At 46.3% G+C, this 72,089-nt stretch overlaps 2 protein-coding genes across 2 annotated transcripts; both read right to left on the bottom strand.

Annotated features, from left to right (window-relative positions):
• Positions 1-7,113: 7,113 nt before the first annotated feature.
• On the bottom strand, positions 7,114-48,688 carry LOC142004496 (cytosolic phospholipase A2 gamma-like). Its single transcript, XM_074982140.1, is given in 17 exon segments — positions 7,114-7,973; positions 12,529-12,697; positions 16,900-17,054; positions 18,659-18,751; positions 22,420-22,545; positions 22,915-23,034; positions 24,471-24,524; positions 24,942-25,061; positions 33,043-33,096; positions 33,557-33,573; positions 33,575-33,695; positions 34,429-34,573; positions 36,458-36,656; positions 37,272-37,414; positions 41,010-41,115; positions 42,473-42,504; positions 48,620-48,688. Coding segments are annotated over 17 exon segments (1,890 nt in total). The 3' UTR covers positions 7,114-7,806.
• An 18,316-nt stretch (positions 48,689-67,004) lies between these two features.
• LOC142004747 (olfactory receptor 5J3-like) lies at positions 67,005-67,955 on the bottom strand. Its single transcript, XM_074982423.1, has one exon. The coding sequence runs from the start codon at positions 67,953-67,955 to the stop codon at positions 67,005-67,007; it is 951 nt and encodes a 316-aa protein (XP_074838524.1).
• Between the last annotated feature and the right edge of the window lie 4,134 nt (positions 67,956-72,089).

Consider the following 72,089-nt stretch of genomic DNA (forward strand, 5'->3'; position numbering starts at 1 on the left):
ACACCTCCCACCCAGGAGCTAAGGCTGAGGATGCAGAAGTCAGCTCCCCTACCTAGAGACACCAGGAACTGCAGCATGGACCCACCCAAGGAGATACCAAACAGCACAGCCCTGACTCCCACGGACCAGCTCCCCCTTCACTGCAGCGGCTGCCCCAGTCAGCCCCCTGAGACCTCCCTGCCTAAGGGCCCAAAGCCCCTGCTCTGTCACTCCCTCCACACACACACACTGATCACTCTGCTTGTGCCCTGCCCTCACTCTGCTCCCCTCCAGCCCTGGCCTGAGACCTGCCGACAACAAAACTCCTGCTGTGGCATCCCCACTCCCACCCCCAACCATGACCCCATTCACATACACACTGACCCCTGGGGCAACCTCTCAAGCAAAACAGAATGAGGAGCGGGGAGAATCTGGATGGCTCACTCTCAGGCGTTAATTACTGCAAACGACTTCTCCTGCTGAAAAAAAACCCCACAATGTTAAAGGGTTAAAAACTGAGACACCACCCCCCAGTATGAAGAGGAAACCAAAGTAAATTGAATGCAGCTCCAGATGGAGCTTTTGGGCTTCTGACATTATTACATTTTCAGGGCATTTTGTTTTTCTTCAGGAGATGACGATCAAAGCCTGTTCACGTGGGTTAACATCCACATTTGCTTAAGAACCACCCCAAGCACCTATGGAGGTATTGTGGGCATTGTTAGTATAACATTCTTATCACTGTCCTGGCAGAGGTATGCCATGTTGTTTGGGTCCTTTGACTCTTTTTGGGGGGCTTAGGGGCTGCAGAAGTCAGGACAAGGTCATGGGGAGTTCAGGGCAGACGGAGTCGGGTAGGGCTCAAGGCAGGGAGCTGGGGATGTGAGGGTGTAGGAGTGTGGGTTTGGGGTAGGAGGGGCGTGAGGAAGTGGATTGGTGTGAGGGGGCTGGAGTGAGGGCTTGGGGGCAGGGGGGACACAGATCAGGCTGGACACACGGGCTGTGGGCGGACAGCTCATCTGCTGCCCAGGCTGTGCCTGCTCTCGGCAGAACTGGAAGAGTCATTCACTGGGGGAAGTTGCAGAGCCCCAGTCACTACAGCGGCCATCTTATAGTGTCACCATTAGTCACAAGGGGAAAGGGCTCGGCCACTCTCCTCCCTGATTCCTGCTGCTGAAAACCTCCTGTGCGTCACCTGCAGCCCCTGGCCAGGTGCAGTGGGCATGTGAGGGGAGACTACGTCCCAGGTGGGCCCGTGTCAGAGGGGAGCTGAGGGAAAGGAGGGTGGTGCTCACCTTGCAATGGTGGCTGGGTCGTTCAGCACCTAAGGTCACTAGAGAGAAAGGTGAGGTTCCACCCCAGTGGTCGGGAGGTAGGTTCCCGCTAACGTTCTCCACCCACTTGTGGAACATCTTTTTAACGTTCACCAAGGCAGGCGGGAATGCACCTCACCCATAGGAACTCAAACCCTAGCTGTGGGCACTCTGCCAATGAACTGGGCGGCCCTGGAATGTCTCCCAAGCGGCTGCACAAGCACCCAGCTCACAGGGAACACGGGTCAGGACAGGGAAGCGTTCCCCAAGACATGGGCAGGCGCTAGCTGGAAATTCAGCTTGTTCTTGACGCCATTGATCCCCCCAGTTCCTCTGAGACTCTGACAGGTCCTTGCAGGAGGAGGGCATCACAGCCGCAGGAAGGCGACAGCTCCACACCAGCAATTCCTTTGCCAGCAGCCTGAGGCATTGCAGGGGCTGTGCCCCCTTTGCAAGCCTGGGATGGAGGTGTAGGACCCCATCCAGCACAAGGAGGGGGTAGATAGCAGTCCTGGGCCACTGGGATCCTGGCCCGCTGGCACAGCAGAACCAGCTCCTGCTGGAGCAGAAGTTGAGGAGAATCTTTGGAACCAGCCAGCCCTGCCCCGTTATCCTGGTCAGGCCTGGAGGGCAGAGAAAAAGTGAGAGCCAGGCTCAGACCAAGACGGGCTGATGCAGGCATGAGCTGGCTGCCCTCCCACCTGAGGGAAGGAAGGGTCAAAGCAGATGGCAAAGGAGTCCCAAGAGCAATGGCCTCAGTGGAACCCATCTTCGAGAGAGGCACAGAGATCTTGTGGGGGTTCTGAGCCCCTAAAGTTACAGCTGCTGCACTAGAGGGGCCTGAGATGTCCCACGTGATGTTCCAGCACGGGGCGGGTGGGGACAGCAAAAGGGACCATGACTGGGTAAGATCGCCCCGTGCTGACAACAGAACAAAGTGGGGTGTGAGGGGGCAGGTGTTAGGGGATGCCGGGGTGCATATGTCTTTGTGATGCCCCACCCTCCACCCACAGGGGCAGCTCCCATTGGCTGGTAAAGGCAGGGGCTGAACCTCTCCCAAGACACATGGTAACGAGGAGCATCTACCCCATGGGATTTCCTCTTCTGCTCCCTCCCCCAGTGGCTGTGCAGCACAGCCAATGCACCATATGCTGCAATGCTCCAAGTGTTTTTTAAATACATTAGAAGCAGGAAGCCCGCTAAAAAAGCAGTGGGGCCTTTGGACGATAAAGATATGAAAGGAGCGATCAAGGAAGAAAGTGGCATTGCGGAGCGATTAAATGATTTCTTTGCTTCAGTCTTCATGGCTGAGGATGTTGCAGAGGTTCCTAAATCTGAGCCAGCCTTTTTAGGTGACAAATTTGAGGAACTCTCTCAGATTGAAGTGACATTAGAGGAGGTTTTGGAGTTAATTGATAAGCTGAATAGTAACAAGTCTCCAGGACCAGACGGTATTCACCCAAGGGTTCTGAAAGAACTCAAATGTGAAATTGCGGAGTTAACAACAGTGGTTTGTAACCTATCCTTTAAATCCGCTTCGGTACCCAATGACTGGAAGACGGCCAATATAACGCCAATATTTAAAAAAGGCTCTAGAGGAGACCCTGGCAATTATAGACCGATAAGTTTAACATCAGCACCAGGCAAATTAGTAGAAACACTAGTAAAGAATAAAATTGCAAGGCACGTAGAAGAGCACGAATTGTTGGGCAAAAGTCAGCATGGTTTCTGCAGAGGGAAGTCGTGTCTAACTAATCTATTAGAATTCTTTGAAGGGGTTAATAAACATGCGGACAAGGGGCACCCAGTGGACATAATATACCTAGATTTCCAGAAAGCCTGTGACATGGTCCCACAACAAAGGCTTTTATGTAAATTAGGCGGTCATGGGATAGGAGGAAAGATCCTTTCATGGATCGGGAATTGGTTAAAAGACAGAAAACAAAGGGTTGGAATAAATGGTAAATTTTCACAATGGAGGAGGTAACTAGTGGTGTTCCCCAGGGGTCAGTCCTGGGACCGATCCTGTTCAACTTATTCATCAATGATCTAGAAAATGAGGTAAGCAGTGAGGTGGCAAAGTTTGCAGATGACACCAAGTTATTCAGGACAGTCAAAACCAAAACAGATTGTGAAGAACTACAAAAATATCTCAGCAAAATGAGTGATTGGGCAGCAAAATGGCAAATGAAATTTAATGTGGGTAAGTGTAAGGTAATGCATGTTGGAAAAAATAACCCAAATTACATGTACTATATGATGTGGTCAAAATTAGCTACGACAGATCAGGAAAGGGATCTTGGAGTTATAGTGGATAGTTCTCTGAAGACATCCACGCAGTGTGCAGCGGCAGTTAGTAAAGCAAATAGGATGTTAGGAATTATTAAAAAAGGGATCGATAATAAGACAAAAGATATCATACTTCCCCTATATACAACTATGGTACGCCCACATCTTGAGTACTGCGTGCAGATGTGGTCTCCTCACCTCAAAAAAGATATATTGGCATTAGAAAAGGTTCAGAAAAGGGCGACTAAGATGATTAGGGGCTTGGAACGGGTCCCATATGGGGAGAGGCTAGAGAGACTGGGACTTTTCAGTTTGGGAAAGAGGCGATTGAGGGGCGATATGATAGAGGTATATAAAATCATGAATGGTGTGGAGAAAGTGAATATAGAAAAATGATTTACCTTTTCCCATAATACAAGAACTAGGGGACACCAAATGAAATTGATGGGTAGTAGGTTCAAAACTAATAAAAGGAAATTTTTCTTCACACAGCGCACAGTCAACCTGTGGAACTCCTTGCCGGAGGAGGCTGTGAAGGCCAGGACTCTATTAGGGTTTAAAAAAGAGCTTGATACATTTTTGCAGGTTAGGTCCATAAATGGCTATTAGCCAGGGATAAAGTATGGTGCCCTAGCCTTCAGAACAAGGGCAGGAGATGGATGGCAGGAGATAAATCACTTGATCATTGTCTTCTGTTCTCCTTCTCTGGGGCACCTGGCATTGGCCACCGTCGGCAGATGGGATGCTGGGCTGGATGGACCTTTGGTCTGACCCAGTATGGCCATTCTTATGTTCTTATGTTCTTAAGTGGGAGGGGGAGAAGGGGGTATCTAGGGAGGGATAATCAAGAAGCCAGGATCAGGGGAGTCTCAGGGGGCAGGGAATGGGGCGGTTGATGAGTGGGTGGGGTTCAGCGTGTGGTCTGGTTTGGGGAGCCAAGGTGTTGGAGAGGAACATAAAAACATAAGAATGGCATCTCTGCCATCGGACACCACTGAGAACAGTTTCTCACCCTCCTTTTTAGAGCTCCCCTTCAGGAAGTTGACGGCTGCTATTAAATCACCCCTCAGTCTTCTCTTCTGCAAACTAAACAAGCCCAAAACAGACAAACAAGCCTCTGACAAGCAGAAGCTGGAGACAACATTTCTACCCAGCCTGGCTAATAGCCATGGATGGACCTAACCTCCACGAATTGATCTAGCTCTTCTTTGAACCCTGTTAAAGTCCTAATCTTCTCTCCCTCCTCTGGTCAAGAATTCCACAAGTTATCTGCGCACTGTGTAAAGAAAAACTTCCTTTGGTCAGTGTTATACCACCCACCCATTACTTTTCTTTGGTGACCACTAGTTTTTTTGTTATGGGAACAAGCAAGTAACTGTTCCTTATTCACTGTCTCCATGGATGCTCCCATGGAAGTGGGGGACCAGTTGTGAGTAATCAGTGAGTGGTGCACAGGGGGGTTGGATGGCAGGCTGGGGTCCCAGGGGCAGTCAGGAATTTGATAAGGGTGCCAAGGGAAGGACAGTGGATGGGGAGCAGAGGGGGTGGATGGGTGGGAATCCCAAGGGTGGTGGTCGGATGGTAGGGAACAGACAGAGGCTGGATAAAAGGTGTGGTTCTGGGATGTGGTCAGGGGATGGGGAGACATGGGGTGCATAGAAGACCCCCAATCCCTCAGGGCCCCCACCTTCTATTCATCCCCCTCTGTTCCCCACGCTTTGAGTGACCCCTCCCCCGGACTCCCAGCCCATTCTCCACCCCCTGCATGCTCTCCCTTTCCCCTCTCCCAGGGCTCCCACAATCCCTTACCCTCCAGCACCCTGTATGGATCTCTGGGGAGGGTGGTTTGGGGACTGTGCTTCCCAGGCCCTGGGGGGACTCTGAATGCAAGGAAGGGGGGGCCAGAAGACCAGGGACTAACTGCCCTAGTGCTAGGTGCCAGACCTGCTGGCCATGATGCTTCCTCTTGGACTGGGCAGGGTCTAGCAGGCAGCCTGTGGCACCCCTAAAGTGGCCATTCAATGGCCTGGCTAGCAGAGCTGGCTGGGATCTCCAGGATTCCTTTTGAGCCAGGGAGGCCTACGGCCTTGGCCAAAGAGTTTACAGCACCCAAGGTGGGATGCCTGGCCAGTGGGAGGGACCCAAGGCTAGACACTAATAGCAGGGCCAAGCACGGGGCCCTAAGTGCCTGGAGCCCAAAGCAACCACCTTGCTTGCCTCGCCCTAAGGCCAAGCCTCCAGGCCTGTCGACGTGGGAGATTAGAGGGACAAAGCGACAAACAAGGAAATTTCTCAGAGGTCCTGGCAATTTGAAAGGGCCTTGGGGACCCCGGCTCCTTCTGTGGTCGCTTTACACGTTCTGGGCATCTAGACTCATTTTCTAAGCTCCATGCAGCGTCACCAGGCCTCAGAACCAGCCCGGGGCACAGCAAAAGACTCTTTCAAGCAAGGCAGGCAGCGGTGGCCCTTCCCCAGAAGGTGGGCTGGGGAAGGGAGGGTGCACACAGTGCGGGTGCCCTGGGACTCCTCTGAGCAGGTGGAAGACCAGGCTGGGCGGGCTTTGGGAAACAGAGGGAATTGTGGGCCCAACCAAAAGAGCTGGCCGGGCCCTGGTTCCCAGAATTGCTGTTGGTGGACAGATTGGCGGCTCCATCAGGCTGCCTCCTTGTTGGGGAACTGTGGGGGCACCACATTTAACAGTGAAATTTGGTGTGGGCACCATGGGCCAGTACAGCTGCTCAATGCTACCACCTTAAAAATTGAGGAAAACCTCAGAATTTTCCCCTGGACCTTTTAATAGAGTTCTTCTTCTTGTTCAAGATGAAATATAAGGAGGAAATGGAAAATTGAATTAATTTAACCAGAACAGTCTTCTTCAACACCATTCATGGACAGTGGTAAGATCATGACTGGTTAAAAAGAGGAATAGATATGAGCAATCAATGAACTAAAATCAGTGTGTCAGAAACTAGGCCTCGTTAGTAGATAAAGAGGTGAGACGTATCATTAGGGGAGAGAGGGATTGGAGCATGGGTGTGGGGAAAGACCTGAGACAGGAAGAAAAAGTTAAGAGCAAAACTCAGTCCTTGTGAAAGTAAATGCTTGTTTGTAAGTTCAGCGTCCTCTACATGAACTTGGCACTGGTAATTCTGTCATTGCTAAATCATGTAACGTGAGAGCACATTCCAGCAGGCTGGGAGGAGAACACCCCACCAAGTACACAATGACTTAATTGGACAGTTCTGGCATAGCTGAAATTTCTCTGCCAAACGAACGAAAGCCTCACGCTGCGTCCAAATACATAAAATTTGAAAGATGTGCTTTTCTTCGATTTAACGGCACAGATTTAAAACAACTGCAGGTTTGCTTTGCAGGTTGTGTCAGTTGCCCTGTGCTGCATGTTGTATGTGTCACATGACTATTCTTTTTGGGTGGGGGGGTGGGGTTTCCAACAAAAGACAGTTGCACACTTCCTTTTTAATAGAAGTTGTATTTTAGTATGATATTCAATACATTCAGTATATTTCATTTTTCATTTTTCATTTCTCATCACCTTCATACCAATTAATTGTTTTGCAAACCTCACAAAGGATAGATAGATAGATAGATCGATAGATAGATATGGTGTATGGGGATAGATAGATAGATAAGGTGTACAGGGATAGATAGACAGGAAGATAGATAGCCTCACTAAATAACGTACTTTCAAGCAAAAAAATCTCTTCTGTTAATCACATTTTTAATTCACCAGGAGAAATGGAAGGATAAACCTCAACAGCAATGTCAAGGTAATATGAGCAAAAATGTCAATTTCATATGTGGGTTTTACTAATTTCTTTGCCATTTTATTCAATACTGTAATATTGCTATGGGTAGGAGGATAGCACAGGAAAAATGTTAACATATAATGATGCTAGTAGATGCCTAAATCACCTGGGAGATTTTTATATCCCGGTTCGACAAAGCCCTGGCTGGGATGATTTAGTTGGGGTTGGTCGTGCTTGAACCACAGGGCTGGACTCAATGACCTCCTGAGGTCCCATCCAGCCCTAGGATTCTATGATTCTATAGGGGCAAATGGCAGCCAAATCCCTTTATGAATCTTACACAGGGAAAATAACTCTTCCCTGCTGAACTTCAGTTCTAACTGGTCACAGTGTGCAGACTTGTGTGTGAATCAGAAACAGGCATAGATGGTTCTGTCCTTCTTCACAGAAACATGGTTTTAAACTTTCCTGGTGGAGTGGGACACGATTCTGTTGATCTCGTCCAAAATCGCACACTTGTTCCTGGATACGTTCTGTTTCGCCGCTCGAAGCAGCTCCTTAATATCTTCCAATCCGTAGTGCACATTGGAAGTGGCAAACTTCTTTCTGAACTTCTCTATTTCACCTGGGAACAAAAGTGATGGGTAAGTGCCAGAAGAGACGGAAATGGGAGCATTGAGTTTTCACTTTTACTGCTCCCAGAAGCATAGACCCAGGAACCTAAACAGGCAGGGGCAAACATGGCCAACCCCTGACAGGTTCACAGGATCATAGGAAGGTTGGGCTGAAAGAGAGCTGGACCAAATGACCTCAGACCAACCCAGACAGGTGAATGTCCAACCTGTTCCTGAATCTCCTGGTGGGGATTCCCCTACAGATTCCAGAGTGTCACTCCCTGAGAAAGCTTTTCTGGCTGGAGAACTAGCAAAGTTATGATAGATAATAAAGGTGAACGGATGCAGACTGGCCTAAGCAGAGAGCACATCACAGATTTTCTGGCCGGGGTAAACAAACTCAAATCAGCTGGGCCGATGCTGTTCGCCTAATGGTGCAAACGGATTGAATGAGGAAATCTGGGCCTCGCTGGCAGGAATATTTACAAACTCCTGGATTAGTGGGGAGGTGCTGGAGATGAGGGGAAGGGCTCGTTGTTAGCAAGAGGGGACAGGAGGAGCCAGGGAATGGGAGAAGCTACTAGAACAACATTTAAAGCAGTACATTTGCATTTCACTGGGGGTTTTCCAAAGGAGGCTGTATCACCATCTCTCTGGGGTGGGTTAGACACAACAAATGCCGCATCTTGGCAGAAGTGCTATTTCGAGGCCTTCTTGCCACAAGAAGCCCAACTCGCCTGCCCATTATTTTGGAAAAATATTTTGAAATAGCTGCACATTTCAAAGGCTACGTCTACACGTGCCTCAAACTTCGAAATGGCCACGCAAATGGACATTTCGAAGTTTACTAATGAAGTGCTGAAATGCATATTCAGCGCTTCATTAGCATGCGGGCTGCCGCGACGCTTCGAAATTGATGAAACTGGGAATAAGGGGACTTCGAAGTAGGTGGCGTCCTTTGGAAAAGGAGCCACGTCTGGACGCGCCGCGCGGCGGCAAGGCGCGTCAATTTTGAAGCTCCGCGGCAGCCCGCATGCTAATGAAGTGCTGAATATGCATTTCAGCGCTTCATTAGTAAACTTCGAAATGGCCATTTGCGTGGCCATTTCGAAGTTTGGGGCACGTGTAGACACGGCCAAAGACAGCAGGAGGAGAGAGTAGATGACCTTTGAGGTCCCTTCTAACTTTATGGTTCTGTGATTCAGGTGGTGACCCTAAACCCCCCTTCCTGCAGATTAAGTCCATTATTTCTGGTCCTATCTTCAGTAGACATGGAGAGCCACTGATCCCATCCCCTATGTAACAGCCCTTAGCATCTCTGAAGGCTGGTCTCGGGTTCCCCCTTCAGATGGACTCTGAGTCTGACAATGTTTCATTTTCTTTTCCTAAGAGCTTCAGCCTGCAACAAAGGATGAGTTCAGGCTTACGGATCAGAGGGGTAGCCGTGTTAGTCTGTATCTGCAAGAACAAACATGAAATCTTGTGGCACCTCATAGACCAACAGATCTTTTGGAGCATAAGCTTTTGTGGGCAAAGACCCACTGCGTCAGATGCATGAGTATTGCAGCTGTAAGTTAGATTTCAGAAAGGAATTTTCCAGTTATTAGGTTCAGAGAGAAATCTGAAAGCATGAAAAGGATGCCCTTTAAAGACTCAGAAATCCATACAGTAAGGCCTCAAGTTATGCAGGTGTTCCAGCAAGCCTGTTGTGTTGTGTTCCAGCAGCCCTGGCATAACTCGAATTTTCGCACAAGTTGAGGGGAGATGAGAACCAGGCTGCCACCTGCTTCCCATTTCCCTTCGTCTTGCAGGAGCCAGGAAAATGATCAGCCCGCCAGGTATTGAACTAGAAAATGTTGAGGAGTTCACATATCTGGGGAGCAACATAACATATGATCTAGACAGTAAGAAGAAAATAGTGACTAGAATAGCGAAAGCAAGAGCGAGTTTGAAGGCGATGGATAAGATCTGGAAAAGCAGAGCAATTAGCTTAAGAATGAAGCTGGGTGTCTTGATAACGTGTGTATTCAGCAGCATGTTGTATGGATGTGAGACGTGGGTGAGAATGAAAGATTCAAAAAGAAGAATATTGGCGTTCAAAAGGAGTTGTTATAGAAAGATTCTGAGAATAGGGTGGATGCAGAAGGTCACCAATGAGGAATTACATAGAAAGGTGCAGCTGAAAGAGAACCTGCTGCAGAAGGTTATAAAACAGAAGCTACAACTATTTGGGAATATTTGCAGAATGAACGATGAATGAAAATCAAGACCCTGGTACTCAGCCTAATGGCCGGTTTGAATAGGAGAGGCAGACCCCACTGAGAATGGGTACAGGGTAGAGTAGATTGGTGCGGAGCTAGTCTACAGAAACTAAGCCACTCCACACTGGACAGGGAAAGATGGAAGAAAATAGTGAGGGAGGCATCAGACACCAACGGGTGCTGAGCCCCTGGTTATTGATGATGATGATGGTGATGATGAGGGGTTGGAGAACCAGGGAAAGATCCCTGGGAGTTGCTCAGCAGAGGAATAGAGCAGCTGGGAGAGATGAGAGGCCACAACTGAGGAGGGTGGAAATTAGTCTGAGTTCTTCCTTTAGACTTGGGGATTTGTTCCGAGATTCAGGGGGTGAGCCCAGGCTGAACCTGGAGAAGCCTGGAGGGAGAAGGCCTGTAGAAGGAAGAGATCTCATGGATTGGTCATAGGGCCCTTGGGCTGAAAAACAGTGAAGTGGAAGGGCCAATTTATCAGCAGGATTGTCAGAACGGTTGGCTATTATGCAAACGTCCAGAGTTAAATCAGACTGGATTTAACACGATGCAAGCGATAGAAATCCATCTGCACCACCCCAAACAAAAGCTACTTCTTATTTCATATATATATATATATATATATATTTTATTGCGGGGCTCCTTGCCCCTTCCTCAGAAACGTGCTGTCGCTGACTGGCAGAGTGAAGGCAGAGAACTAGATGGACCCTTCTCCAGCAGATGGGACCAGTTTTGCTGTGCTCCCCTCCTCGTTTGCATGATGGCGAATCACAACCACCTCCAATTCCAAACAGAGAACTCCGATTTGAACTCGTGGGGCTCGATTCCCAGGGCAACAGAAGTGCTGGGACCCTGAGAAGCCTGGTATGAGTTTTGGACCCCTGGACACCTCCTAGGATTCAAAAGGCTCAATTGGGCACCCAGGCTTCCTGTGCAGTGAATGAAGCAATGCAGGTCAAAGAATCATAGACTTCTAGGGCTGGAAGGGACCTCGGGAGGTCATCTAGTCCAGAGCAGAGCAGTCTCCATCAGGGCAGGACCAACCCCAACTAAATTATCCCAGCCAGGACCTTGTCAGGCCAAGACATATAAACCACTAGGGATGGAGATTCCACCACCTCTCTCGGTAACACATTCCACTGTTTCACCACCCTCCTGGGGAAATAGTTTTTCCTAATATCCAACCTACACCTCTCCCTCTTCAGCTTCAGACCATTGCTCCTTGTTCTGCCGTCCATCACCAGTGAGAACAGCCTCTCTCCATCCTCTTAAGAGCCCCCCTTCAGGAAGTTGAAGGCTGCTATCAGATCACCTCTCAATCTTCTCTTCTGCAAACTAAATAGCCCTAATCCCTTGGCCTCTCCTCACAGGTCATGTGCTCCAGGCCCTTCATCATTTTGGTTGCCCTCCCTTTGACCATCTCCAGTGCATCCCCATCCTTTCTCTACTGGGGGCCTAGAACTAGACGCAATACTCCATATATGGCCTCCTCAATACCAAATTGACATGAACTTGGAATGGGATCCAGAGAGGCCAGCACACTAGGCCGAGAGCTGTCTCGGCTAGCCCAGTGGACATGGCCTGGAGAGGTTGTAGGCTAAGCACCCAGGTCCAGATTGGTGGGAAGCACTGCTCTGCTTGGGGTTCTGTCTGGGTGGGTTCATAGGTGTAACAATAGACAAGTTCCACCCTGGTGGTTGCAGCACTAACACAGTCTGTGGAAGCCCAAATTACTGCTCCCTGCCCCCAGTGACTCTCCAATTACTCATGCAATGTGGGACAAACAGCGAGTCCAACCTTAGAACACCCCATTGCCCCATGGCTGGGGACCTCATTAGAGACATGGTACATTCCTTCTCCCATTCAGGCAGAAGGAGTCTTGCCCCCCACTTCACACAGGAGTGCTGTAACCTCTGGGCTGAAAGCTATGACAGAGGGCCTCCATCCCTGTGTGCGGGGCCTGATCCTCCAGGCTGCCCCTCAGCACATCCGCTGTGGTCACGTGAGGCAGAGGAAGGCTCTCTTCCCCTCATTCATGCAATTGGAAGCCTGCAATGGGTCACCAGGGTGCATGGCCAGAGGCTGAAACACAGGCTGTGGTTGAACTTTGCTGCAAAAGCTTAGGTGACGAGAGAGGTCAAATGTTTACAGAGTCTGTTGGCTGCTGAGTAGGGACTTTCTGTTTCCTGGAGAGGTCTGGCCCTCACATTTCGGTGGTTAAACCAGCAACAAGGCACCCAAGTCCTTTTGTGAAGCTAGTCCCTGGAGTTAGCAGAGGGGTGTGCGATTCATTTACCTGGACAGTTGTTCTTGTTGAAGAGCGGGAAATGCATGACCATGGGACCGTCCCCTTCTCCGAAGATGTAGCAGTCAGAGGGGTTATCTTTCTCCTTAATAACTTCTTGATCTATCATGGGGAATGGAATCTGGTGTTTCTTGCAATACGTATCAGTTCGACTGATGGTCTGGGGAGGAGGGAAAAGTCAATTTAAATCAAATAAAGAATCACCGTTTCCATTAAATGTGATACCACTACTATGGCCAAAACAGGGAGTGAAAAATATCCACCACCGAAGGTACACAAGTGTTCTAAGGATCCTCTCAGGAAATGACTAACAGAGAGTTTCCGCTGTAAGCCAGGCACGACCCAGTTCTGTATTTGTCTTCCCAGAACCCTTGTATGGCAATGCATATATTGGACCTACAGATTTCAAATCCTCCAAAGGATTGTGGGTGCCCAGTTCCCATCAACATTTATTCCTCCCGTGGCTTTGAGAACTTTTGCCCAAGGAAATAAGTAGAAATTTGTCACAGATGAGGTCACATCTGGAGTATTGCATCCAGTTCTTAGCTCCGCCAGTACAGAAAGGATGTGGACGCATTGGAGAGGGGCCAGCGGAGGGCAATGTGAATGATTAGGGGGCTGGAGCACATGACCTACAAAGATAAGGTGAGGGATTTGGGGTTTGCAGAAGAGAAGACTAAGGGGGGATTTGATAGCAGACTTCAACTTCATGAAGCGGGGCTGTGAAGGAAATGGAGAGAGGCTGTTCTCAGTGGTGACAGATGGTAGGACAAGGAGCCATGGTTTCAAGCTACAGTGTTAGAGGTGTATTAGGAAATTAGGATATTAGGAAAAACTGTTTCCCCAGAAGGGTGATGAAGCACTGTAATGTATTACCTAGCTGGGAGGTGGAATTTGCATCTCTAGATGTTTTTAAGTCCCAGCTTGACAAAGGGCTGGCTGGGATGATTTAGTTGGGTTTGGTTCTGCTTTGGGCAGGGGGCTGGACTCAATGAACTGCTGAGGTCTCTTCCAGCCCCAGGATTGTACGATTCTATGAAATGGAAACCCAGACTTTCAGCTCCAAAAGCACAAGCTTATTTTGTTTTGCTTTGTTTTCTTTTTTTACAAATTCCCCTATAGGGCAAGTCATGTAAGATGTAAACAAATAGCAGGGTTTTATAGCAGCTGCCCCAACCAGAGGGAGATGTTATCATCTACAGAACACTTCCTAGATGTGAACCTGAGGTTAGTGACTTTAGGGAGTTCTATCTGTCTTCTTGGAACTCAGTTAACATTTCTGCTTGCTCTGTCTCCTGTTTGTCTCTCACGCTGTGTCTACACTTGCATTCCTCTTTTAAAAGAGACATGCACATGAGGGAAATAAAAAAGCTCATGAGGTGCCTTTATGGGAAGAAGGGCTCTTTTGGAGATGGGACTTACTTTTGAAAGAGCTGCATCTACACTGCTTTACTTCTTTTGAAAGAAGCTCTTTCGAAATGAAGGATATGCAAATAACATCCAATATATGGAAATCTGCAGCTCATTTACATTTTTATTTCCCTCATTTGCACGCCTCATTCAAAAGAGCAATGTAAGTGTAGACACAACCTCTAAGTGTTACTAGAAAACAAAAAAAGTCAAACCCAATGACTATTATTTAGGACATGCGATGGGACTATGATTCACAGAGATGCATCTGTGGAGTAAACAGTTGTCATTTTTATGCAGAGAAAAAATACACTTAAAGGAAAGATCGGAAAAGTTCCTGACAACACCATCCTTGCCACTATGGATGTTGAGGCTCTGCACACTAATATTCCACATGAAGGTGGATTACAAGCAATCAGGAATACCATCCCTGATGTCACCACAGCCAATCAGGTGTCTGACCTCTGTAACTTTGTTCTCACCCACAATTATTTCTGATCTGGGGATAATTTATCCCTCCAGATTAGTGGAACTGCTATGGGCACCCACATGACCCCACAATATGCTACTATATTTATGGCTGACCTGGAACAATGATTCCTCAGCTCTTGTCCCCTGTTACCCCTCCTCTACTTACAATACATCAATGACATCTTTATGATTTGGACCTATAGTGTAGAAACTCTTGAAGAGTTCCACAGAGACTTTAACAATCTACACCCCACCATCAACTTATGCCTCAACTACTCCACAAGAAATATACATTTTCTGGACACTACAGTACAAATCAAGGATAGCCTGATCGGTACCACACTCTATTGGAAACCCACTGATCACTATACTTACCTATATGCTTCCAGCTTCCATCCTGCACACATCACTAGATCCATTGTTTACAGTCAAGCCCTTAGGTACAATCACATTTGCTCTGATCCTACTGACAGAGACCGAAACCTACAAGATCTTTACCAAATATTCATAAACGTGAATTGCCCACCAGGAGAAGTAAAAAAACAAATCGACAGGGCCAGACGCGTACCCAGAGACCAGCTACTCCAAGATCGGCCCAAAAAAGCCAAGAACAGAACACCACTGGTCATCACCTACAGCCCCCAACTCAGACCACTGCAACGCATTATTAAAGACTACAACCTATCCTTAATCAGGCTGCCACACTCCAGAAGGCCCTGGGTGACAGGCCTGTTCTCTCCTACAGACACCTCCCAACCTTAAGAGGATTCTCACCAACAACCACAGTCTGTACCACAGGAACACCAGTCCTGGGACTTTTCCTCTCAACAAAGCCCGCTGCCAGCTTTGTCCACATATCTTCTCTGAAAATACCATCACTGGACCTAACCAGGTTACTCACAGAATCACAGGCACGTTCTCATGTTCCTCAACCAACATCATATATGCCATCATGTGCCAACAATGCCCAGATGCTTTGTATATTGGACAGACTTCAAACTTCCTTAGACAAAGAGTTAATGGGAACAAAACAGACATAAAAACACTCTTGATTCACAAACCATTCAGTCAGCAGTTTAATGGAAAGTAACAGAGAGATAGCCGTGCTAGTCTATATAATATCAAAACAAAAAAGCAGTCCAGTAGCACTTTAAAGACTAACAAAATAATTTATCAGGTGATGAGCTTTCGTGGGACAGACCCACTTCTTCAGACCTTTGTTTTTGTTATTTTGTAATTATCTTGTTATTTTTATTTTTATTTTATTTTATGTTAATTATTTTGTAAATAATTTTGTTATTATTTTGTAATTATTTGGTTAGTCTTTAAAGTGCTGCTAGACTGATTTTTTGTTTTAACACTCTAATGGCGTGGGCCATTCTGTTAATGACCTGAAAGTTTGCATCTTACTGAAGAGGAATTTCACAAGTCTGGAAAGAGAGGCTGCCGAACTCTCTTCTATATTCAAATTTGACACATTAACATGTGGTTTGAACTGGGATGGGAATGTTCTAGGTAATTATAGGGGCTCTTATGCATACTTGGCTTTATCGACTTCTTGACACACCACCTCCCCCCTGACCCTTCTGCCCCTCTACTCTCTGATTTGCTCTCCCTGATAATATTTTTCTGATTTGTCAACCACAATTACTATTTTTGGTTCTCTGTGCTTTATATATTGAGTCTGTTCTGGTCTGGGTATGATCTGAAGAAGGGGGTCTGTCCCACAAAAGCTCATCACCTAATAAATTACATTTTTAGTCTTTAAAGTGCTCCTGGACTGCTTTATGGCTTTGAAGGAATTTCTTCCTCTTCCATGATATTTAAAGGAAAAGGCTATGTTTACACAGCAGAGCTGTTCCAAAATAAGATAGTTTGAAATGGTGAATATCAAACAACTGTGTCCTGACATAACAGGCATTTGAACTAGCACCCAGCTATTCTGAAATAAAATTTCAGGGTCCATAGCGCTATTTTGTAATCGTGTCTTTGCAGCCTATTCTCGTGTATTCTGAAATAGCGCTGTTCCCTCTCTTAATCATGCCTATTGTGAAATCGCAGTTTTGAAAGAGGCGTTATTGCTTGTGGAATGAGTTTTACCAGAACTGGAGTAATGCACCCGCTATGTCAAATCTATTTTCATATAACGTCGGCATCATCTAGACACTGCCAAAATTATTTCAGAATTACCGCTGTGACTTCGGGATAACTTGGCCGTGTAGACACAGCCAAAGGGAGGAGAAGGATGCTCACATGCCCTTACCCCGAACTCAAGACAACTTTTCAGCAAGTATGCTCAATATTCCCAGGGGATTGCATGTGTCCAAGCATCTCAAATGGCGATCCACCTCCAGGAAATCCAAATTGCTGCTGCTAACGATGGTGTCACCTCATCGGGTGAGGAGGAAAGTCCTCTGTATTGGTGCAGGACTCCATCAAGTGAGGGCCACGGGCGGCATGACGATAACAAAGAAGGGTTACCTCGAAGGGATCCCCTTCGCTGAAGTCAAAGGAGAGGATCAAGTTCACTTTCCTCTCTTGCCACAGGACGAGGGGGTAGGCGGAATTGAGGGCGATGCCGGCGTCCATCAAGTAGATGAATTCTTCGCTGGTCAAGTCAGTGTCCGGGGCGGCACCTGGGCAAGAGCATGCAAGGCTCCTATTAGGCTGAGATTCCCTGAACCCCGGAGAACGCCATGTGCATGTTCAAACCCGGCAGGCAGCAGAGAAACTCCTAGTGGGATCTTCTAGGACCCCTACGCAGGGCAGGCACTGCCAGGAGTAAGGCCCCACAGCTGGCCTGCTCACAGGCTAGCTTAGCCCCTGTTCAATCGGCCCTGTTTGCTGTATCTGCAGGCCTGCTCTTAGGACTTGCAGGAGGGCACTGGTTGCTCAGATCATTCACCTTTGGCTTCTGCTCCTGCCCTGTCTTTAGGCTGGAATCTAGCTTGCGTTGCTCCAGCTAACTGGCTCTGGTTCTGTGGCTCTGACTCTGCTTTTTACATGGCTCCATCCCCACTCTAGCAAGACAAATGCAGAAGTGGGGGCCAGCAAAAGTAACTCCAAAACCTTATTTACCAGGCGTTGGTATAAGCTTCCCCTTAAAAATCCGAAAAACCTTAGATTTTGGGGTTAAAATTCACTGCCACCACCAAAGTAATAATAAGGAAACCAGGGAGAGACGACTTGGAAAATTTTAGCCCCAAAGTAAAAACCAGGACACAAACATTAACCAATACCAAGTTAATAAAAAGAAAAAGAGAACTTTTATTATTACAACACTATTGGTGCTGTGAGACTCATGGCTAGATGGAAGAATCACAAAGTAAAACACATGGGGAGTCTCCACCCAGGGCCTAGAACTTAGTTACAAGGAGATTAAAAGAACATTTCTAAAAAGTGCCCAGAGATCAGACCCCACTTCCCAAACCATAAAACAATAAAGCCGAATGGATCTACTTAAACTTTCCCCTACTTACAAAAGACTGGGGGGAGATATTTTGTGTCTCTCTCCCTCATGGCTGGAAAAAGAAGAAGGAACACAGAACAGAAGAGGGAGGAGCCAAAATTCAATTCTTACCTACATTCCTATAGGCCAACCCCACCTGGCTAAGGAGGTTAACCCTATTACTCCCAGGCTGCTGGCTAACCCTCATAATTATGACAGCTTTCAAGTCTCGGCACTGGCTAATGATACCTGCTCGACCCACTAGACCTGACTCCTGCTCTAACTGTTAGGCCTGACCACTCCTGCCTGGTCAATGACGGGCACCTCACAGCGAGAGTTAAGTGACACCTTTCTCAGATGCTTCTCGAGTTGCCCCCAAAGAGTGAGACCTGCAAATATGGGCCAGTGCCTGAGGATCCAGAGAAGCCCAGAGGCATTTTCAAAAGCACCCAAGGCCCAGAAAGTGAGACAGATTTAGGCACTGCAGGGCTCAGCGCCTAACTGATTTAGCAGCCTATATCACAGTAGTATCAAATGGGATTAAAGGACCAGGAAGCCAAAATCCCATGAATGGCGCGTAGTCCTAAATCAGTCAGGCATTGGCATACTGTGTGCAGCGGTGCCTAAATACCTTGAACAATCTGGGCCTGGATGTCCAAGTCCCATTAACCCCAGACATCTATGGGTATCGTGAGGCACCAAAGCTTTGCCCCACCTGTCTCTGCCATGCAAAACTAGGCCACTGCTGGAGAAATGATCGTGGAAAGTGGAATTCCAATGGATTTTCCTTACTTCTGTACAGAAAATTGTTGGTGGTCCCCCATGTCCAGTTCAGGATGCAGAACATGGTCTTCCATAACAAATTTGATATGCTCCGTACAAACCCTATTAAGTGAGAAAAATCAGATTAAGTATAAAGGTGAAAATAAATTAAAACACAATGCTGAGAGCATGGTCTTTTTTTTTTTCTTTTGGTTGCTAGAGGGCAGGAATCGGGACAGAAACAGGTTCTGGTTGATCCAAAGACACACAGGTATCACAGTGCCACTGGGGCTGTAACTGCTATGAACACAGAGGGGATCCTCAAGGAATCCATTCTGGAGCTCTTGGAAGAGGGGAAAGTGGTCAAGAGTAGTTAGCATGGATTCACCAAAGGCAAGTTGTGCCTGACCAAACTGATTAGCTTCTATGACAAGGTAACTGTGGACATGGGGAAGTCAGGGGATGTGGCATACCTTGACTTGAGCAAAGTTTTTGATACGGTATGCCACAACATCCTTGTCCATAAGTTAAGGAAGTATGGATTGGATCCATGGACTATAAGATGGATAGAAAGCTGGTTAGATGGTTGGGCCCAACAGGTAGTGGTCAACGGCTGAATGTCTGGTTGGCACTTGGTTTCAATAGGAGTGCCTGAAGGACTAATGTTAGTGCCAGTATTATTCAACATCTTTATTAGTGACCTGGATACAGGGATGGATTGGACCCTCAGCAAATTAACAGGTAGCACTAAGCTAGGGAATCAAGTAGATACATTGGAGGGTAGGGACAGGGTCCAGAGAGACCTAGATAAATTGGAGGATTGCGCCCAAAGAAATCTGATGAGCTTCAACGAGGAGAAGTGTAGAGTCCTGCACTTGACGAATCCCAAGCATTGTTACAGGCTGGGGACCGACTGACTAAGTATCAGTGCAGCAGAAAAGGACCTGGGGATTATAGCGGATGAGAAGCTGCATATGAGTCAACAGTGTGCCCTTGTAACCAAAAAGAGTAACTACATATCAGGGTGCATTAGGAGAAGCATTTCCAGCAGATCTAGAGACCTTATTATTCCCCTCTACTTGGCACTGGTCAGGCCACGTTTAGAGTATTGCATCCATTTCCGGCCCCGCCCCCCACCCCTTGTAGAAAGCATCTAGATGCACTGGAGCAGGTTCAGCAGAGGAGAAAAAAAGATGATGAGGGGACTATAGCACGTAACCTACGAGGGGAGGCTGAGGGACTTGGGCTTATTTAATCTGCAGAAGAGAAGACTGAGGGGCAATTTGATAGCAACCTTCTACTTCCTGAAGGGGTAGCCTAAAGAGGATGGAGAGAGACAGTTCTCAGAGGAGACAGATGGCAGAACAAGGAGAAATGGTCTCAAGTTACAGATGGGGAGGTCTAGGATGAATATTAGGAAAAACTGTTTCCCCAGAGGGTGGGGAAGCACTGGAATGTGTGACTGAGACAGGTCGTAGAGTCTTCATCCCTAAAGGATTTTAAGTCCTGGCTTGACATAGTCCTGGCTGGGATGATTTAGTTGGGGTTGATCCTTCTTTAGGCAGGGTGCTGGACTAGATGACTTCATGAGATCCCTTCCAGCCTTAGGATTCTATCATTCTTCTTCAAGGGCTGCAAGGCTCAGCAGCACAGGGAAGGCCTTGTCTTCTGTTCCAGCTCCTAAGCTGACTGACAGCCTCTGCTGCCAGAAAATGCAGGACACCTACGGTCTGGTCTATGTGGAGTAGGTCTGTACACCATACGATGCATGATTCTTTTCACTAGAATAAATGAGGACCAGTTTTGATGTGATTGGGACATGCAGCATGGATGCGGGTGGGGTGGGGAGGAAGCAGAATTTGTGAGAAGAGATATATATGTATCATATCTCCAAGAAAAGGAAGGGACCTTGCAAGGTCATCGAATCTAGACCCCTGCCCTCACAGCAGGATCTGTCAGTATCTCTGAAGACAGACTTTTTTTTTTTAATCTAAGTCTAATCTGGCCCAAAACACTCTGAAGGGCCCCTTCAAGAACTGAAGGCACAACCGTGCATTTATGGGGCCACTGCTGTAACCACTGAGCCATCTCTCGCCCTGGGTAAAGGGAGGAGGCTGGGGACACCTCGTAGAAAATTTGTTCTGAGCATATATACTCATACAATCCTAGAATTCTGGGCCTGGAAGAGACCTCAGGAGGTACTCGAGTCCAGCCCCCTGCCTAAAGCGGGATCAACCCCAACTAAATCATCCTAGCCAGGGCTTTGTCAAGCAGGGACTGAAAAGCCTCTAGGGATGAAGATTCCACCACCTCTCTCTGTAACTCATTCCAGTGCTTCACCACCCTCCTGGGGAAATAATTTTGCCAAATACCCAACTTAGACCTCCCCCTCTGTAACTTCAGACCATTGCTGCTTGTTCTGCCATTTGCACCACTGAGAACAGCCTCTCTCCATCCTCTTTAGAGCCCCCTTCAGGAAGTTGAGGTCTGCTATTAAATTGCTCCTAGGTCTTCACTTGGGCAAACTCAATAAGCCCATATCCATCAGCATCTCCTCATAGGTTATGTGCTCCAGCCACCTAACCATTTTTGTTTCCCTCCACCAGACCCTCTCCAATAACTCCACATCCTTTCTATAGTGGGGGCCTAGGACTGAATCTGTCAACAGAAAGCCAGCGTGGACACTCTTGGGGCCCAGAGCTCACAGACTCTTCTTCTGGGTCACCTGGCATCCCGGCCTGCTGTGTTCTGACAAGAGAGTGACCAGACACTCTGGTTGCTATCTGTCATCAGAGAGGATCAAGACAGAGATCTGCTTTTGTGTGTCCACAGTCTGCTGGCAGAAGCTTTATCAGAAGATAACTTCCAACAGTAACTGCTGCCGACATATTGCTCTAGTATAGAGGTAGCTTAAGGATATGTCTGCACTAGGGAATTATTACAGAATAACTCATCCACAGAATCACAGAATCACAGGGCTGGAAGGGACCTCAGGAGGTCATCTAGTCCAGCCCCCTGCTTCAAGCAGGATCAACCCCCACGAAGTCATCCCAGCCAGAACCTTGTCCAGCCGGGACTTAAAAACTTCAAGGGATGGAGAATCCACCACCTCTCTAGGCAACGCATTCCAATGCTTCACCACCTGCCTTATGAAGTAGTTTTTCCTAACATCTAACCTACACCTTTCCCTCTTTAACTTCTGACCATTACTCCTTGTTCTGCCATCTGACACCACTGAGAACAGCTTCTTACTCTCCTCTTTTGAGCTCCCCTTCAGGAAGATGAAGGTGGCTATTAAATCACACCTAAGCCTTCTCTTCTGGAAACAAAATAATTGTTTGTAATGATTCTGTAAACTAAAATAATAATCCACACTACTGGGAAGCTCCAAAATAAGCAAAACTTTTTCCAAAAGAGTGTGTCCACCCACAGTAGGGCCTGTTTCAGATTTTAGTCCCAGGGCTTCAGGGTTCTCATCTTAAATACTATGTATACAGAGCGGAATTATTTCAGAATAAGGTATTCTGTAATATTTTATTTCAATATATCCCATATTCCCTGGCTATACCGCCCCTGTTCCAAAATATCTATTTCAGAATAGGCAGCATTCCTCGTAGGATGAGGTTTGCCAACTTTGAAATACTAACCCATCAGCTATTTTGAAATAATTTCAAAGCAGTGGTTAGGTTGTGTAGATTCTCACAAAGTTATTTCAGAACAGCGGCTGTTACCCTGAAATAACTTTGATATCTAGACACAGCCTCAGTAACAAACATTTCTGGAAGTCTTACCTGAAGCTCTCTGTTCACAATTCCAGATGAAATCCAGCAGCTCCCAAATTCTTCTGTCCAGGGCATTCAAACGGATGTCTATACTCACTTCGCAGCTCATTAGTTGAGAATTTTTGCTATTCTCCACTGCATAAATAATGGGTGAAATTAGACTAGATTTTGGACAAACAACAGAAGGCTGAATATATGTTCCATGGGACCGGGAGGATCAATGAGTGCTAAGGCAGTTCTGGTGGTGACCAAAAAGCAATGCTATTTAGGGTTCTAATTCCCTCAAGGCCCATTTGAAAATCTCCACCCGTGTACCGCGGAAATACTGAGAAACATACAGATGTCGTCAGGGAAACCAGCATGTATCAGTTCATTCACAGCAAGTCGCAATATCTGGCATTAGCTAAGATGCCAAAGGAAGTTAAAATAGGACCCAATTTGAAAATTCATCTGAAATGGTTAGAAGAAGAAAGGGAGTAAATCTAATCCCACTGGTCCACTTGCCTTTCAAGACTTCCTTCATCTTCACAAGCAGTCCTTCGCTGTCCTTCACAGATGAGCCATGAATGTGAAGTTCCAGAAAGAGGATGACTCCTTGACAATGTTCACAACGGCCTGGAATATCTGGGAGGAAAGAATAGCTGTGAGTCTCCTTGGAGACACAGACAGCCAGGTTTACTGGTCCAGATGAGAAAACTGTGACAGGCTGAAGCCGCTCAAGTTATTTACCTTAACAAAAAGAAAAAGTTAACTAATGACTTGATCTCAATCTGTATATATCCAGGCGGGGAACATATATTGACTACGAGGCTTTTCAAGACAGTAGAGAAAGATGTGACACAAGTGAATAGCTGTAAGTAGAAACTAGAATCCTAGGGCTGGAAAAGACCTCAGGAGGTCATCGAGTCCAGCCCCCTGCCCAAAGCAGGACCATCCTTAATTAAATCATCTCATCCAGGGCTTTGCCAAACTGGGATTTAAAAACCTCTAGGGATGGAGATTCCACCACCTCTCCAGGTAACACATTCCAGTGCTTCACCATTCTCCAGGTAAAATAGTGTATTTTTTTTCCACTAACATCCAACCTAGACGTCCCCTGTGATACAGAGCCCTTTGCAGGTGAATATGTACCCAAATGATTGTAAAGGGTCCCCAGAATTTTTTTTTTTCCTAACAAAATTGAAATCAAGAAATGCAAAGAAAATAAATTCCAAAACCGTATCCAGAGAAGGTGCAAAATTATTTACTTTCCTCGCATTCCTCTTGAGCATGGCTGGGCACGATGTTCAACCACAATTATTCTTCTGGAAGAATTATCGTAACATTTTGATTTTACCCCTTAGAGTGAGGGAGGGAATAGTAGAAGAACTGAAACATTTAATTGATCAACTATGTAGGGAAATTGTTAAATCACACATCAGGGGCTTTACTCTCATATCTAGAACAATAATTAGGAAAATCAGATTGCTCTCTGCCTTTGAAAAGCCCCGTTGAAGGTTATGTCTACACAGCAACGTTATTTTGGAATTACGGCTGCGACTTCGAAATACCGTTGAGAGCATCTACACAGCACAACCACTGTTTTGAAACAGTATCAAAATAGCAGACCCCTTATTGCAAATTCAGTGAAGCTCATTGTGTGAGGAATAATGCCTATTTTAAAGATATTTTGAAATAGGGGCTGTGTTGAAAGGGAATAGGGACTATTTTGAAATAAACTATTCCAAAATAGCTTATTTCATAGTAAAGCCGCTGTGTGGACGTAGTATTTCAGATAAGAGCCTCTGACAGCAGTACTTCCAGGGACTTTAATCTGAAATAGTCTCTATTGTGTGTGGACACATGATTTTGGAATAAGATTTGCCAATTTTGGGACCTCCCTATAGTGCAGATGAGTTATCCTGGGATAGTTTATTTTGGAATAATAACTCCAGATGAATCAGGTCTTTGCCCACAAAAGCTTATGCTCCCAAATATCTGTCAGTCCATAAGGTGCCACAGGACTTCTTGTTGAACTCCGGAAAAAGCTATTCCAGAACAACTCTGTAGCGTCGACATACCCAAAGCAGGGAAAGTTTCTGGAACACTTGCCTCCAAGGTCAGCTTCAAAGATCCTTATGAATTGAAGACACACTGCAATCCTTTCATCCCTCTTCTTTGAACCCCAGGTTTCATGAGCTTCACACAGGCTCCGGTGAAAATTCTTTCTATTCTGATCTGCTTAAAAAAATGGGGAACATGTGGTTAGATCTGGGACAAGCAGTGGAAAGCTCCATAGACATAACTCCCTCCAGCTCTTTGGAAACCTCAGCCTAAACCTATTGGAACAACCATGGGGATTTGTGGAAATACCGGCAAGCACACAGTTGTTGTCAAGGAAACCGCCATGTAGCAGTTCATTCATTCATTCACTCATTCTTTCATTCATTCATTCACAGCAAGTCATGTAGACTTTGGACTCCATTTGAAAAACCCATCTTTGATAATTACACATGGACAGGAGGTAACTCTAGCCCCACTGATCCACTTGCCTTTCAACGCTTCCTTCATCTTGCCAAAGACTTCTCTGCAGTCTTTCTCAGATAAGCTTTGAACATAAAGCTCCAGGAGTAGGATGGCAACAGGGCAATGTGCGCAGTCACGAGGAGTATCTGGGAGGAAAGAGAACGTCATGAGCCAGCAGGTAGCTTGTTAACCGTGTGAGTCCCCGTGGGTTCCAAGAGGAAAGGCTGACATCCTTAGTTTCCAAAGTCCCTTGGGCGGTGGGAAGCAGCTGCCCATCTAGGGTTAGACAACAGGTGTTGAATCCATCTGTACGTGATGTCCCACAGCAGTGGTTTTCAGCCAGTGTGCTGTGGCACACAGGTGTGCCATGAGAACTGTCCAAGTGTGCCATAAAGTTTCATTACTTTCCCCAAATAAAGGTGGGGGGTAGGGGAGGAACTGATGACCCTGTGCCAGCTGGGACTGAAGCTTCCAGGCTTTCCCCCACAGTGGCTTTTTGCAGGTGGGAAAGCCAACCCCACAGGACCCCATTCTGCCAGGAGGCAGCTGAAATGCTGCTTCCTGGGCTGAATGAGCTGGCGGAGAGCCCGCCCCCACTCCCTGCTGTTGGAACCTGGTGAAGCAGGGATGTGGTTTAAATCCCATGTCCTGGCTGCAATGGGCCGGCAGGGAGGGGAGCCTGCTTTCAGCGGTTACTCATTTACTCCACAACCCTAGCATGGCATTGAGCAGATTTTGAAAACGTGCCTGTGCTCGCTGTCTAAGACGGTGTGGTCTGTGGCGGATTTGAAACATTAACACATTTGATCCGAGTTGAGCTTGTTGTTTGAATTACTATGTGGCAATCTTCTCTAGTAAGACCATCACCGTAGTGACTGCAAGTAAATGTTGACTTTCTGAGCCATGGATTCAGCTGAAAAAAGAGGGTGTGCCATGGAATTGTCTCATTTCCGTGTGCTGAGTTACCGGAAAGGCTGGAAACCACTCAGCTAGAGCTTCAGGTGCATCAGTGGAAGCAGGTGTACAATGCTCAGAACTTACCTTCCAATGACACTGGACTTAAGGGGCGAGTAGGAGTATCTGGGGCCATCCAGGACAGCTCACTCTTACATGTATTTATGTCATGAAAAATGGACTTTCAACCGAATTGGCAACCAGTTTGAGACTGGGGCTTCTTGAAGCCAACTGGACTTTGAGGAGGTCATTTTGGCCTCCTGGGATAAAGGCACCCACCACTACTAACATCACTCCCTCTCCTCCTGAATGCACAGCTCTCAAGGAAAGCTCAGCCCCTTCGGCCAGGCTGTGGCAGTGGAGAAGTAACTACAGTTGTGCTCTCAAACCTACAGCCTCTGGGTTACAAGCAGAGAAAGGAAGGGGAGAGATTCCCCACATATGCTCATGTGTTTTCTGGTTTGGGGTTTTTTGGTGCTAAGTTCTAAGGAGGCAACTTGTGCGTGGTGAGATAAGTCCACATACTGCTGAGAAGAACAGGACCTCGTCGACCATACGGCCCTCCTGTAAAAAGGAAACAAAGATCCCGTAAGTATCCTCAAATTGCCAGCTCCATGACACTTACCCTTCAGCCCACCAGAAAGTTCAGTCATCCTCACCTGTCAGCCTCATTAATCCCACACCCTTTTTGGCTCCTACTCCTTGCTCTCTCTTGCATGAAGTTTAAATTTCTCTTCTCAACCATAACACCACCTCGGTTACAATGGGTCTGTCTGGCCTCAAAATCAGTTTTCCTTGTGGTTACTAAGCTAAACCTTTTGGGCTTAGTGTATGTCTCTCTGGATGTGGTTTAGGTTACATCTACACTTGGGAACAAAGTCGATCTCAGATATGCAATTCTAACTCCAGAAGCGTGTCAATAGTCTGATAAGTATAGATTAACCCTTAAGGTAATGTGATGAAGCCTCTTTTATACCTGAGACTCAGTGTCAATGTAAGCTAAGGAGATGGAAGAGTGCTTCTTTCTATCAATGCAGCCCAAGTTTTAGGCAGCTTAGCGGTGATAGACCACAAGAAAACTCATTCTGACAGGATATGATGCCTTTACCCCAGGAGTGCTATAAACAGATCTTCTCACAGTGGGGCAGATCCAAAATTACCAAGCATGTGTTATAAGAAAAAACAACCAGTAATCCAATGACCCACCTGCTTCACATTTCGCCATGCCCAGTTGTTCGAACAGTCTTTGGATTTTTTCCAAAATAAGATCTCAACAATAGAAAACAAAACACAGGCATTAGGAATCATTTCTCACAGCTACAGGACACTAAATACCTAATCCAGGAAATCACATTTGGATTACAAAAAATAAAGCTGAGTTATTCATTTCTTTAAGATTAATGGTTGTCTTAGATGTAGGCATCAAGGACCTGATTTTGCTCTGGTTTACACTGGTGTAACTCAGAAGAGGAATGGATAAGACAACAGAACGTTGACATTTTGGGGAAATTTTGGATATTCTGAAATTTGTTTTCATTTCAAATGGGTTCCAAAAAGTCAAAATGTCCAAATATCTTGGACAGATGAAATTTTGAAATATTTCAATTTCAAATAATTAACTTGACCGGACTAAAATGTTTTCCTTCAAAACCAGTGAAACCTGTAAGTTAATATGGGGTCGTTTAGCTACATAGTCAGAAAATAAATCCGAAACCAATGAAATGATAAAGTTGAAACAAAATAATTAATACCAAAAAAGACTCCATTTCAGTTTTAGTAGCATTTCGAAAATTTTCCATAAAAATCATATCAGAACTGACACATTAGAATCATAGAATCATAGAAGAGTAGTCCAGCGTCCTGACCTCATGGCAAGACCAAGCACTTTCTAGACCATCCCTGAAAGCCATCTATCTAACCTCTTCTTAAATATCTACAGTGATGGAGTTTCTACCACCTCCCTTGGCAATTCGTTCCTGTGTTTGATCACCCTGACAGTTACGAAGTTTTTCCTAATGTCCAACCTGAACCTCCCCTGCTGCAATTTAAGTCCATCGCCTCTTGTTCTATCCTCAGAGGCAAGGAAGAACAAGTTCCCTCCCTCTGCCTTATGACACCCTTTTAGATACCTGAAAACTGCTATCATGTCCCCCCTCAATCTTCTCTTTTCCAAACTAAACAAGCCCAATTCTTTCAGCCTTTCTTCATAGGTCATGTTCTCTAGACCTTTGATCATTCTCATTGTTCTCCTCTGGACCCTCTCTAATTTCTCCACATCCTTCCTGAACTGTGGTGCCCAGAACTGGACACAATACTCCAGCTGAGGCCTAACCAGCGCAGAGCACAGCGGGAGAACGGCTTCTCATGTTTTGTTCATAACACACCTGTTAATGCATCCTAGAATCATGTTTGCTTTTTTTGCAACAACATCACACTGTTGACTCATATTTAACTTGTGGTCCACTACAATCCCTAGATCCCTTTCTGCTGTACTCATTCCTAGGCAGTCCTTTCCCATTCTGTATGTTTGACACTGATTGTTCCCTCCTAAGTGGAGCACTTTGCATTTGTCCCTATTAAAGTTCATCCTGTTTACCTCAGCCCATTTCTCCAGTTTATCCAGATCCTTTTGAATTGTGACCCTATCCTCCAAAGAAGTTGCAACCCCTCCCAGCTTGGCATCATCTGCAAACTTAATAAGTGTACTTTCTATGTCAATATCTAAATCATTAATGAAGATATTGAACAGAACCGGTCCTAAAACAGACGCCTGCGGAACCCCATTAGTTATACTTTTCCAGCACAATTCAAAACCATTAATAACTACTCTCGGGGTACGGTTATCCAGCTAGTTGTTCACCCACCTTATAGTATCCCCATCTAAGTTGTATTTGTGTAGTTTATTGATAAGTATATTATGTGAGACCATGTCAAATGCTTTACTGAAGTCTAGGTATATCACATCCACTGCTTCTCCCTTATCCACAAGGCTCGTTATTCTATCAAAGAAAGCTATTAGATTGGGTTGACATGATGTCTTTTTAACAAAACCATGCTGGCTGTTCCCTATCACCTTACCACCTTCCAAATGCTTGCAGATGATTTCTTTAATGACCTGCTCCATTATGTTTCCTGGCACAGAAGTTAAGCTGACTGGCCTGTAGTTTCCCGGGTTATTCTTGTTCCCCTTTTTATAAATGGGTACTATATTTGCCCTTTTCCAGTCTTCTGGAATCTCTCCTGTCTCCCACGATATACCAAAAATGATTGCTAAAGGCTCAGATACCTCTTCTATCAGCTCCTTGAGGATTCTAGGATGCATTTCATCAGGCCCTGGTGATTTGCAGACATCTAATTTTTCTAAGTAAATTTTAATTTGTTCTTTTTGTATTTCAACTTCTAAACCTACCCCTTTTTCTCTAGCATTCTGTATGTCAGGCATTCCTTCAGATATCTCAGTGAAGACCAAAACAAAGAAATCATTAAACATCTCTGCCATTTCCAAATTCCCTGTTACTGTTTCTCCCTCCTCACTGACCAATGGCCCTACCCTCTCCTTGGTCTTCCTTTTGTTACCAATGTATTTGTAAAAAGCCTTCTTGTTTCCCTTTATGCTTGTAGCTAGCTTGAGCTCATTTTGTGCCTTAGCCTTTCTAATCTTGCTCCTGCACGCTCGTGTTGTTTGCCTATATTCGTCTTTTGTAATTTGTCCTAGTTTCCATTTCTTATACAATTCCTTTTTTAGTTTGCAATCATGAAAGATCTCCTGGTTAAGCCAAGGCAGTCTTTTGCCATGTTTTCTATCTTTCCTACTCAGCAGGATAGCTTGCTTTTGGGCCTTTAATAATGTCCCTTTGAAAAACTGCCAACTCTCCTCAGCCGTTTTTTCCCTCAGTTTAGCTTCCCATGGGACCTTACCTACCAGCTGTCTGAGTTTACCAAAATCTGCCTTCCTGAAATCCATTCTCTCTATTATACTGTTTTCCCTTCTATCTTTCCTTAGAATTGTGAACTCTATGATTTTATGATCCCTTTCACCCAAGCATCCTTCCACTTTCAAATTCTCAATAATTTCCTCCGTTTGTTAAAATTAAATCTAGAACAGCTTCCCCCCCGGTAGCTTTTTCAACCTTTTGGAATAAAAAGTTGTCTGGAATGCAATCCAAGAATTTATTGGACAGTCTGTCCCCTGCTGTATTAGTTTCCCAACATATACCTGGATAGTTGAAGTCCCCCTTTACCACCAAATTCTGGGCCCTGGATGATTTTGTTAGCTGTTTAAAGAAAGCCTCGTCCACCTCTTCCACCTGGCTAGGGGGCCTGTAGTAGATGCCTAGTAGGACCTCATCCTTGTTTTCAACTCCTCTGAGTCTAACCCAGAGACTTTCAACCCGTCCATCTCCTATGTCCATCTCCACCTCTGTCCAGGAGTGTACATTTTTAATATACAAGGCAATACCTCCTCCCTCCTTTCCCTGTCTGTCCTTCCTACGCAGGCTGTACCCTTCAATACCAACATTCCAATCATGAGTATTACCCCACCAAGTTTCTGTGATGCCAACGATACCATAGTTGTATCCATGTATTAGTACTTCCAATTCTTCTTGTTTAGTTCCCATACTTCTTGCATTTGTATATAGGCATCTCAGGCATTGATTTGGTCTTGCTTCCCAGTTTTTCCCTGGCCCTCTTTTTACTCTCCCAGTGTAGTCCATACTCCCTCCCATTTCAAGGTCATCTCCCAGTTATCCATGCTCTCCACTTACCTGCAGGCTTTGCTCCCCTGCCCCCGTCGAACCTAGTTTAAAGCCCTCCTCACTAGGTTAGCCAGCCTGTGTCCAAATATGGTCTTCCCCCTCCTCAAAAGGTGAACGCCATCTCTGCCTAGCAGTCCTTCCCGGAAAAGGATCCCGTGGTCAAAGAAACCAAAGCCTTCCTGACGTCACCATCTACGCAACCAAGCAGTCACCTCTAGGATACACCTGTCTCTGCCTGGGCCCCTACCTCTGACAGGCAGGATTGAAGAGAATACCACCTGCGCCCCAAACTCCCTGACCCGTGCCCCCAGAGCCCTGAAGTCACTCCTGACCTGCTCAGCGTCACACCTTGCGGTATCATTAGTGCCCACATGGATGAGAAGCATGGGATAGTAATCAGAGGGCCAGATATGGGCCTCGACAATGCCTGCGTGACGTCTCGGATATGGGCCACTGGCAGCCAGGACGCGTCCCAAGAGGAAATGTCAGGGCGACAGATGGGCGCCTCCGTCCCCCTCAGAAGACAGTCTCCAACCACCACTACTCTACGTTTCCTTCTTGCAGGGGTGGCAGTAGACTTCCCAGCCTTGGGGGTACGATGTTCTCCTCTTCTCATTCCTGCAAACCTTTTAGATTATGATTTTCTACTTCAGTCAAAATCTTTCTGTTTAGTCCAAATGTTTGAAGTGATCCATTCAGAAGTATCTGCTTTAACTTTGCTTGCTTTAGTCCTGTTTTATCGTCCTGCATCTATACAATGCAACCACTCTTTTGAAATAATTTCAGAATGGTGGTTAGCTTATTTTGAAATTGGTAAACCACATTCTGGCTACGTCTACACTGAGAGAAATCTTTGAAATAGCCATGCTAATGGCCATTTCGAAGATACTAATCTGGTGCAGAAATGCATATTCAGTGCCTCATTAGCACGTGGCCAGCCACCGCTCTTCAAAATTGCCGCTTTTCGAAAGGACCTTGCCAACTTTGAAATCCCCTTGTTTCTCTCAGCTTATAGAAGATAGAGGGGTCCTTTTGAAAAAGGCCCCTTCTGGATGAGCCACATGGGAGCGAAAAGCAGCATTTTCAAAGAGCCAAGGTTGGTGTCATGCTAATGAGGTGCTGAATATGCATTTCAGCGTCTCATTATTAATCTTCAATTTGGCCACTAGCATAGCTATTTCGAAGTTTTGTACCAGTGTAGACATGGCCTTTATAAGGAACAGCACAGGGAATAGAAACAACTTTGAAATAAGCCATAGTGGGTACAATGGCTCTATTTTGAAATATGTTCTGTTGTCTGTAGACGCTGTATTTTGAAATAGCTAAGTGCTATTTGAAAAAGCATTTGGTGTGTAGCAGTGTTATTTGAAATAAGCTATTCCTGAATAACTCTTTGGCTGTGGCCACACTACCCTCCGTTTTGGAAGGCACAGGTTAATGAGGAATTTTGGATTATGCTAATGAGGCACCAACATGAATATGCAGCATCTCATTAGCATTATACCTTCCACATGCGATTCAAAAGTGCTGCTTTGGAAGCATGTGCCACCTATCAAGCTGGGGTACTTTCGAAAGGATCCCCTGATTTCAAAAGCCCCTGCTTCCTATTTGGATTGGCCCTGATATTAGGATGTAAAGAAAGTGAAACTCCATCAGTGACTGGTCATTTGTTCCTGTTTGAGACTGATGGAAGTGAGGGCAAAATTTTCCCTCGCAGCAAAATCTTTGCAAAACCAGATTGAAGTTTGAAATCAGGAGTTTATCTAAGCTGAGTTTCCAAGCTAGCTGATGGAATTAATTGTGTAGTTTCGTGGATGCACAGGTTTTGACCAGAAGGCCATTATGTTTCATCGGTAATGCTGGCTGAGCCAAGCAACTTCAGTTAAACTAAGGCAGTGCTCCGGAGACTGAGCTCTTGTGTGACACAGGCAGAGAACAGGAGACACTGGAGTACCCCAGTGGCAGACATCCTGGAAGTGCCTGGGACTGGTTCGATGATTAGATGAAACATGGCCTTAGAATCTCAGGTGGTGAGCCACACCCCTTGCTGCTGAGAAAGATCAAGAAAATCTCCTGGTTCCTGCTAACGTCACCAGGGAGGATGGTCCTTCCTGATCCCAAATTTAGTGATTGGTTGTGCTTGCACTTGGCTCACCAACCAGACATGGCTACTGAAAGGCAAGATTGACACTTGTGTCCTTGGTCTCCTTTGGGCACCCTTCAAAAACCAACCCACCATCACCCCTGGGCTATGTTAGCTTATTGCTACTCCAGTGACTGTTTGACATATGATGATATCAGCGTCATGAACCATAAGGCACTGGGACCATTGACAATGCCTTTCTGTTCCATTCAGGACCTGTTCCTATTCTACTGATGGCCCGACACTACCTTCAACGTGCAGAAATTTCAATACCTATTAAATATCCTATGTCATAGCATATGCTTCCAGGGGCGCTTCCCCATAACCCTGAAAACAAAAGAAAAAAATCCTTATTTACAACAGTGCACCGAAGAAACCATGAAAGCCTCAAGAGTACCCAACTGGTAGAAAAGTCTAAGGGTGTACTGGCAGGCCCATCTCTGGCAGGTGATATACTTTTGATACATGGTTCACACTTTAAACCATAACTGGAGAAGTTTATTTTAAGTAGAACTAGTTAAAAATTTCCAGTGTAATATTCTCTGCATCAGCAAATAATCCTCTGATTTTCAAAAATTTGAACTCCACCATGGTATTTGGTTTATTTTTGACAACGTTTCATTTAAAAATAAATCTGAAATGAAGTGTGCTGATGTTAATGAAACAGAATGTTTCAATTTTTCATTCTGAGATGATGTTTCATTTCTCAATTGCCAGAGCTAGAATTGTGTGTCTGCAGTTGACTTACTTTGCCCAGTGTGGACACAGCCTCCAAATGTATGCTTACCTTGCAGGTAGCCAATTTCTCTCTTCTCTCTTTTCTACCAGTTTCCCATCCTCGAATTTGCTTCCCAAGTCTTTGGTGCACACAAATGCACCCAGGCCAGGAAAACCAGATTGATGGGGCGTGAATTCAAACCAGATCTCTGTGAAATATACATAGGGCTTGTGAAAAAGGGACCTTTTACTTACAGTGCCTTGTGGTTCTCTTCTTGGCTGAGGGCAATAGCTTCGAAAGCTCCCTCCCTCCAGTCTGTTTGAGGAACTAAGGAATCCCAACTAATTTTTCAATCTGTTCCTCCACCTGTGATCATTTTCTAATGTGACCTCTTCCACTGGGTGTTTCCCTCCTAAGTCAGCACGTGATGTCCTTGGATGTCCCAGAATTCTTGTTGTTGTGATCACAGCCTATCTGCACCCATCCTTCACCAGCCCACCCGTAATTCTGACCAAAGGTGCGAACGAAAAATAAAGCATAAGGAGTCAAATCGGAAAGTGATGCATTTAAGTGCAAAGCGAGCCAAAACGGAAAACAGCTTCGTATTTTTTAAAGTATTTCAAGTTCGAAACGCAAAATGGATATTTTTAAAATGAATTTTAAATAAATAAATAAATGGAATTTAAAACAAACATTAAAAAATCGAAACTAAAAATTGGTGGAGTCATTGAAGGAAAACGCCTTTGATAGACATTTCTACTCAAAATATTTTCAGAGTCACCATTGAAGCAATGTTGGGAAACTTTTCTTTTTTTGACAAACCTGATTTTTGGAAAATGAGGACCATCTTAACCATTTTGGTAAAGTAAGTTGTAAAATTTTGATTGAAATTTAGGAGGAAGAGTTGAAGGATTTATGCAAAACAGCCACATTTTTTTTACCTGGACTTCCTCCCATTCGGTCCCATTCAGGCCATTTGGTTTTTCCTTCCTCCCATTTGGTCTTTTCTATTGCTGCGTAGATTGGGTAAGGATTTGTCCCACTTACAGAGGTTCCCTCATGTTCAGATAACTTTGTTGGATCGTGCTGGAAAGGCACAAATTGATTAATGCAGTAAAACAAAAGGTTTGCTGAAAAGAATTAATCCCTTTTCACTGAGACCAGCAACATCTTCATTGTTGTTCCTTCATTCTAGCATGGACTGTGCAGATAAACAAGGAGGAATTTACAGTGCACGGTGGAGCTTTTCAAATGGACCCAGATTTTGGGGATGAATAACCTTTTAGAAGAGCAACCAATGATGATTAAAAAAAAATCAATGGTAGACAATCCACTACAATGTTTGGCAAGTGCTTCCAAGAGTTAACAACCCTCACTTTACAAAATATGCACCTTTCTCCAGTCTGAATCCTTCTGACGTCAAAACCGGGATTGTTGGATTACGTTAAGCCTTTTCTCTGCTCGAATGAAGAGCCCATTGTTAAAAATTCAAGACTGTGGTTGAGATTTTCATTCCTTATCGATTCTCGTTCTGGAAAGCCAACGATTTTGGTATTGGATGCCAGGGTGAGATTTTTTAAAACTCACTTAGGAGACTGGGGTATATTAGAAGGAGCATTTCCAGCAGATCTAGAGAAGTTATTATTCCCCTCTATTCAGCAACGGTGAGGCCAGAACTGGAGTATTGCATCCAGTTCTGAGATCCCCCAGTCGAAAAAGGATGTGGATTTACTGGAGGATCCAATGGAGGGCAACGAATACGATTAGGGGGCTGGAGCACATGACCCATGAGGAAAGGCTGAAAGATTCGGGCTGATTTAGGTTGCAGAACAGAAGAGTGAGGGGTGATTTGATAACAGCCTTCAACTTCCTGAAGGAAAGCTCTAAAGAGGATGGCAAGAGGCTGTTCTCGGTAGTGACAGATGGCAGAACAAGGAGCAGTGGTCTCAAGCTGCAGTGGGGGAGGTGTAGTTTGGATATTAGGAAAAATTAATTCCCCAGGAGGGTGGTGAAGCACTGGAATGTGTTACCTATAGACATGGTAGAATCTCCATCATTAGAGGCTTTTAAGTCCCACCTGACAAAGTCCTGGCTGGGATGATTTAGTTGGGGTTGGTCCTGCTTTGGGCAGGGGGCTGGACTTGATGACCTCCTGAGGTCTCCTTTATCTCTAGGATTCTCCAAGTTAATCGACAAATTCCTACTAGTTTTAGGCCCATATGCAGAAGTTTCATTTGGGGTTGTGGTGCTTTTTTGTAAATGTGGACAGCAATTTTGTTTAAATTTAAAGGAGTTCAAAATCGTAATACAAGGGATACACGTAAAGGAGGATAATGAAAAACTGAGAGGAAACAGTGACTTTTACAATGATTTTGTTATAATGTGCTAAAATGTAATGCAGTAATAAAGGTTAAAATCCAAGGGAATGTTAGGAAATGTGATCTATTCCCTGCTTCAGGGCCAGCTGTCTAGGAAAGGTGCTGGCCTAGCAACTACAGCTCCCAGGGTGCTTTGGGTTCCCCCATTATGCCCTGCAGGCTCCTCCAGCACAGCACTGCAGGCAGGAAGGGAGAGAAACCAGATTTTGGGGGGAGCCATGTACAATCCTAAGTGTTAATGAGAAATGTGTATCCACATCCCATAACCAGGTTCGAAGGCCACACTTTAGAAATAAAGGAGTAGAGACTAACACGGCTACCTCTCTGTTACTATTCGCTTTAGAAACGTTCATATCCCACAGTGATCTCTGCGAGCTTTTGGGAAGACGTTGAGATTTGCCAAGTTGCCTCAAGGGGTCGGAAAGATTTAAAATATGAGCAGAATTTATTATCCTTCCACTATTTTTGTCCTTAACCACAAGTACAACTGAGAGAGAGAAAGAGAGCAAGACAGAGAGCGAGAGAGAACCCAAATATATTTATTTAGGAAACTTGTGATCAGTGGAGACCCTGGATTTACACAGAAGCCCACCTTATTCAATACTGTATAGACAAAGAAATCGTCCCAGACGTCCGTCAGAGAGAAGAGTTCATCTTCAGCCGCCTTCTCTGCCAAACGAAACTCCTCTGCAATATCACATTTTGCTCTGGAAAGTTCATTACACAGGTCTTGTTCCAACGTCTGTATTTTCTCTGTCCAGTCCTTGTAATTATAGAGGGTGGACATGCACCTTTTAAAGAACCAGAACAGATATGGCTGAGAGAAAAGGCATAGGACAGTAAACATCTTTTAATCTTCAGACCTTTGATTTTACACTCAGAATTCTCATCCTGGCATTAAAACAAATCTGTGACTTCACAAGAAAGTCATCTCTTCGTCACGCATTCCAGTGCTTCACCACCCTCCTTATGAAATAGTTTTTTCATAACCTTCAACCTTGACCTCCCGCACTCTAACTTGAGACCATTTATCCTTGTTCTGCCATTGGTCACTACGGAGAAACATATCTCTCCACCCTCTTTAGAGCCCACCTTCAGGAAGTTGAAGGTTACTATCAAATTACACCTCACTCATCTCTTCTGAAAACTAAGTAAGCCCTGCTCCCACAACCTTTCCTCATCGGTCTTGTGTCCCAGAACCCTCACCGTTTTTGTTGCCCCCACAATCAATTGGTGTTGCCTCGCACCCCGTGATTGTGGTGGAGGCACATTCCTAGCTTCTAAATATTTCACTCCTCATGCCAGAAAAAAAGTTACACAGTTGAATAATCCTAGAAATGCCCCAGTGACCCTCAATACTGTGCAGGAAAACTGGGTCATTCTCGCTGCTACCTATATGCACCCACCAGGTGGAACCTGATACCCCACACAGATACATGATGGCGTCCAACAGGCCCTGATTCTGCATTTCTGTCAAGGTTCCCAGAAGGCCAATCATGGCCCGCAAACCTCCACCCGATCCTAGGATGGCGATATTAGGTGTGTTAGCCTGGGGGAGGAAAAAGAGAGAATGGTCAAGGAGCAAAGAATGCTGAGGCATCTCTTCCAGTGCAGATCCTTTCAAGAAGTTCATACAGAGTACCTCAAGTGCCCAGACTCGTTTTCCTTATGTTTGGAAGGATTCCTTATCCGGCATCCCATGCTGCATCCATAGGAAATGCATCATACCCTGCATTTTCAGCCACAATCACAGGGTGGTAGCCCTCTATGCCTTGAAACTTTGAGGTTTCCGCTTAAAATCCCATGCACGTACCAATAGATCAGGACCAGAATTTTCAAAAATATGTATGTGGGGGTCATGTAATTACCTTTAATTTCCTTTGGACTTCAAATCCAACTCAGATTTACTCGAACTTTGTGCTGTTCTCCATGTTTAGCAGGCTTGAGGTATGTCTACAGAGCAGTGTTATTCCAAAATAAGCTGTTCTGAAAATAATGCTATTACACACAAAATGCATTTTGAAATAACCCTTAGGCTGTGTCTACACACTCCCCTTCCTTTTGAAATGGGCATGTTAATGAGCAGGTTCAAAATATGCTAATGAGGCACTGCATATTCATTTTAGCGCCTCATTAGCATAAAGGCAGCCGCAGCGATTCGAAAGTGAGGCTTTTCGAATCGCGCGCCACCCGTGGAGATGAGACCTTCCGAAAGGACCCCCCTCCCAGTTTTCAAAAGCCCTTCTTCCTATCTGGTGATCAGAAGAAGGGGCTTTCGAAAGCTGGGGGGGATCCAGCCTTAATGTGTCTACACACAGTAGACTATAGAACTTATTTCAAAATAGACCTGTTGGATTCACTGTGGCTTAGTCCGAAATAGGTTCTACTCACAGAATCACAGAATCACAGGGCTGGAAGGGAGCTCAGCACGTCATCTAGTCCAGCCCCCTGCTTCAAGCAGGATCAACCCCCACTAAGTCATCCCAGCCAGGACCTTGTCCAGCCAGTACTTAAAAACCTCAAGGGATGGAGAATCCACCACCTCTCTAGGCAACACATTTCAGTGCTTCACCACCCACCTGGTGAAGTAGTTTTTCCTAATATCTAACCTACACCTTTCCCTCTTCAACTTCTGACCATTGCTCCTTGTTCTGACATATGACACCACTGAGAACAGTTTCTCACGCTCCTTTTTAGAGCTCCACTTCAGGAAGTTGAAGGCTGCTATTAAATCACCTCTAAGTCTTCTCTTCTGTAAACTAAACAAGCCCAAACCCCTCAGCCTATCCTCATAGGTCTTGTGCTCTACCCTCTTAATCACTTTTGTTGCCCTTCGCTGAACCCGCTCCAGCAAATCCACATTCTTTTTATACTGGGGGGCCCAAAACTGGACACAATATTCCAGATGTGGCCCCAGCAGTGCTGAAAAGAAGGGAATAACTACTTCTCTAGGTCGGCTTGAAATGCTTCTCCTAATGCACCCTGGTATGCCGTTAGCCTTCTTGGCTACAAGGGCACACCGTGTGCTCATATCCAGCCTTTCATCCACCATAACCCCTAGGTCCCTTTCCATCGTACTGCTGCTGAGCCAGTCGGTCCCCAGCCTGTAACAATGCCTGGGATTCTTCCACCCCAGATGCAGGAATCTACACTTCTTATTGAACTGCATCAGGTTTCTTTTGGCCCAGTCCTCCAATTTATCCAGGTCCCTCTGGATTCTCTCTCTACCCTCCAACGAATCTACCTCTCCTCCTAGTTTTGTGTCTATTCCCAGTTTACACCGCCCCTATTTTGAAATAGCTGTACTGTGTAGATACTTGGAAACTTATTTCAAAGTAATGGCTGTTAGTTTGAAATAACTTTGCTCTGCAGACATACCCTTGGTCTCCATGATTCATGGGAATCAATTTGGGGGTTACGTTTTATTTGTTTGTTTGAATGAACAGGCAATTCAGGATTCGTCTTTGTGCCTCCCAAAGTATATGAAATGCAGCTGCTCATGAAATTATTTTTATTTCTGTAAATATTGCTTTCTCTATGCGAGGAACCAAATTGCTCATCAAAAACATGAGCCCCCCCCCAATGATCCCCCCATTTCCTCTATACACCCACAATAAATGTTAAAGTTCTCTTTATTCTAAAACCACTTTAAATTTTGTTCAGCAAAGGACATTTTATCACAAAGTTGCATTTTTTTCATGAAATAAGTGTGGAATGCAAAAAGTCAGCCTGCTGTACTGCTAATGCACAAAAAGGATTTGTGAGAAGTCAGTCACGGAGGCTATGTTTACACTGTCCTCTTAACTCAAATTGAGATATGCAATTTGAGCTATGCAATTTCCATACACTGTTACAAGTCAATTTCAAAAGAGGCTATTTCGGGATTTCAATTTTTGAAATACTGCATAATTTTGAGGCCTCCAGCAATGAGGGGCAGAGAGATGCTGAAATAACGCACCAGGTCGCCTGAAAAATATTTCAAAATGCAAGGCATGTTTCCTAGACACAGAATTACAGCATTGCGTTCAAAAATAGCTTTGCCGTGTAAACATTGCCCAATGGATACTGAATCTTGAGCCCCCAGAAATCCAGGGTCACTCTCTTTGAGCTCAAGGAAGAAAGAAGAAGACTCTTAGGTTGGATTTGCCCAAAGAAGGGAGATGTTCGCAGTTAGGTTGGATGCATAGAACTCACATCCCTCCAAGGACTACCACTCTTCAATGATTGGTAACTATCTGGGGAGGTTCCTCGCATGTCTCCACCATGCCATGTACCAGAGTAATCACAGCAGGTGGGCAGCAGTAGTTGGCTTTTACCCTCTGTGTGGTACAGCCAGCAGAGGGGCCGTGGAACATGTAGGAAGTATGTTACAGAGTCACTGTTCGTTACTGATTTGGTAATAGGTCAGACAGTTCCCATTAGCTCACACCCCCAACTCTCTCTTCCTCTAATTCTATATGTGGTTCACAATGATGGCTCTAATGTTTCCTTTCCATCTGTTCCCTGTTGCAGGCTCCAGCTGGCTGCAAAACCACCATGTGCAGGGTCATTAGTAAGCACAGACCGTATTCCCCTGAGCACAGAGCCCTATGGGAGTATGCCCTGGAATGCCCCATATCGCACTTCCGAGGGTGTTGCTGCTTTCGCTATGGGTGTTGGAGGTGGTGCCTTTAGCAAGGAAGGCCTCAAATTTGAGCCTTGCCAGAGGAGATGAGCTCTGTACATCTGTGGCTGTGGGCCACCTGCCTGTGGTTTCGAAATGCCTCATTTCCTGAGGAACGTCTCCAGGGCCGTTTCAACACAGGCCACTTTCTCTGGAAGTGGCATGCTAATACACAGCCCGAAAGATGCTAATGAGGCGCGGAGGCAAATTCTCCACACCTCATTACCATAAGGTCACATGATTTACAGTACAGAAGACATTCTTTCAGACTCCAAAACGCTGTGTAGGAGCGCGGCCCTGGGGGAGCTTCTGGAAGGAAGTCCTTCTTCCAGAGGCCCCTACTTCCCAAAAATTTGTGTAGAAACGGCCTCTGTGGCCAGATTTTGGAGGCATTTGCTCCCACTGTACCAGGAGCCTGACACACCATAGCTTATGTGCTAGTTTGTTCTCCTCAGTGCTGTGGGCCATGATAGACCCTTACCTCTTCACAGTCAATTTTATAGTTCCGGAGGCACTGCAAGACTTTCGTCTTCCTGTTCCTTGTGGCTTCTTTCTCGCCATCAGAGATCTCATGGGAAAACCGGACAGTTCCACCCTGCAAAATATAAGAGGTCAACAAAATATTCCATCTCTTCAGAGACTTGCTGGGGAATGGAGATTTGGTGACTGGTGCAGATAGAACAAGAACCTCAGAGATTCCCTCTTTATATTTGTACCATGCCTGTGTCTAGAACACTCTGGCAACGTCCCAAGTCAGGCAAGTAAATGACAGATGTTTCAGTTCACTAGGGTGCGTGACCACACAGCAAAGTTATTTCAGAATAACAGCCGCTATTCCGAAATAATGTCATGAATGTCTACACAATGCAACCACTATTTCAAAATTATTCAACCTCATTCTATGAGCAATAGCGGCTATTACAAAAGAGATACTGTCACCTGTTTCAGCCTTATAAAACCATAAAAGAACCAGGGTATTGCAGTGGATGAGGACTTCCACATGAGTCAACAGTGTGCCCTTGTAGCCAAAAAGATTAACAGCATTTAGGGCTGCATGAGTAGATCATTGTTATCAGATTTAGGGAAGAAAAGATTCTCCTTTATCTGGCATGGGTGAGGCCACATTTGGAATACTGTGTCCAATTCTGGCCCCACCCCAACAAAAAAAGGATATGGACAAATTGGAGACTGTCCATTGGAGGGCAAGAAAAGCAATTGGGTGCCTGGAGCACATGACCTAAGAGAAGACGCTGAGGGATTTAGACTTATTTAGCATACAGAAGAGAAGACTGAGGGGCAATTTAACAGCAGCCTTCAACTTCTTGAAGTGGGGTTCTAAAGAGGATGGAGAGAGGCTGTTCTCAGTAGGGATGGGTGGCAGAACAAGGAGCAATGGTCTCTAGTAAATATGTGGGAAGCATAGGTTGGATATTAGGAAAAATCTATTACATAAGGGGGTGGTGAAGCACTGGCATGTGTTACCAAGGGAGGTGATGGAATCTCCTTCCCTAGAAGATTTTAAGTCCTGGCTTGGCAACATCCTGGCTGGGATGATTTAGTTGGGGTTGATCCTGCTTTAGGCAGGGGGCTGGACTTGATGACCTCCTGAGGTCTCTTCCAGCCCTAGGATTCTATGAATCTGTGATATGAGGAAAAGACTTTCTTCTTATGATGCCTCACAGTAAGTACCAGAGTCCTACCTTAACCACCATTCTCTGAGTTCATCTCTCAGTCCCACCTGCTGAAGATGTGTAAATAAATGAATATGCATGGGAAGCATGAGAGACTTCACAGGGCCATGTTTGAGGCATGCACTTGTGTGGTGCATATTGCACCAAGAGAAGAGCTGTCTCCCATTTGCCTGGGGAGGTTCTATTAGAACTCTTGGCGCTGCAGTGTTGCCATAAAGGAACAAATACCAAAAGAAGGAATCTAAAAATTCATGATCCGTCATCTGCCTTTGCAGAACTGACTTTCTAATCCTGAAAACTTTTAAAATGTTGGGCTCTAGTTCTGAGAAACACACTTTTGTGAACAGCTGAGAACCTCAGAAAGGTTGCTCACTCATTGTGGTGGTTGAATGAGACCCAGAGTCTTCTGAACATCTTGCTTCGATTGTTGGTCCAGTGCCTGGAATGCTGTCTCAAAAGGCACAATTTACTCCAAAAGAAAAGGTGAAACCCTTTATTCATCAGCAACACAGGTACAAGAAAAAGGAGCATTTGGCAGATCTAGAGAAGTAGTTATTCAGCACTTGTGAGGCTGCATCTGGAATATTGTCTCCAGTTTTGCCCCCCCCCCCAGTATAAGAAGGATGTGGATTTGCTGAAGCAGGTTCAGTGAAGGGCAACAAAAATGACTAAGGGTCTAGAGCACAAGACCTACGAGGAGAGGCTGAGGGATTTGGGCTTGTTTAGTTTACAGAAGAGAAGACTTAGGGGTGATTTGATAGCAGCCTTCAACTTCCTTAAAGAGAGCTCTAAAGAGGGTGTACACTGTCCTCAGTGGAGTCATATGGCAGAACAAGGAAGCAGGGGGCTGGACTAGATGACCTCCTGAGGTCCCTTCCAGCCCTAGGGTTCTGTGATTCTGTGAAGAGATGTCCACGTTTCAGGGGTGGCATGCATGCTTTTGTTCTCTTTGATGCATTTCTAAATTGTTCTCTCACCCCTTATGATGAAAGCCAAGGCAAGGGGAGACAGAGGAGGTCATACTGGGAAGCTGGTGGTCTCTTGTAATCATGAACCCTGAATGTTATGAGTCCCTGTCAGTATCAAAAATCCCACTGATAGGTGACCAGAAATGTTTGGGGGTGAACCAATCACAGATTCGGTGGAAATGAATCTCAAAGATAAAGAAACAGAATCTCCAGATAATAGGTAACCCCTGATGGGACAAAAGAGTGGTGTGGCTGGTTCTGGGCATGTGTTGTCAACCTCCCATAGTGTGGATATCTTCTCTTCCCCCCTTTCTTCACAGACCAGAAAATTACTATTGGAGATGTGGAGATGCCAATAGTGATCCTGGGTGATCCAGTTTCCTTCTTGCACCCTTGGCTCGTGAAACCATACACAAGCACATTGGACTGCAGTAAGGAGCAGTTCAACTGCAGGCTGAGCAAGCTCGGAACAGTAGTAGAATGTGCATATGGCTGTTTAAAAGTCAGGTTCAGGATCCTTCTGACACAGTTAGACCTCAGCAAAAGCAACATTCCCTTGGTGGAGACAGCCCCCTGTGTGCTCCAAAACTTATGTGAGAATAAGGGGGAAATTTTCTTGCCAGGCTGGAGGGCCATGGCAGATCACCTGATCACTATTAATGAGCAGCCAGACACTAGCACTATCAGGAGAGCACAGTGAGGGGCACGTCTAACCAGGGATGCTTTGAAAAACAGCTGTATGAGTAACCAGACAGTAACATCACAGTCATGCAAAGGAGGTGCCCCCTGTATGGTGACATGTGCTGACCTGTACACCCTGTAAAATTACCCCCTGTGATGGAGTGGAGGTAGTGCATGTGTGAGACTCATGCTGGATGTGTGTGAGACAAGCAGAGCAGCTCTCAGAGGCCAAGGATGACCTTGGGTCTATAACCTAGGTTGGCAGGTAACACCACTGCCCTGAGCACAGATCAGGGAGGAGCCGAGCTGGGTTTGAATCGTAGGCAGCAGTTAGAAGCTGGGGGAGAGGGAGCTGGAAGACAGCCAGCCTGGTGAGGGGGAAGCTACACCCCAGAGGGGCACCCCTCGGGCTCCTCTCCCCAGGACGGGTTGGAATGACTGCCTCTGATTGCTGAACTGACGCTTCTGTAAGAAACTGGGCCTCTTGTCACCTAATAAACTTCCTGTTCTACCTGCTGAGTGAGAGTCACTCCTGCCTGCGGATGGTGCAGTGCATGGGGACCCCTGAACCCCATCACACCCCCATCCCTGTTCAACACAAGCAATAAAGACACTGGTTTGAGAGGGGTTTTTTTTTAAAGAAACAATTGACCAAACTTTCAAAGTTCCCAAGGTTTGAAAGTCAGCACTGCCACCAAAAGGGAAGGCACATTGTGCAACTTGATCATGGTTCTTTTAGCATTTGTTGATTCATGCAGCTCTGCTATGCACTCAGTTCAATTATAACCTCCCCTGGCAGCTGGGAAACAATGCCTCTCTCTGTGAAATAGAAAAGGGACTTTAACCCTGTCTGTAATCTCTCAGGTGCATGCAGGAGGATCTGTTGTCTTCTATCTTTCCTTGCACGTATTTCCTTATTTACACATGGGAGAAGGGCTCCAAGAGGAAGGAATAGGAGACTAGCCCTTAGCTTGGTGGTTTAGATATAACTCCAGTACTTATGCTGAGACCGCACAGGTAAAAAGATTTTTTTCCAAAAAGATCAATCTCAACCACTGCAGATTAAGCCCATTACTCCTTGTCCTGCCTGGGCTCTTTCCAGTTGGTCCACATCCTTCCAAACCTCACAGTATTTCAGCTTGACTTTGCCTAGTCTGTTCTTCCCCTAGACCGGATCCCTTTCCCCTTTTCTCTTGGCCAGACTCAACAAATTGTCTCAAAGCTGCTGCAGGTCTCAGTCTAAAACAAATTTTCTTGTCCACAGGTATCAATATAACATATCCCATTTTGGATCAGATCCAAATTTGGGGTGAACTTAATTCTCCAGACAGCTTGGGGGAACCTTGCTTGAGTAACCTAAACAAATGGCCAGCCCCTTCGTTTACCAATCTGTACAGCTCCTCACCAGCTGTGAAGCCCTTTTCCAAAGTCACCAACAGAGAAAAAAAACAGTGAAATGAAGACACAAGAACTCTGGATCATTAAAAACTGAGGCACAGAGAGGAGAGAAAACACTTCCAGCCTGAAAGAAGTCTGGTGCACAGTTATTGTTGTCCCATCTCTAAAAAAGATGTAAAAGTACAGAGGAGGGCAACAAAAATCCTTAAAGGTCTGGAACAGCTTCTGTACAAGGACAGACTCAAGATAGGGACTGCACAGCTTGGAAAACAGCTGAGAAAGGGGGCTAAGATGGGGACCTGTACAGTCACAGGGCCATGGAGAAACTGACTAAGGAAGTGTTATGTACCAGAACCTGGGGTCACCCAATGAAGCTTTAAAACAAACAGAAGGATACGTTTCTGCACACAGCATGGAACCCACCCTTAGAACTTGCTGTTAGGGCACGTTGTGAAGGCAAAAATGTGTGTTTTCATCAAGGAATTAGAAAATTGCCTGAAGGATGAGTCCATCCAGGGCTTTTAGCCATGATGGGCAGGGATGTAACCCCACGTGCTGAGTGTCTCTGATCCCACGACCGCCAGGTACAGGGATTGGATTTCAGAGTGTGTCTCACTCGAGAACTGCCCTGCTCTGTCCATTCCTTTTCGGACATCTGACTTTGGTCACACTCAGATGACAGGACACTGGGCTGCTGGTGCTCCAGCCCCATGAATATTCCCAGCTGGGTGCCCATCTCCGCCAAAGTAGAGCTGTGAAGGAACCTGACAATTATCAGCACCTGAGGCTGCAGGTGATCCCTGTGTTCTCTATGTCTGTAGCAAGGGAGGAGGCTGTGTCATGCCTGGCAGACCCCCTCTCCCAGCGCCCCCCAGGAGAGACAAGAAGGGGGCTTTCCAAGCAAGAGGAGAGGGCAGACCTCACACCTGAGCCACTGCCTGCTGCCTGAGGAGGCTTCTTAGGGGAATGTCTTGACCAGACCCAACCTTAGGGAAAATTGCATGCTGGGCAAATTTGCATGTTGTTGCCCCAGCACCCTTGGTGGTGCCCCCCATCGTTCTTCATTTCCCATAAGCTCCCCACACTCCCCTCACTCCAGTCTCTACACCCCTCCCTGTCTAACCTTCCTTTGACCCAGTGTCTGCACCTCCCTCCTGTCCCCTTAATCCCTGCACCTCCTGAACCCCCATCTCCTCCAGCTGCATGGGGAAAGTGACCCAGCTGTGACCTACGTGTAGGGAGCCTTGGAGTTGTGTGTTGGTGGGAGGGGATGAAGGACAGTTTTCAGTCCATGTTCACGTAACTTTGAAGTTGAGGAGATAAGTGGGCAAATGGATGAGGAGGAGGAGGGTGACAATGACTATTGTTATTGGTTCACTAGAAGTTCTGAGAAATGGTGTGAAAAAAGATTGTCTTGGGCACAGTAAATCCAAGAATTGTGAAAAGTTTTGTCAAACTCAATTAAATCTGCTTTGGGTCAAACAAAACTGGTTCCTCTAAGGGAAATAATTTACCTGTCTTGGCTGAGACCGTTTCATAGCTTCTTCCAGACTTTCTCAGTAGAATTCTTAGTGAGGTGGAATTCTTCCTTCAGGAACCTTCAGCGAGCTCCTGGGAGAGGGCGGGGAGGACCCAAGACCACCTGTATGTCTGATTTATTCTTTCTGTGGCTGTTTCAGAAAAAGGGAACATTTAATAGAATCCCATAGGGATACTGAGCAGGATTTTCCAAAGTCTTCGAAGTAGGGTGAGCATCGGGTGTTTTCACTAGGACAGTTCTATATTTTAGGCAGGCTTTTATTAAGAAAGAGCTAATTGTCCCATCAGCTGCGGGTAAAGTGAGTCAGGAGCTGTCTGGACTGCATGTGAAGCACATACTCACGGGCCTGGAGAGCAGCAGGAGAAGGAGCCATAGAGGTAAGACAGGAGGGGTGGGGGGACATTAGCCTGTTTTGTTTCCCCCCGTGTAAGGCTGTGTCTACATTAGAGAGTTTTGTCACCATCTCCCTCCAAAACTTGAGGCTGGGTCTACTCTATAGAGTTTTGTCGACAGAAGAGGCCTTCTGGCGACCTAACTCAGGGAGGCTGCATCCACACTACACTTCTGCTTCGAAAGAACGTCTTTCAAAGGAGAACATCGAAAGATGGCCTTTTGAAATGGAGTGTCCACACACGCCAGCAGGGACCGAAGGTTCATTCCGTGCTTTCGAAATGCCTCCAGTTCAATTTCGAAAGACAGCGTCCACGTACACCAAGGTGCTCTTTCGAAAGAGCAGGGGCAGGAAGCGCCATGGGCAGGGTCACATGGTGGACAAGCCTTTCTGGAACCACTGACTGCTGTCCCTTTAATGCACCCCCCCCAACTTGCCTCGGCCTGCTGGCTGGGATCCTTGAACTGTGTCTACACGTGCACGCTACTTCGAAGTAGCGGCACTAACTTCGAAATAGCGCCCGTCACGGCTACACGCGTCGGGCGCTATTTCGAAGTTAACTTCGACGTTAGGCAGCAAGACGTCGAAGTCGCTAACCTCATGAGGGGATCGGAATAGCGCCCTACTTCGACGTTCAACGTCGAAGTAGGGACCGTGTAGACGATCCGCGTCCCCCAACGTCAAAATTGTGGGGTCCTCCATGGCAGTCATCAGCTGGGGGGTTGAGAGACGCTGTCTTTCCAGCCCGTGCGGGGCTCTATGGTCACTGTGTGCAGCAGCCCTTAGCCCAGGGCTTCTGGCTGCTGCTGCTGCAGCGGGGGATTCATGCTGCACGCACAGGGTCTGCAACTCGTTGTCGGCTCTGTGTATCTTGTGCTGTTTAGTGCAAGTGTGTCTGGGAGGGGCCCTTTAAGGGAGCGCTGGCTGTTGAGTCTGCCCTGTGACCCTGTCTGCAGCTGTGCCTGGCACCCTTATTTTGATGTGTGCTACTTTGGCGTGTAGACGTTCCCTCGCTGCGCCTATTTCGATGAGGTGCTGCGCAACATCGATGTTGAACATCGACCTTGCCAGCCCTGGAGGACGTGTAGACGTTATTCATCGAAATAGCCTATTTCGATGTCGCCACATCGAAATAGGCTACTTCCATGTAGGCTTCAGGTGTAGACGTAGCCTTGGTGGGCACCTGTGAGTGGCTGGTGGTCTGGGGCGGTCCTTCCCCTCGGTCCCTATCTCCGGCTTGGTCGGGGGCGGGGGGGGGAGGTTGGTGGTATTCAGGAGCACAGCTGGAGGTGCCAGGAGGATGCCAAGGAGGCGGTCCAGTTCTCTAAAGTAGAGGCAGCTGGTGTGCGCTGCCCCTGACCACCCAGCAGTGTCCTGAGCCTGGCAGTAGCGCTGTCAGAGCTCCTCAACCTTGGACCTCACCTGGTCCAGGATCTGGGTTGGGTGACCCCAGCCAGTGAAGCTCTTGGCCAGGAGCTCAAACACCGCCATGTTCTGGCACCAGACCCCCATCTGCTGCAGGACTTCCTCATCTGCCCAGAGGGCAAGGAGGTCCTGCAGCTCGGCGTTGGTCCAGGAGGGGACCCGGCACTTGGGTGCCTGGTTCGCCCCCCCCAGGATGACTCCCCCCAGTCCCTGGGTGGCCCCTAGGGTGGGTGGGAGTCCTGGAGGCTGGCCATGGCGCCGGAGGTGGTGCGGTTTTGCAGCTGGCAGTGGTCTGAGCAGCAGTGTGGGCTTCCTGTTGCCTGCACTCTCTCAGCTTCCTGCCTGAGGGCTTCTGGGTGCCTGCATCCTTACACACGGCTGGACGCTGGATCCAAAGAGCTCCGCCATCTGCCAGCTGATCGTGGCCATGGAGGACTGGCTGTTTCGAAAGAGTGGGCCACGGCGTATCTACACTTGCTCTCTTTGGAGATAATCTTTCGAAGGAGGGCACTTTTCCCACCCTGGGAAAGGAGGACCTACTTTGAAAGAACGGGGGGGCTCTTTTGAAGTTAATTTCGAAAGAGCGCCGTGTATGTGTAGACGCTCCATGGGCTCTTTCGAAAGAACTCGGTCTTCTAATCTGGACATCGAATGTACTTGCTAGGGTAGATGCACCCGGAGTGTCTACACACTTCAAGCATTCTCTTAAGAAAGTCTCAACAGAACTCTGCATTTGTCTCGACAGTATTATTTTTGAGGCATACGAGGCATACGAATCTCTGGACAGAGTACCATGGACAAAAGTGCAGCGTAGACACGTCTGTCGAGAGATAGGGCTTCCAGATGCCTGCCAGCCCTCTTTGCAGAACTGCTATTTTGCTTTCTGGCACCAGTGGGAAGTGCAGTCCAGCAGTTCTCTGTCAGCAGAACAAGTCGGGTGTGTCTATATTTGCATTCCTTTTTCGGAAGAGGTATGCAAATGAGGAAAATTGAAAATTCAAATGAGGTGCAGATTTGCATATCTAGCACTTCGTTTGAATGTTCTTATTTTCAAATTGCTTCTTTTGACAGAAGAAAACCAGTGTAGACACTGCTCTTTTGAAAGTAAACCCCGTCTTCCAAAGAATCCTTCCCTTTTTTCATGGGAAGAAGGATTCTTTCAAAGGTAGCGCTTACTTTCAAAAGAGCAGTGTCTACACTGGTTTTCTTCTTTCGAAAGAAGCTATTTCAAACGAACGACATGAAATGAGTTGCCATATATGAAAATTTTGGTCTCATTTGCATTTTCCCTCGTTTGCATAACTCTTTCAAACGATAAATGCAAGTGTAGACACAGCCATCGTGTGTAGATGCAATCTGTTGACAGGTAGATAGATAGACAGATAGATAGATATGGTGTATGGGGATGGATAGATAGACAGATAGATATGGTGTACGGGATGGATGGATAGACAGATAGACGGATAGATAGATGGATACAATGTGTGACTCTTTGCACTCTATCCACATGACTCTTCTTCCCTAATTGCTTGGCCACTACGGATCTAGTTAATTTAAAAGTGACAAACCCGGCCAGACCTCTGAACAACTGTGAAAGAGCCATTCTGGTGGTAGTGAACCCATTTAACGACCTTTTGCTACCCCCAGCTATAGACTGTCTGTTTCAGAATGTACTGTGTTACTCTGTGGGACATTGGTTTAATAATGGTTTTAAAATTATTTCAGTAAGGTGTTGCTGAAGGTTATAAAATCACACCTCTAAAAAAGTTGTTGGGTCCCTCTGCCATTGGGCAAGGGAGCACCAATTGAATAGAACTGTGTAGGACTCAATACATCCTTATGACAGCTCTGTACGTTCTAGCCACTGGCCCTACTCCTGCCCCAGAGCTGCGAACAAAGGCCAGTTGCCCTGACTCTCAGATGCTCCAGCTTTAGTCATGTAAATGCAGCTGAACATCAGCTGAGCTGGAGCAATCCCAGCTGGGTCATCGACTCACCTTGTCCTGGGCTTGCCACTCCTGTCTGACAGATGGATGCAGACCTCTGGCTGAGACAGAAACCACGGACAGCCCTCCTTAGCCAGTGTCCTTTATATAGAGTCAGGCTTGGAAGATGACTGAGATAATAAGGGAGGGGCCGCTATGCAAAGCTAGTCATGATATCTTTCTACAACTGTGTGTAAGGGGCAATAATCTGCATTGAAGGGAGTGGTGCCATAAAAGGTGTCCGTGAAGTGCTTAGGAACTGTGAGTAAAAGGAAATTATCTTGACACATGATTTAGGGAGTGGAGAGTTAATAGGTGTGTTGGTCATGGTGTCAGCTTTGAATGGCTCCGCTAGTGCTTCTTAACCCCAGTCCAAATTTCCTGTTGGGGGACCCCCCCCACTTCTAACAGTGCCCCTCACTCCCAACCCTCTCCCCCTTTATCCCCTGCCCCTACAACTCTGCCTGTAGCCCTCGGTCCTGATCCTCAGTCCCCTGTCCCCACACATAGCTCAGCTAGTCCCCCCCATGACCCAATGCCTAACTCTGTTAACTGTTTCCATTCCCTGCATGGTCATGTGGAGATGGAACTCCTGTGAAATTATCATTCCCCTCTGTTTGGCACTGGAGAGGCCATATTGCAGCCAGTTCTGCCCGCCCCCCCCAGCCAATATTGAAAGGGTGAGGATGGATTGGAGAGCATTCAACAGAGGGCAACCAAACTGATTAGGGGGCTGGAGCACAGGGCCTATGAGGAGAGGCTGTGGGATTTGGGCTTGTTTAGTTTGCAGAAGAGAAGAGTGAGGGGCTATTTAATAGCAGACTTCAACTTCCTGAAAGGGGGCACTAAAGAGGATGGAGAGAGGCTGTTCTCAGTGGTGTCAGATAGCAGGACAAGGAGCAACGGTCTAAAAAGTTCCAGTGGGGGATGTCTAGGTCGGATATTAGGAAAAGTTATTTCCCCAGGAGGGTGGTGAAGCACTGGAATGCGTTACCTAGAGAGGTGGTGGAATCTCCATCCTTACAGGTCTTGAAGTCCTGGCTTTCCAAAGTGCTGGCTGTGATGGTTTAGCTGAGGTTGATCCTGCTTTGAGCAGGGGACTGGCAAAGGTCCTTTCCAGGCCTACGTTTCTCTGGTTCTATGACTGCAGGGGAACTTCTCATAGCAGTGTCATGTGAGATGGTGCATAGGCTGAGGAGATGGAGAAGGAAGCGGAAGGAAGGGGTTGATACCCTGGTCTTCAGTGCAACTATTAGCTGACTTTAGGTTACGTCTCTCTTAAAATGGTCCAGTGGCACATCTGCTTTCAGTCAAAGGCCTGAAAACCACGCTGCTTGGTTGTCCTAACCAGCTGCTCTTCCAGAGCAACATCATGGAATGTATTCGCGTGAGCCAGGGGTCAGCAATCTTTCCAAGGCAGAGTGCCAAAATGTGACCTTCTGACCTCCATGTACGGCCCAAGTGCCGGGGCTGCTTTTGAAGTCAGTAATAGTCCCACTTACACTCGCTTCATGCATAAATAAATTAAGATGCAGAGCTTTACTCTTGCAGGGCTTTGCCTGTCACGGTGCTGCTGAGCCGGGGCAGCATTTTTCTCATTCTCAGGAACTTCATTTGGGTGTTTCGGCCCAACCCTGCTGCAGAGGGGCCGGTGAGGGCTGCAGCTCTGCCCCCAGCCCCACACTGTCACAGGGGATCCATCGCTGGCCCCAGATTTGGCGTCGTTTGAGCAAGCCCCCTGGAAATAACCAAACCAACCCACAAAATGATCAACATTCTGCAAAAAGAGAAAAAAAATCCCAATAACCCTACACACACACACACACACACACACACACTTGTTTCCTATTAACACAGATCCTGAGAAAACTACACTTCTGAGTCATTCTTAACCCTTGAGAGCACCTCATCCCCCCAAATGGCAAGGGCTCTGGTAAGGGCTCCAGCTTTGGTTCTGGGCCCTTCCTCTGCTGTGGGCAAGAGGAGAAAGGCCGAGCTCCTTCCATGCGCAGTTTAAAGTGAGCTTGGGGGTTGGTCCTGGGGAATGAGGGGCAGTGGGGCCATTGGACGAGGTTTTCCATCCCTCTTCTCTTTGCCCCCTCCATTTCCATGTCCTGGAGCATGATTTGATTCCAGGAACATTTAATTCCATGGTTATGACAGCGGCTTTCAAGTGCCTGTCAGAAATGAGTATAACTAGTGAAGCATTCTGGGACAGTCTCACCATTAAGGCAAAGTGGGACGGTCACGTACAAGGCGAGAAGTAAGACAAGGAAGTGGAAAAGGCTTGCCTCAGTCAGAAGTTGCTAAAGAATTACAGGAAAAGTTTGCACTTTAGCCGTAGTGCCATAAAAGGGAACCACAGAAAATAAACCAGTAAGATCTGCTTTGGGTGCTTCCACAAATGCTGTATAAAATTACAAAGCTGAAACTTGGGGCGGGGGCTGGTTCCAGGTGGAGACAGGCTACTCTGTATTGCAAGGCACCAATGAAATAAAGAGAGTGATTTTGACTTTGCTGGTGTTGCCTGTCTCTTATGCGGTCAGACAACGAACGGGAACGGGGACCGGGCTAGTGTCCGTGACATGCCTAAAAGAAGGTTGCAAAGAGGAGGGAGAAACGTGGCTCTCCTTGGCCTCTGAGGACAGGCCAAGGCGTAATAGGCTTAAACTTCCACAGTGGAGGTTTAGATTGGACTTTAGGAAAAACTTCCAGCCTGGCTGAACACTGGAGCAGGTTAGATAGACACCGATCAGGGATGGTCTGGAAGGTGTTTTTTTCCTTCTGTGAGGGCAGGAGACTGGACTCAGTGACCTCTCCAGGTCCCTTCCAGTTTTGGTGTTCTATCAGTCTATGACTTTCCAGGAAATCAGGTAAGTTTACGCTGGTCCTGTCAGATCTGAAGAGACTCTGTTGGTTCCAGAACTCCACTTGAAAGTGTGATGCTGACAGACCAGGGTTGCTAGCACCAGGGATAGAACCTGTGAGCATAGGGGCTAAAGTCCTGCACGCTACCACATGAGCTAAAGGCCAGCTGGCTCTCAGCCAAGGCTCAAGAGCATAGATTTTACTCCGCCCAGATGAGGGCTCAGTGCCTCTTGGTAATACAAAAGGTTATAGAGAGGGCAGGAGGGAGCGAAGGAAGGAGCGGGAGGTAGAGTGGGGTGCATGGAGAAAAACCAAATCCTGACCTTACTTCAAGTCTGGGTTAAAGAAAGCTGCATATCAAATTTGGTCAGGCTAGTTCCTGCCACATTTCCAAACCCTCTCCGATCCATAAAATACAGTCAGCTTTCCCACCAACTCCAGTGCTGTTGGTGGAAGTGTGCCAGGTTATAGTGAAACCCCAAACCCAGAGGAATTGCTCATTGTCTCTGCACAACTTACTCTCTTAAAGTTAATAACATGTTTGCTGGGTTGGGCACCTGTGAAAGGAATGACCCACAAAGTGGGGTGAACTCATGGAAATGATTCCTTGTGATTGATTTGAAAAATAACTCTTCCACTTTTGTTTCATTACCATGTCTAGCACACCTGACACTTTACCACTTACTGGGACTTGAAAGAAAGAAAAAAAGAAAACAGAATGTAATGTCATCAATTCTGCTGATCTTCAATAAAAATTAATCACTCAATGTCCTTCCCCAGAAGTGAGGATTAGCCTCGTTTGCATAGATAAGCTTCAGGCTCCTACGTGCTTACCTTCCACACTCCTTCAATATGACCTTAATTTCTTGAATTTCAGTTTTACCAGCTCTTCCTGAATGGAGATTATCAAACCAAAAAAGCAGTCAAGTAGCACTTTAAAGACCTTGCTTACTGTTTTTGGTTCTCTGCACCTTAAATATTGACTCTGTTCTGGTCTGGCTCTGGTCTGAAGAAGTGGGTCTGTCCCACGAAAGATCACCTAATAAATTATTTTGTTTGTCTTTAAAGTGCTACTTGACTGCTTTTTTTGTTTTGATAGTATATAGACTAGCACGGCTTTCTCTCTGTTACTATTCAATGGAGATTGTTCAACATCTTTATTTTTTTTTCCAGCTCTGAAGAAGTGGGTTTGCCCCACAAAAGCTCATCGCCTAATAAAGTATTTTGTTAGCCTTTAAAGTGCTACATGACTGCTTACTTGTTTTGTGATGATACAGACTAACATGGATTCCTCTCCGTGACTATTTTTTATTAATGACCTGGATGAGGGGATGAATTGTACTCCCAGCAAATTTGCAGATGACACTGAGCTAGGTGGAGATAGGAGGGCAGGTATAGGATCCAGGGTGACCTAGACAAATTGGAGGATTGAGCAGAAAGAAATTGCATGAAGTTCAAAATGGACAAGTGCAGAGTCTTGCACTTGGGATGGAAGAATCCCAAGCCAAGCACTGTTACAGGCTGGGGATTGACTGCAAAGTAGCAGTACAGCAGAAAAGGACCTGGGGATTACAATGGAAGAGATGCTAGATATGAGCCAACCCTGTGGCCTTGTAGCCAAGAAGGTCAACAGCATATTGGGGTGTATAAGTGTGATGGAGTGGGGGGAAGTTCATGTGTGAGACAAGCAGAGCAGCTCCCAGTGGCTAAGGATGACCCTGGGGCTACAACCTAGGCTGGCAGGTAACACCTCAGCCCTGAACAAAGAGGAGGGAGGAGCCGAGCTGGTTTTTTGAATCGGGCACGGCAGTTAGAGGCTTGGGGGGAGAGGGAGCTGCAAGGCAGCCAGCCTGAGGAGGGGGAAAGCTACACCCCAGAGGGGCACCCCTCGGGCTTTTCTCCCCAGGACGGGTTGGAAGAACTGTCTCTGACAGCTGTACTGACGCTTCTGTGAGAAACTGGGCATCTGTTGCCTAATAAACCTCCTGTTGTACCTGCTGGGTGAGAGTCACTCCTGCCAGCAGACGGGGTGCAGTGCAGGGGGACCCCTGAACCCCATCACAATAAGGAGAAGCATTTCCAGCAGATCTAGAGGAATTATTATTCTCCTTTATTTGACACTGGTAATCTTGAGTATTGGGTCCAGTTCTGGGCCCCCCAGGATAGAAAAATGAGGACGCATTGGAGAGGCTCCTGCGAAGGGCAGCCAGGATGATTCAGGGGCTGGAGCACATGACCTATGAGGGAAGACTGAGGGATAGGGATTTGGGCTTATTTACTTAGTAGAAGAGTGAGGGGCGATTTGAGAGCAGCCTCCAACTTCCTGAAGGCTGGACAGTGGTTGCGGAGGGACGTACGCAGGCGTGGACACCCTGAGCAAAGAGAGATCATGGGCTTTGGCCATGCAAAACTTTTTAGCTGCCGCCAGATCGGTTGCATGATTCATATCTTCCTGCTTCCTAGAGGCCTCGATCTGCTTCAGAAACACGTTTTGAGAGCCTGCCTCTGTCGCACGGAGCGTAACATCACAGCACACCATGGAAAGGGAGGGATACAGGGCAGAAGCGGCAAGGGCAAGGGTTCACAGCCAGTCAGTCGCTGTGACTGGAAGAGACACCAGCTCCCCTGGGTATCATTCCCTTGCCCCTAGCTGTCAAAATCACTGCAGTGTCTCCGCTGCTTCTCTCAAATTGTGACCACTTTAGCTGCTGGGAACTGTTAGGAAAATTCTGAGCCTCTGGTCCAACTCTGTTTGGATCTCCACTGAGGCGGTGCCTGGGAGCCCTTAGGAATAGACTTGGAAAAATGACCTCCCAACTGGCCACACATAACTTGTGCGCAGAGAAAAAGAGGTGTTAGTATTTTTTTTTCCAGTACCTTGGCCTCAGTGTGAGGAGAGAACACCTTCCCAGGCCAGGGGTAAATAGCGAGCTGGATAATGGCACAGAATCTGGATGAGGAGGAGAGAAACCTGGGAAGGATTCCACACAGATTAGCATGGTAAGGGTGCTGCTGCAATGAAATATATGCAGAGTTTATCACAGGGTCTTTTAAGGGAAAAAAACCCATCAATTAACAATGCATATTTTTTTTTAGATTATCAAACTTATTTCAAACTTATATGAAACTTACATACATGACATAAACTGAAGCAGCCTAAATCAGAGGTTAAGAACATAAGAACAGCCACACTGGTCAGACCATAGGCCCATCAAGCCTAGTGTCCTGTCTTCTGACAGCGGGCATTGGCAGGTGCCCCAGAGGGAATGAACAGAACAGGTAATTACCAAGTCATCAATTCCCTGTCGCCCATTTCCAGCCTCTGGCAAACAGAGGCCAGGGACATTGCCCATGCCCAGCCTGGCTCTTAGCCATCGATGGACCTGTCCCCCACTGATTTATCTAGTTCTTTTTTAAACCCTGCTATAGTCTTGGTCTTCACCATATTCTCCAGCGAGGAGTTCTGCAGGTTAACTGTGTTGTGTGAAAAAATATTTCCCATTGTTTATTTTAAACCTGCTGCTTATTAATTTCATTTGGTGAAATGTATATTGGTGAAAATATATATATTGATGAAAAATATTTGGTTACCTTAGGAAAATATCTATCTATCTATCTATATATCACCTTACACCGTATCTATCTATCTATCTATCCATCCATCCCCATACACCATATCTATCTACCTATCTATCTATCCATCCCCATACACCGCATCTATCTATCTATCTATCCCCATACACTGTACCTATCTATCTATCCATCCCCATATACAGTATCTATCTATCTATCTATCCCCATACACCATATCTATCTATCTATCCATCCATCCCCATACACCGTATCTATCTATCTATCTATCCCCATACACTGTATCCATCCATCCCCATACACCATATCTATCTACCCGCATACACTCTATCTGTCTATCTATCTAACTATCTACCTTATACTGCTCTCTCTCTTGCCAGGGACAATGAAAAAGTAATAGATAACCTGTCTATCTATTGTGGCAGATCACAGCCTGCAGCCGACAGGACTCCTGAGTACCATTCCCAGCTCTGGTGCAGTACAAAGGGCTAGTGGGCTAGGGAAGGGGATTTCTCTGGAGTTCTTATGTTTTTGGTTGTGAGGACTGGGTCCTGACTTCAACATTAACTGGGCCCCTTCTTAGCTTGGGCTCCTGATGCTAGAAGTGCTGCTCCCATCTGCAGAGCTGCAAATGCAGAGTAAACTCACTACTTTCAGGGACGCTCCTTCTCATTTATACGGTGGTACCTGGCAGCAGAATCTGACTCTCTGGTCCGGAGTTCCCCTCTTATGATACGACGAGAAGTTTTAGCTGACCCTGTATAAAATAGGATGAAAAAGTTATTCCATGACCTGGTAACCAATGGGTCCTCAGTATAAGGCCCTAAGTTACAGTGGGGGAGGTCAAAATTGGATATTAGGAAAAAAAACAAAACAAAACAAAAACTACTTCCCCAGGAGGGTGGTGAAGCACTTGAATGGATTACCAAGAGAAGTGGTGGAATCTCCATCCCTGGAGGTTTTTAAGTCCCTCCTTGACAAAGTCCTGGCTGGGATGATTTAGTTGGTGTTGATCCTACTTTGGGCAGGGGGCTGGACTAGATGACTTCCCGAGGTCCCTTACAGCCCTAGGAGTCTATGATAAATTCCCTCAACCTTGTGTAAGCCAAGAGTAATCAGAGTCAGTAAATGGCCCTGTTGATACTATCACTCACCCTAGTGTAAACCAGGAACAATTCCGCTGAAGTCAGTGGGGCCCTGCTTTAACTGTACAGCCATCTTCCCAAGCTATGGATCTGGGCTTAAATTGAGGAAATTTTGGTGGTTGACGCAAAAGGGGAGATATTTTATTAGCTGAATCCTGACCATTTTCCCTCTCCTTGCCTCTCCAGGCAGCTCTGAGTGCAGCAAGAAAGACAATGTCTGGCCAAACAGCTGTAACTGAGTTCCTTCTCCTGGGGTTCCCTCATGCTCCAGAGGGGCAGATTTTTACACTTCACCCTGTTCTTGGTGATTTACCTGGCACCCCTGATGAGGAGGTAGGCTGTCATGTCCAACAATGACGTCTTGAGCTTGCACAGGCTCATCGGTTGTGGACTCGCATGTGGCTGAGGAGGCCAAGCTTTGAACGTCATGGGCGTTCACAGTGGGGGCAAGGGAATTGTCCTGGCTCTGTTGGTGCGGCTGCTGCTGTTGCTTTCTTCCTCTCACGAGCATCAATGAGGTGCATGTGTCACTGCTCTTCAAAGTTGTCATACACGTCTCTTACGAGAGCAAGACAGCCTGTTGGTTCTTTTGCATGCTGCTCTAGCTGATCTGGTTTTAAACCAGCATGAGCAATGTTGGCCTTCCCGCAGTCTTTATACCTCTTGCAAGGCCTGCCTTGATTCCTTTTGTCCTGGGAGAGTTCACCGTAGAGGAGATGACGGAAACACTTCTCATCATCACAGTAGTCGTCTTTGATCACTACCTTCACACCTCCATGTATTTCCTGGTGTATTTCCTCCATCTTAAGTCTCAGCTCCATCTCTGTCACAATCTCCAAGTTCATGGCGAATTTCCTAACACACAGGAGGTCAATTTCCTATGCTGGATGCATCACTCAGGTGTTTTCCCTCATGTCCTTGCTAGGAGCCATTTTTTTCCTTCTCGGCATTATGGTTTTTGACCAATACATAGCCATCTGCGCACCACTGCACCGTGGGAGAGTGATGAACCAGGGGGCATGTATGCAGATGACAGCCAGTGCCTGGATGAGGGTGTTGCCTCACACTGGGAACACCATTACATTAACCTTCTGTGGAGGCAATACGGTGGGTCAGTTCTTCTGTGAGATTCCCCACTTCCTCAAGCTTGCCTGCTCAGACTCATACCTCCATGAAGTTTGGGTTCTTTCCCGCAGTGCCTTCTTAGGGGTTAGCTGCTTTGTTTTAAGACTTACATCCTATGTTGAGATCTTCAAAGCACTGCTGAGATTCCTCTCCGAACAGGGCTGGCATTGGCCAATTCCTGGTGCCATAGAGGGAGTGAACACAACAGGTAATCACTGAGAGATCCCTCTCCGGTCATCCATACCCAACCTTGGACAAAGAGAGTTTAGGGACCCCATTCAACCCATCCTGGATGAAGCCATTGATGGACCTAACCTCAAAGAATTTATGAACCCTTTGTGAATCCTGAAAAAGTCCTACCAGGAGAGTCAGGGAAGGTTCCCGAGCCTCTGTTTGTCAGAAGCTGGGAATGGGTGACAGGGGAGGGATCACATAATAATTTCCTTTTCTGTTTACTCCCTCTTGGACATCTGGCATTGTAGGGTGAAAATTCCTCAGGCAGGCCATGCTTTGTGCGAAAGACCCCCTCTTCAATTCTTGAAGTCTGGTGTAGGCCTATAATATAGAAACCCAGCTAGCGTGAGTGGAAAGATACCTCGCTGGGCCCCCTCCTCCCTTATCTCTCTCACCAGATACCTCACTGGGCCTCCTTATCCCCCTCACAATACCCAGAGAAGGGCAGGAAGGGCCTTGAAGTCTGAAGGGAGGAACAGCTGCCTCAGCAACTCCATTCCAAGGAGAGGCCTGGCATGTGGCAACCCATTGTTAGTGCTGTGTGCTGTTAACGGCTTTTAATGACTTGTGCGTTAAATCTTCTGGATAAACTCCCCCAGAGGCACCAGTGTGGAGACATCACCACGTCCCCTATCCTATCTTGACACACACTGGCCATTGCACATCTGTTTTGGTTAACATGTAGAGGAAACACCTGTACTGGAGATAAGCTATGGGTGGGGATGCTCTGTAACCTTTTGAGATGATTGGCTTACTGTGCTCATTTCCACTTGCTGCTAGAACCTACCCAGGCGTGGGTAACACCCATGTCGTAGTTTTCCCCCCACCCATCAATAATCTGTATAACCAATTGTAATCTGTTGTCTGGCAGTGCTTCACTGAGTCCTGATGGGTGAAGCCACGCTCCACCAGCACTGGCTGTAATAAACCCTCCTGCTTCCTTCATACACGGTGTCCAGACTTTGTTCCAGCAGGCATTGACCATGGTCAGAAGGGAGGGCAGTGGGCCAGATGGACCTTTGGTCTGAGCCAGTGAGACCATTCTTATGTTGCAGGGTGACTGTGACCAAGTCACCTCACCTCACTGTGACTCAGTTTCTCCGCCGTCAGGGCAGTGCTGATGATACTTACCTTTTTTTTTGTGAAGTACTGTGAGGTCTGAGGATGAAAATAGTTGTTAAAAGAACAAACATTCTCATTAAAACATCCTGTGGGTATGAGTTAATTTAGCACAGACAGGTGTGTCCTATGTTACCGGAGTAAAGGACAACAAAGACATCAGGGTATGATTATGAAATGTGCCTCTTCCCTTGTCTCCAGTCCTGCCCACACCCTCACGCTCCCACCACGAGGCTGGGCTGGTACCTGAGCTGATGGCCAGGCAGATTCTAAATATGGTATGGGGCCTGTGTGTCAGCTGGGGATGATCAAAGACAATTCTCCTGAAGAGGAGGGGTGTCCTGTTGGCTGGACGCAGAGTTCCAGGACCAGCTGGCCATCTGTGGGGCTAAGGGCATCCTCCTGAGGATGGACGGCTGGAAATGAAGAGCAGCCACCTCTACCCAGATCCTGGTCACAAGGGTCCACCCCTTAGGCCCTCAATTAGGTGTGGTCGAAAGTCAAGGAGCTGCACCAGTGGTACGCGAAGCCAAGAGAATCAGCCAGGTGGTCGAGGACAGCACCTGCCACCTGCTCCTACTAAGAAGACCCATACCAGCTCCTCAGCCTCAGGGAGGGTGGTGGGGGGACCCAAACCAGCCGCACAAATGGCCCAGCGTGGATGGATCTCAAAGTGGTCAGGCCATCCCTGGGCCCCCCCACAGACAAGGAGGTACAGTCATGGGGGCGTGGACACTGACCCATGGTACCCAGCTCTGTGACTGACAGGGCACCGTCCTCTCCCCTTATGTCTCCACAGCCTTGATTTCCATGGGCCACCCCAGCCCCCAAGATGTTGCAGTGAGCCCTAGAGCAGCCAGCAAGGAGAAAGGAGCACCATCCCCCAAGAGCAGGCACCGCACAGGGTGGGTCTGCTGCCGCAGCTGGGCCAATGACTTAGCTGCAGCCCACACAGCCAGGAGGCGGGAGCAAAAATGCCTGGTGCGGGTGTTGGAGATGAAAGTTTTATTCTCTTCTGTTCTCTTTTAAACTTTGAATTTTAAGCTTAGCCAGGTAGCAATGTAAGGTAACCTGTTAACACAGGTAACACTCATTGATTAAGTTCTTCAGATGAACGTACGCCTCCTGTTTTAGAGTTTAGTGAATTTAGTAAATTAGAGACAGTTTTGGTATGGTGTCTATGTGAATAAGATTACAGGATGATGTTGAAGGCTGAAGCCTTAATTGTTTGATTTACGATGCCTTTACTCTGCTTTTCTCTGCGAGTCCTTGTAAGAATTGTTTATGTGTGAAAGTGGTGTGTCTGTGTGAAGATAAAGGTGGGAAGGTTATCCCCAGAGCCAGATGGCCAAGGAAGGAGGGCAAAATGTGGGTGAAGACAGACTTCATGGCGTCAGAGAAGGACCATCAGTGCATGCCCCAGTCAAGAAGAGATTGGATTGTCAGATAGACGACTCTAAAATATGGAGCAGGCACCCTTAAGGACAATCAATTACAGGATGAGCTTTTCGGAGATGTTTTGAGAATGATTGGTATCGGAAAGATAACACACCAGTCACAGACTGACACCGCAAACCTCAGCGGAGGAAAGGATTATAAGAGCAGGGTGCTTTGCCACGGGACTTTGGGTTTGTCTAGCCACCAACTCCAGGAGAATGTTGGATTGCGACCAACATGGCCCTGCTCCACTTCTGTGATCAGTCAAGGTGGCCACTAGATTGATCCAGGGTCTGGATTGGTAACTATAACATCCTTTGACGGGACTCTGTGTGTGTGTGTGAGAGAGAGAGAGAAAGAGAGAGAGAGAGAGAGAGAGAGAGAGACTGAAAAGCACATGCTACTGTTATATTCTCAGTAAATGCGGCATACTGCCTTTTCCCCTATAAAAGATCTCACGTGTTTCGTTCAAGCATAACATGGGAACAGCTGTCCATGGAGTGGGTGGCCTGGGACTGGGTCTTGGGTACCTCGACACCCTGACCTAGGCAGTTGCCAGCTATCTGGTCCATCCGCCTGCTCTATGGATGGCTTTTCCTGTGGCTCCTTGGTCCCCTTGCCCCCCAGCCCCTGACCCCCACCGCCCCTTCTCTGCCCCTCCCAACGCTCCTCCTACCCCCTCCCCTCGCCATCCTGCTCCCACCCACCATGACAGCAGCTGCAATGGAGGAGCTCGTGAACTGGCTGTGGGTGGGTGCGTCTGGCCTGACCTTGGCTCCTCCCGCCCCATCAGTCTCAGACCTTCACGCCCCCAGGGTATTTCCACCTACCTGTGCTCCTGGCGCTGTCCCAGCCTGCAGGGGGCCCTGGACCCAGGGTGGTTGCCTCTCCCGGGGCCACCATGGCTCCCATTCCCTGACCCCTATGGTCAAGAGAAGCCCCCGTCCCTCCTTTCAAACAGTTGGAGACATCTTTGATCTTGAACAATTAACAGTTAACTTCATTGGACAGGGTCCGTGTCGTGCATCGGGTGGGGATGGTGAAGGATGTGTGTGAAGGCATTTTGACACGACTCATTTCGAAGTGACGGATCGGGATTACCCCTTTCAGCGTCGCTTGCTAACATAGCCATGGCCACACTGTGACAAAGGTGTTACTCCTCATTGTGGAGAGGCAGCCCTGCTGTCAGCTCAGTGCCAAGTTGGGTCAACGGACTGTTCACAAAATACATTTTGTGTCCAGACATTCTCTATTGTAGAGATAAACCCAGTGTCTCACAGGGGTCCTAAAAAGAGCAGGAACACAGGTTTTAAGAGATCTAAGGGTGTGTCTACACAGCAGCATTTTTTTGAAATAAGCTGTTCCAGGAGAGCTCATTTCAAAAGGACACGGACACACACAAAAATGCACTTCAAACTAACGCAACTCTACAACATCTTCACACGTGGTCTACTTTGAAGTAGAGCCATTGGGTGCATCAGGGGTTATTTTGAAATAGTTACTAATCTACACCAGCCGAAATCTTCGAAATGGCCATGCAAATGGCCATTTCGAAGATTAGTAATGAGGCGCTGAAATACATATTCAGCACTTCATTAGCATATGTAGCCAGACAACCCCCCCCACCCTTCTTTCCTCCTTCACTGTAACTACTTCAAGGCACAGATGTGCTAAGGCATCAAAACCATGAGAAGCACAAGAAAATAGATAAAGGGGAGGAGCAGGCTGTTCCTGGAACCGGGGGCCTTGGGCTACCCTTGGACAGTACTGATCAGTGATATGCCCACATAACGTTCCAGGAGAGGAATCCTCTGCCCATGAGAAAAGAGTGTTTCATTGTAATGATTTGGCTAACGTTCAGCTATCTTCACCTGACAAGCGTAAATTAACTAGTAACTGCCTTTTGAGACCTGCGTCGTACCAGCACAATTGGTGTTTTCAGATAAGGAAGGGTGTAAGTAACCAGTGGGTTATAAAGTAGGGCTGAGATGCAATTGCCTAACCTGCTGGTCAGGACAGGCCTTTGCGTCCCGAGGTAAGGATACGTCCTCCTCGTCCTCTTCTTCCCCAGGGATTGAGTGACAGACGCTGGCAATGCCAGAGTCAGATGATGCAGGGGTGAGAATTATAGCTGCTTGGTGTTCTTTGGCGCGCATTTTATAGGTTAAGTGTCGTTGTTGTTGTCGTAACTAAAGTTAAGTTATAACTAAAGTTAAGTTTAATCATCTAAATTACCTGTAAGCTCACATCTCTTACATGCTAAACTTTTCACTGTAATAAATCATAATAATCACTATGCTAAGCCTGACTCCTCCAGTGATTGCATCAAGACATACACAACCAAAGAACCCGAGCCAGCTTCTGGCTAATTAACCCCTTAGGGTCGGTGGTGCTAGTGTGCTGGACACTGGGCGTTGAGTTTGGCTGCCTGCCCAGGGGCAAACTCCTGGGGCATCCGTCAGCCACCCTGGATGCCCGCTGCGAAGAGACAGTCTGTCCTAGCAGTTAAAGACTCAGATGTAAAAGGGACTACTTCTGGCACTAAACACTATCCTGATTAGCCATTCCATCTGCTGACAGCATACTGGTGGCTGCAGCTCTTCGAAATTGACACTTTTTGCTGCCAGGCGGTTTGTCCAGATGGAAAGGACCGCCAGAACTTCAAAATCCCCTTAGCTGCTGATTTCATAGGGGATTTCGAAGTTCCTGGGATCCTTTCGAAAAGGGCCTCCTTCCGGACGAGCCGTACAGCAGCGAAATGTGGCAATTTCAAAGAGCTGTGGACGGCGGCATGCTAATGAGGCACTGAACATGTATTTCAATGCCTCCTTAGTAGTCTTCAAAATGACCATTTGCATGGCCATTTCAAAGATTTGGTGCAGCGTAGACGTAGCCTCTGTTTAACAGCATCTATTTCAAAATAGCTATTTCAAAATACGTGCTATTTCATCATAGAATGAGGTTCATCAATTTTGAAATAAGCCAACCACTATTCAAAATTATTATTATTATTAACAGCTCCTATTTTGAAAAAACTGCTATGTAGAAGTACCCTAAGGCTGCGTCTACACTAGCAAGTTCTTGGAAAAGAGCTTTCAAAAGTGGAAACTGAGTAAATTAAACTCCCAAAATAGGGCCCTTTTTGCGGCGTCATTTCATCCCAGTTCTAGGTGCAGATGTGCTCCTGGTGGGAGCGGGATGGGTTCTTTACTCCACTGGCCCAGCTATTCTAACTCATGGGATGTTTCTTTTCGACACCTGCTGCCAATTCATTTTAGGATGGCAAGACCCCACACTCCTCCAGAAATTAGTTGTGTCTATGTGTACATTCGAGGTTTTTGTCAGCAAAACAGCAGAACATCCAGATTCCCAAGGCGTTCTGTTTACATTGCCCTTACCCCAGCAGCACACATCATTTGAAAGATTTTTTTTTCTATCTCGAACTGAGGTCTGATGTGGATCTATCAAATGGTGTTGTCAGCCTGTCGGCAAGCAAAAACAGTGATATTCAAAATGAGAAAGTATCAGAGGGGTAGCCGTGTTAGTCTGGATCTGTAACAGCAATGAAGGGTCCTGTGGCAACTTATAGACTAACAGAAAAGTTTTGAGCATGAGCGTTCGTGAGCACAGACTCACTTCATCAGATGCTTTCCAAGACCAGCATCTGATGAAGTGAGTCTGTGCTCACGAAAGCTCATGCTCAAAATCTAGTCTATAAGGTGCCACAGAACCCTTCCTTGCTGTTACAAAATGAGAAAGTTGTTAGCCGGTGGCCAGGTAATGTACGGTGAGGTACCAACTATGTCCTTGTTATCATCCAAGTTTAAAACTGCAAGAGCAGGGAGCTCGTCGCTGCAAGCAGCCAAGACAGGCTGACGGATTCCCCTGGGTCCTAAACAACACAGTTTGTTACTGTTAGAGGAGGGAGCTCCTAGCACTCTCATCTGTGGCCCGGCTGTGGTAACCAAAAGGTTAAAGTTCTTTTTATTGTGCCAGCTGTGTTGGAGTGACAAAAGGGTAGCAGCAGTCAGGCTTAGATCTCAACTGGTTACAAGTTTATTAAGCTACAGTTATAAGCGTGTGGTTACAAAGGCTATTGTCTACTCCTTATACACTAGCAAAGTACAGGTGTTAACAGGTTGCGTTACAATCCAATACAAAGATATCTGTTACCATTTAACACAATGATATCTTGATACAACGACATCTAGTTACAGAGCTCTAATTCTTTAACTGTGCACAAAAAAAAAGGAGATCTTGCATGGGTATATCTTACCCTCTCTGCGTATCTCGATACCAGCGTAGCCAAGCCGGATCGGTCACTCAATTCTGCGGAAAGACGAAGATGAGGTTGGGCTTCCCCAGCTGCAGACCTCGGGAGGCAATCACCTGACCCGACCAGCAGGTAGTTGGTGGAGATGCACTCAAAGTTGAAGTTCTGCTGGGCCCACCTTTTATACCCCTTTTAGGTTACGTATTCTCTTTCTTATTTATGGTGCCAGATCGTGCTGGTCTGTCTTTTGTGATGCCAGTTTGTTACAAGGGCAATTCTTACTTAATTTGCACTTGTAAAACAGGAGATAAGCAATTTAGGAGTACAGGACATTCTTTTTGTGTGGGTGGAGACTTCCTCTTCTGGGATGGCTGTGTGGTCATCATATCCATCAATGCCAGCTGGGGTGATTTCCTGAGGGTCCCCCCCCCCTTGTTGACAGTTAGCCTGCTAGCCCTCTATCTGTGCTTTCTGTTTCTCAGGGTCACGATGAGCTAGCACGTCTGGGCCTCAGTGAGGGGCATCAAAGATTGTGCTGTCAGCAGCCGTTTTTCGTGCCCTGTGTGTGATTAAGGGGCTGGAGCACAAGACCTATGAGGGGAGGCTTAGCATTGTCCAAATACAAATTTCCTGCCAGCTTTTCTCAGGGCTTCCTTGACCTCTTTGTTTCTCAAGCTGTAGATGAGGGGATTAACCAGAGGGGTCAGGACTGTGTAGACAACAGAGAGAACTTTCTTGAGGTCTTTCAGGATGTCAGTGGTTGGGAACATATAGATAATTAGCAGAGTTCCATAGTAAATGGTCACCACAATGAGGTGGGAGGAACAGGTGGAAAAGGCCTTTTGCCTCCCAGTGTTGGACGGAATTCTCAGGATGATGGCAATGATGCAGATGTAGGACATCAAGGTAAGCAGGAATGGGAACACTGAGAAAATCAAGCTGAATGTGAAAATCAGTGTTTCCATCACTTTATGGTTACTGCAGGATAGATTTATCAGGGGGATAAGATCGCAAAAGAAATGGTCAATACCATTGGGGCCACAGAAAGTTAACTGGGATATCGACAATGTGATTACACAGCTACATAGGAAGCCACCTGTCCAGCAACCCCCGGCAAGCTGGATGTATAACTGGCCACTCATATGTGCGGTATAGCGCAATGGGTTGCATATCGCTAAATACCGGTCATAAGACATCACCGATAGGAGAAGGCATTCCGTAGCCACCAGAGAACAAAAGAAATAATATTGTGTGAGACACCCACTAAATGAAATGGTCGTGTCCTCAGTGAGGAGACTGGCCAGCATGCTGGGCAGGACAGTGGAGGTGTAGCAGGTCTCTAAGCAGGACAAGTTCCCCAAGAAGAAGTACATGGGAGTGTGAAGGCGCCAATCCACCATGACTAAAGTTATTATGAGGATGTTCCCGGCCACAGTTGTAATGTATATCATGAGAAACACCGGGACAAGCAGAATCCGCAATTCAGGAGGAGTCCTGAATCCCAGGAGGATGAATTCTCTGACAGTTGTTTGATTTCCGTCATCTGTGTTCATCATGGGGAGGGTCTACAAGAAATGAATTCGGTGTTTGATATCTACGAAGAATATTTACCCCCATGAAAAGTCCATATTGTTTTTATTGTTTCCCCAGCTGGCCACCACACCATGAACTGAGTAGACGATGGAGGCTATTGGAGGGGAATCAGAGGAAATTCCATCTCTATAGATCCCTGAAAAAGACTTTATATATGAGCAGATAAACGAAATGTTAGAACTTGTGCAATAATTTGACAGATCACATCATGAACGATATATTATGGGGACGGGGATCAGACACAACAGTAGAGAAACACTGATATTGGTTCAAATAGCCCTACTTTGCACTTGCTGGTACAGCAAAGCAAAGAAACTTCCTTTTTTAGGTTGCAGTTCCTGTGATGAAATGAGCCAGGACTTTTTAGTGCAGGGAAGCCACAAAGGAGAAACAAACAAATCAAATGCAATTGGAATTTCAAGGGTGGGCAGCTGACATCATATGACTTGCCATGGATAGAGGAAGCCTGGCTCTGTCAAAGCCATTTGAATTTTTTTTTTGGTCTAGACAGATAAATCTTCATCCTTTTCTAGGACAATATTTCACCAGTTTGTGGTAGGAAACTGTAACAGAGGCCCAATATTTATTAAAAATAAAAAAGCAAAAATATCCAGCTCAAAATCACCGTCCTGACCAGAAATTTATTGTGTATTGGTAAAAAATGTGGCATATAATTTTGATATTAATAAAAATGATGTTATTTTTATATTATGTGTTTGGTGGAACTTAAATTTCCATTTCATTGGCAAGTTCACAATTTCAAACGTTGGTTTCTCTTATGTTCTTTTTATTTGATTGTATTTTATTTGAATTTTATTATTTTATAATTATTTTATTTTCAATTCATTTCATTTCCCGTTATTCTACTTCCTTTTATATTATTTTACAGACAGTCATTTTTTACACAATACAACTTGTAGGAGCCAATATTTTCCCATGGTACATTTTGATCCAGATGAGCTGACATTTTGATAGAAAAAATGTTGTGTACCAATTTTTTTTTCACTCCTATCTTTTGGCTATGTTTACTCTAGAAGCATCTGTCCACAGAAGTTACTGTTGGAAGAAATACAGAGAGGAAGCCGTGCTAGTCTACACACTATCAAAACAAAAAGCAGTCAAGTAGCACTTTAAAGACTAGCAAAATAGTTTATTAGGTGAGCTTTCGTGGGACAGACCCACTTCTTCAGACCATCTTGGGCCACCATTCCTATTCATCCTGGCTGATCGCCCTTGATGGACCTAACCTCCATCAATTTATCTAGTTCATTGTTGAACCCTGTTGAAGTCCTGATCTTCAATAGCATGCTCTGGAAAGGAGATCCACAGGCCTACTCTGTGATGTGTGAAGGAAAACATCCTGTCCTTAGTTCTAAACCTTCTGCCGACTAATTTCATGAGTGACCCCTAGTTCTTTTGTTATGGGAAAGAGAGAATAACTTTTCCATATTCACTTTTACCACACTAGTCATGTTTTTTATAAACCCCTGTCACGTCCTCCTTTATTTCCTGCAGCTACAAAAATAATATGGTGCAAAAAATGTAAAAGAAGTCATAGGATAACCACACCCAATTATATAGGAAGATACAGCCAAAAGAGAATCTTCTGCAGAAGGTTATAAAACAGAAGCTACAACTCTTTGGACTGGTTCGAATATGAGAGGCAGACCCCACAGAGAATGGGTAGATGATATAGTAGATTGGAGTGGAGCTAGTCTACAGAAACCAAGCCACTCTTCACTGAACAGGGAAAGATGGAAGGAAATAGCGAGAGAGGCATCAGATAGCAACGGGTGCTGAGCCCACGGTTGTCGGTGATGACGATGAATGTTTATCCTGAAAAAAGCAAATAGAAAAATCAAGTTCTGCCTCGCCTCGTTAAAGCAACTTTTCATGGAAAGCATCTGCATTTTAAGCAGACAGGAACTCAGACAAAGATCAGGTGTTTCAAATCCAGTATTAAATCGGCTCTATTGTGTGGAGCAGAAACTTGGAGAACGACAAAGAGGACTGTCAAAAAAAAACCGAGATGTGTATCAACAACTTCCTACGTAAAATCCTCTGGTTCTACTGGCCATACATGGTCAACAACCAAGACCTGTGTCAACTGATTCACCAACTTCCTGCTGAAGAAGAAATCAGGAGGAGGAGATGGAGATGGATTGGACGTACCCTCAGAAAACCAACCATCCAGATCATAAGATGAGCCTTAAGTTGGTTTCCTGATGTTGGAACCCACAAGGAAAAAGAGAAAGAGGGCACTGAAGAAGCAGCTGATGTAGAGGTCTGAAGGCAAATACTAAAAAGACAGGGTACACCTGGCTAGAACCAGAAAAGATCTCCCAGGACAACGGATGCTGGTAAATGGCCATCAATGGCCTATGCTCAAAGACATAGGAGTGGAAGAGACTTAACACTGCTATTCACAGTGAGTATAGCCCTTCCGAGGATGGCACACAGCAGGAGCATCACATTGCAATTTACACTGCTGTGTAAATTGGAATGAAAGCTGTTCTCCTCTTTAACAAATTCACCCAAGATGTAGAAGCTGTTGGTTTGATTCCCTGCCTTGTTGTAAATGCTGATTTTCACTCCTTCCAGGGAAGACTGTGTATTCAGGTGCCAAAAAACCTGAATAAATCTACCCATTTGTCTTCCAGTGCCCCATTCGTGAAGCAGGGCACAGGGTGGTCGGACAATACAAACATTCAAGACAATAAGGTAATTGGGATACGATGATGACAGGCGGACCAGATACGGAGCCAGAACACCTGGCATGTCTTTCCCCCTTTTTTTCCCCATATTCAGTCAGTTTGAATTGGTTTGGGAGTTTGAGAAGGAACATTGACCAGTTCACCTTAAATTGCTGCAAAAATGAGTTAACTGACAAACTTACATTGCTCAGAGATTCATGGAATCAGGCAGGAAAAACCCGATTTACCTTTTTGGTGGGGCTATAACACACCAGAGTCTCTCGTGTCTCCTATTCATTCAAGATTTCAGATGCCTGTGTTCATGGGCTTCCATGTTCCCAGCAAATGGAACACCCTCATATGCCCAAACAGCTTCCAAGTCTCCCTCGCCCTGACGAGTAAAGTGCCCTCTGCCTCATACCTCTGCCAAATGGGGAAAGTCTTTTCTAACTCCCTATATATCCTTCAGTGGGAAGGAGCAGTCTCCCAGGGCATGACTGCACGACGAACATAACAAGCAAGGAAGCCTTAGGGTCTGATTATTAGGCAGAGCTGGTAGAGCCAAATGCCTAGTCTCAATGGGAAAATCATGAACAGAGGATGAAAAAAACCCATTTCCTCCTACAACAAATCCCTGTTGCCTGGGTCATCCTGAAGAAAGAACTCGCTAATTCTAGGAATAAAGTTTAGGGCTGAGGTTTTCAGAGTGGGCCAAGTGATTTAGACACCAAGTTTCCACTCCCTTCGGCAGCTTGGAACGTATCCACAGAGTTCGATGAGTTTGTACTCAGAGCTAGTCTAGCGAGGCATCAAACCCTAAACTAAATGGGAAGAAGGGCTTTTGAAGTCTGACGGTCCTTTCATAAGGCATGTGTTTCAAAAGCAGCCTTTTGAAACACACAAGGCTGCCATTATGCTAATGAGGCACTGCATATTCATAGCAGTGCCTAATTAGCATCTGCCAAAGTGGCTGTTTACCATGCCCCTTCCAAAAAGGTGGGGGCTAGTGTAGCCACAGCCTTGGTGTGTTAGGCTTCGTTGCTGTGCTTTGTTTTATTTTATCTTTGTAACTTACATGGATCGCTCTGTTCTCACTTGCAACCACTTGAATCTTACTTTTCCTACGTAATAAATCACTTTTGTTTACTCTCAATCTCAGTGTAAATAATCGTTATCCAGTGGTGATGGGAAAGGGGAACGGTGGACACAAATTAGGCTTCTTCCTCTTTCATAGATAAATAGAGCAAACAATGAGCTTTCTCTGGGTAGGATGGTTTTATCTGGAGGGTTTGCTCCCACTGGGGCTGAGCTTCTGGGTGTCATCAAGTCCCTGTGACTGAGCCCTCCCAGACCTGAGCTGTTCTCAATCTGCATTACTCTTCTGGGGGGCTGTTACTTCAACTC

Source organism: Carettochelys insculpta, chromosome 32, assembly GCF_033958435.1.
Source record: "Carettochelys insculpta isolate YL-2023 chromosome 32, ASM3395843v1, whole genome shotgun sequence".
Classification (NCBI taxonomy): Eukaryota; Metazoa; Chordata; order Testudines; family Carettochelyidae; genus Carettochelys; species Carettochelys insculpta.

What these genes read in the sequence shown, in the direction of transcription:
- LOC142004747 (XM_074982423.1), bottom strand. Translation starts at nt 67,955, where the DNA reads ATGATGAACACAGATGACGGAAATCAAACAACTGTCAGAGAATTCATC.